This window comes from Pleurodeles waltl, chromosome 4_1 (assembly GCF_031143425.1).
Source record: "Pleurodeles waltl isolate 20211129_DDA chromosome 4_1, aPleWal1.hap1.20221129, whole genome shotgun sequence".
NCBI lineage: Eukaryota > Metazoa > Chordata > Amphibia > Caudata > Salamandridae > Pleurodeles > Pleurodeles waltl.
In genome coordinates this window covers 463,303,742-463,375,830 of record NC_090442.1, presented here as the reverse complement: position 1 = coordinate 463,375,830, position 72,089 = coordinate 463,303,742, and positions in this window count along the sequence as shown.

The window sequence follows — 72,089 nt, the reverse complement described above, 5'->3', positions numbered from 1 at the left end:
TCTGCTATGGACAATCCTCCACCATCACCCCTCACCGATTTGCAACCACCCATCCAATTTAGAGCACTGTAATAAACACAATTATTGCACATGAACAATCTGGAGTCAGTCTGTGATTTTAACAATTGTATTAGACATGACCGTGCCAAAATGTTCATTCACATTGTGATGCCAACAAACCGCTGTCACACAGCTGTAGTCCATGGGGAAACAAAGCAGATGTCACGCAGTGGGGCCCACATCTCTGAAAACGGAAGGGAAAGTCACAACACAGTTACCATACGCTGGGGGAAAATAGTCAGACAGTAGAGAGATAGAAGTCTTTAAATAAATGTAATATGCCGGTGTGTACTCTTACCTATGTGTCATTGAAAATACTGCTGTATTACTGTATTCCTGTTCTCTATGTCGTCCTCTTCGCCTTCCTCCTCTTCACTCTCCACAGGCTCCACAGCTGCTACAACACCACCATCTGGACCATTCTCCTGCAGAAAAGGCACCTGGCGTCGCAAAGCCAGGTTGTGAAGCGTACAGCAGGCCACGATGATCTGGCACACCTTCTTTGGTGAGTACATTAGGGATCCACCTGTCATATGGAGGCACCTGAACCTGGCCTTCAGGAGGCCAAAGGTTTGCTCGATCACCCTGCTAGTCCACCCATGGGCCTCATTGTACCGTTCCTCTGCCCTGGTCCTGGGATTCCTCACTGGGGTCAGTAGCCATGACAGGTTGGGGTAACCAGAGTCCCCTAATAGCCACACAAGGTGCCTCTGGAGTTCACCCATCACATACGGGATGCTGCTATTCCGCAGGATGTAGGCGTCATGCACTGACCCAGGGAACTTGGCATTAACATGGGAGATGAACTGGTCTGCCAAACACACCATCTGTACATTCATGGAATGATAACTCTTTCTGTTCCTGTACACCTGTTCACTCCTGCTGGGGGGGACCAAAGCAACATGTGTCCCATCAATGGCACCAATGATGTTGGGAATATGTCCAAGGGCATAGAAATCACCCTTCACTGTAGCCAAATCCCCCACCTCAGGGAAAATGATGTAGCTCCGCATGTGTTTGAGCAGGGCAGACAACACTCTGGACAACACCTTGGAAAACATGGGCTGGGACATCCCTGATGATATGGCCACTGTTGTTTGAAATGACCCACTGGCAAAGAAATGGAGTACTGACAGCACCTGCACTAGAGGGGGGATCCCTGTGTGTTGGCGGATAGGTGACATCAGGTCTGGCTCCAGCTGGGCACACAGTTCCTGTATAGTGGCTCGGTCAAGCCTGTATGTCAGTATGATATGTCGTTCCTCCATTGTCGACAGGTCCACCAGCGGTCTGTACACGGGAAGATTCCTCCATCTCCTCGCATGTCCCAGCGAACGGTGCCCATGAAGAACAACGAGCACAGAGTCAATCAACCCACAGGTACGTTCCCACAGCTTGCACATAACACGATTCACTATGCATTGAATGGCTTGTATGAGTGTAGATGCAAGGCCTAGGTATGTGTGACGCAGTAGTAATTAAGCCATGTGGGCCCTTGAAATGGCGGCTGCCTGACCTGTGAAGTGAGACAGTGGGATGTGAGGTCAATGCGCTGGCGTGGCACACCGTGGCGGTAGGCGGTCGAAGACCGCAGCGCAAAGCCGCATTGATTAACATTGAACCCTATGGGTTTCACGAGCCAATGACGATGTGCGCCGGCGGTCGCGGTACGCACCGCCGCGGGTGTGACCGCCATTTTCTATCTGCTTAATCACTCGATACGTGATCTTCCACAGGAGAGGACCTATACTGCAAGTGCTGCTGTGAGCTCGGTCTGGAAGAGACAATGGCTCATGCGACTGGGGAAAGGGCCCCTGCCTTCACTTCTGAAGAATTGGAGAAACTCGTGGATGGGGTCCTCCCCCAGTATGCGCTACTCTACGGTCCTCCAGACCAACAGGTAAGTACACTGGGACCATGCTTTGTGGGCAATGCCTGTGTTGAGTGTAGTGGATGAAATATGGTGGGGAGGGGAGCGATTGAGGCATGCATCAAACGACAGATGAGAGCATGTGCCACATGGCAAGGGTGGGGATGGGGGGCCACTCACATCGAGCATGCAGAAGGTGATGATTTTTTTTCTCCCCCTGTACATGTCACATAGGTCAGCGCCCACCAGAAAGTCGCTATTTGGCGTGCCATCGCCAAGGATGTCCGGACCCTGGGGTTCCACAACAGACAGGGCACCCACTGCCGGAAGAGGTGGGAGGACATCCGACGCTGGAGCAGTTAGACGGCGGAGGCTCAGCTGGGGATGGCCTCCCAACGTAGGAGGGGTGCCAGTCGTACTTTGACCCCCCTGATGTCCCGGATCCTGGCGGTGGCCTACCCCGATTTGGATGGGCGCGTGAGGACATCACAGCAGACACAAGGGGGTGAGTACAAACACATTCTGCTGACTTTTCGCGCAGTGGAGGTGTCTGGGTGGGGGAGGAGGGCTGTGGGTATTCCTAGGCCAGGGCGATTTCTGTAGGCTAGGCCCCTCCGTAAGACATGGCCCTGTGCCCCCGCCCCACCTCTGTAGGGTGCCAAGTACAGGTATCCATGGCCCTGTGTCATCTATGTGTGCAGTTGTCGTCCATAGGCTTGTAGGCCATGTCCCACTGATTGAGAAGTGGACCCCAAGAGCGCGGCGTAGTGCAGGGGGCTTCTGTGTCTGTCCTCTCCACCAACGGTGTCGCCTATGCATGCACTCAACATGTCTTTATTTCTCCCCCCCACCCTTTTTTGTGGTCTTCCTGTTCATGTGTGCATTAGCATCATCAGGCGGAGGAGAAGTGGCATCGGAGCACGAGGGAGCTGCATCCCACATGGCCCTGGAGGGCCATGCAACGGACTCTGAGTACACAAGTGGGACGGAGGGCGAGGGGAGCTCCACAGCGGGGACTCGTGCTGATGTTAGTGACAGCGACTCGTCCTCTGAAGGGAGCTCCCTTGTGGTGGCGGCAGCATCCGTGCCCCCCGCAACAACAGGTACAGCCGCCACCCAGCGCACCAGCACCGCCCTCCCAGCAGCCCCTCAGTGTTTGCCCCGTGCCCGCTCACCCAGGAAGGTGGGCATCTCCTTCGCCCCAGGCACCTCAGGCCCTGCCCCTGTCACCCCTGCTGCCCTCAGTGAGGAGGTCATTGACCTCCTGAGGACCATCATTGTTGGGCAGTCTACCCTTTTGAATGCCATCCAGGGTGTAGAAAGGGAGGTGCACCGGAGTAATGCATACCTGGAGGGCATTCATTCTGGTCAGGCTGCCCATCAGCGATCGTTCAACGCTCTGGCCTCAGCACTGACGGCAGCCATTGTCCCTGTCTCTAGCCTCCCCCCTCCAACTTCCTCCACCCAGACCCAATCCCCTGTACCTCTGCCTATCCCAGACACACCATCAGACCAGCCTGCACACACCTCAACACCCAAGGGAAGCTCATCCAGACATAAGCACCACACATCACACAAGCATTCACACAAGCAACATCCACATGCAGACATACCAACACCCACTGCCTCCACTGTGTCCCCCTCCTCCTCGTCTCCCTCCTCCCTCCCTGTGACGTCTCCACTCACACTTGCATGCACAACATCTTCAGCCACTACGTCCATCACCAGCACACCCACCAGAACACTCCGCACACGTGCAGTCACCACCCCCACTACCATTTACACGTCCCCTGTGTCCTCTCCCAGTGTGTCTGTCACTCCCTCTTCCAAACCACACAAACGCAGGCAGCCACCAACCCAACAGCCATCCACCTCACGACAGCCTCCAGCCCAAGCACCTGCACCCAAAGACACCAGACTTCACACTCCTACAACCACATCCTCTTCCTCCACTCCCATACCCACTACACCTACCCGTCCCTCTCTTTCCAAATTGCTTTTCCTTTCCAAACTTGACCTCTTTCCAACAACTCCCCCACCCCTTCCATCTCATAAGACTCCAATCAGCACCTCAGCCACCACAAAACCAGGACCTATCAAGACTATTTGCCAAGGACTGTGGAGTCCCCCACCCGCAAGGACAGCTAGTTCTGCTAGGAGCCAACGCACAGCCAGCCCACCCCCGGAAAAGCACCCAAAGATTGCCAGTGCCTGGCGCGAGAGGCCAAAGACACCAGGGACCAAAATCCCTACCCTGGCTCCTGCAGGAAGTGGGGTGCCACCTGGCACACCGCCAAAGGTGGGAAAGGGCCACAGACGACCAGGGAAGGGTGGGAAGGGCAGCACGCCCGACAAGTCCGGCAGCAGGCCAGCTGCCCAGGAGGGCCCCACCAGCCCCATCCCAGGTGTGCAGGAGGACAACCACAGGCCCGGTACTGCAGCCCAGGAGGGCCCCGCAAGCCAACAGACAGATGGGCAGGAAGGCCCCGCCAGCCACATGTCAGGTGGCGAGTGACATCCATGCCATGGCCGGATCCGCTGACCTGGACACTCATCTCAAGCACCGCTGAACATGGCACCACCGTCTCAAGCACCGCTGAACTGGGCCCTTCCTCTCAAGCACCGCTGCACTGGGCCCTTCCTCTCAAGCACCGCTAAACAGGGCACCGCCGTCTCAAGCACCGCTGAACAGGGCACCACCGTCTCCAGCACCGCTGAACTGGGCCCGTCCTCTCAAGTACCGCTGAACAGGGCACCGCCGTCTCAAGCACCGCTGAACAGGGCACCACCATCTCAAGCACCGCTGAACTGGGCCCTTCCTCTCAAGCACCGCTGCACTGGGCCCTTCCTCTCAAGCACCGCTGAACATGGCACCGCCGTCTCAAGCACTGCTGATCAGGGCACCGCCGTCTCAAGCACCGCTGAACTGGGCCCTTCCTCTCAAGCACCGCTGCACTGGGCACCGCCGTCTCAAGCACCGCTGAACAGGGCACCGCCGTCTCAAGCACCGCTGAACAGGGCACCGCCTTCTCAGGCACCGCTGAACTGGGCCCTTCCTCTCAAGCATCGCTGCACTGGGCACCGCCGTCTCAAGCATCGCTGAACAGGGCACCGCCGTCTCAAGCACCGCTGAACTGGGCCCTTCCTCTCAAGCACCGCTGCACTGGGCCCTTCCTCTCAAGCCTCGCTGAACAGGGCACCGCCGTCTCAAGCACCGCTGAACAGGGCACCGCCGCTGGCCCATTGGCAGAAGGGGCAGGCCCTCATCTGTGTCGGGCAGGGCTGCACGAATCACTCTGGGCACCAGTCCCCCTCCAGAACCAGTGGAGACTGTCATCCACTTGAGAGACTGTGGCTTTGCACTCCCCAGGATGTAACAGTGGGCAGCCCACCCACTGTAGAGACTTGTGGGACTGTGGCTTTGCACTCCCCAGGATGCAGCAGTGGGCAACCCACCCACTGTATGGACTTGAGAGACTGTGGCTTTGCACTCCCCAGGAGGGCACAGTGGCCATGGAGGCCCCTTGTGGATCTGGCGTTGTGTACTCATGTGGCTGAGGTGCCCCCCTTCCCTTCCCCCTGAGGTGCCTGTAGTTTTGCTATCTGATGCCCCTGCAGTGTTCTCTCCGTTGGTGTCAGGTATCCTGTGTGGGCTCTGCCCATGGGATTTGGGCCCAGTGGTCCACGGACAATGCCTGCAAAAATTATCGGACTTTTAATATTTATGTATATAATAGTTTTAAATGTGTGATATTTTTATAAGCCAGTAATACAATATATTTGACTGTTTATGATCATTTCCTTTTGTCTTTGCATTCTTCCGGGGGGTTTGGGGGTTGTAACTGTGATGTATTGCTATGCATTGATGTGTGTGTTGTAGTGGGTGAGGGTGGGGGTGGGTGTGTCGCGTATGTGTGTCCCCGTAATTTTTTGCCTCCCCCCTCCCCTGTGTCGTAGGTGCAGTACTCACCGTTGTCTTCTGCGCCGGCGTTCGTGCTCCTGGTAGAGGAGCAGGAATACAATAGCTGGGAGGATGTGTAGTTCGGGTTCCATGCTGTCCTGATTCCTCGTGGGCTGTATGGAGGGGAGCGTTTTCCATTTGAAATGGCTGTTTCCGCCGTGTTTTTATCGGCGGGGCTACCGCCCCGGAAAAGGTGGCGGATTGGTGGGTTGTGATAGGGTGGGCGGTACATTGTCTCCCGCCTGTCTGTTGGCGGTGACCGCCGCGCTGTTTGTTTGACCCGCCGTGGCGGTCGGAGTGTTAAAGTGGCGGTCTCTGTTGGCGGTTTCTGCCAGGGTCAGAATTCCATTTGTTTTACCGCCAGCCTGTTAGCAGGTTAGCCGCCGCTTTAACACCGACCGCCAGGGTTGGAATGACCCCCTAAGTGTGAAGATAAACTTTTAACCGAAGCCTCCCGCGGCCTGTAGCCGAGCAGGGCTCCATCGAGGTCTGCCTGAAACTTTGACTTTGCCCCGGTCAAGGTGCAACCAGATGACCCGATTGGCGCTTTTTGTTTCTAGGTGCTAAAAAAATAATAATTCTTTAAAAATTCATATCTCCGGTTCCCCTTATCCAATTTTATTCGTTTTGGTGTCATTTTAAAGCTAAAAATATAATCTATTTTTATAAATTGGTTTTGGATTTTTAAACTGTTTCCTGTGTTTTATTTAATTACTGTTTTGTGATATTTGAATGCTTTACACTCTGTCTCCTAAGTTAAGCCTTGACGCTCATTGCCAAGCTACCAAGGGTTGAGCTGGGTTTAATTTACTGAGACCTAACTGGACCTAAGTGAAGGTTGGTGGCCTATTGCTAAGTGTAGGTACCTACCTGCGCTTACCAATAACCCATTTTCCAAGATTTTTGGTGAGCAGTGGTGGGATCCTGTACTTGTGTTCAGTATCACGTTACAGTTTTAAGTAAAGCAAATTAAAAATCTTTTAAATTGTCCTAGTGCAAAAATTGTTTTTTTAATTTTTAATTTGGATTAATTTCAATTATTGAATTTTTGTAATTTTTCTAAATTCTTGTTTCCAATGTTTGCAAAACGTTTTTGTTGACACAAAACTAGGGAACCATGGAGCTTGATCTGGCTAGCCTACCCACACTGACAGTAGTCCAGCTTAGGGGATTGTGTACTGAAAGAGGGTTGCCTGCAACCACTGACCTCAGGAAGCATGTCCTGATCAAATCCCTAACAGCATGGGCTGAGGCCCAAGAGGTAGACCCAGAGGAAGCTCCAGAGGAGGGAGAAATAGGGGAGGATGCTAGCTCCAACCACTCAAGGGAGGGAGGGCATCTGAGCCTAGGTGAGGATGAGGAAGACCGGTCCTCGTTGCATACAGTCACTAGGGGCAGATCCAAAGCTAGTTGGGGGAAGGGGGTCCCTTCAGGAGGAGAGAACCTGTCCCTCAGGGAAAGAGAGCTGGAGGCCCAGCTAGCATTCATAGCTTTGGAGGCAGAGAAGCTGGCCCTAGAAAAGAAAAAGTGGGCAAGGGAAGAGAAAAGAGATGGTGGCAGCGACAAAGAAGTTGAGGTGTCCCTGGGTGGGGGGTTTTGCCCCAGATTACCCAAAGGGGTGGTTCCTGCCTATGTAGAGGGGGATGATATAGATAAGTGGCTGGGGGCCTTTGAGAGGGCCCTCCAGATGAGAAGAGTCAAGCCTCAGTACTGGGGTTCACTTCTTTGGGAGTTGGTTCCCAACTCTGTGAGGGATAGGCTCCTAACCTTGAGGGGGGAGGAGGCACACTCATACCCCAGTATGAAGAGATGCTTGACTAAAAAGTTTGGTCTGACCCCAGAGCAGTATAGGCTCAAGTTTAGGGACACCCAAAAGACAAGCACCCAGTCCTGGGTGGACTTTGTGGACATTTCAGTAAAAGCACTGGAGGGCTGGATACAGGGCAACAAGGTAAGTACCTTTGAGGGGCTGTACAATTTGATTATGAGGGAGCACCTTCTAACCAATTGTGTCCAAGAGAAGCTCCACCAGTATCTAGTTGACTCTAAGTTGACCAACCCCAGAGAGCTGGTGGAGGCAGCAGATGACTGGTTAAGAACTAGGGTTAACCAGAAACCCCCAGGGGGTGATCAGAAAAAGGGAGGACATGGTTCTTCTCAGGGGAAGAACCAAGGGAAAGATGATAAAAAGCCCAAGGAGTCCTCACAAGAGTCCCCAAAACCTTCTCAGGGTGGGGGAGCCCCGAGCCATTCCACTTCTAAGGGGAAAGGGTACAAGGGAAAGAATTATGATCCTGCTAAAGCAGGAAAGTTTCAGGAGCTTGCTAAGGCCGGCAAGTGTTTTGAGTGTCATCAACCTGGACACAAAAGAGGAAATTCTATCTGCTGCAAGAAGCCCCCCACTGGTGGGCAATCCCAGGGGATTGTTAGTGTAGGGTTGGGGGTGGAAGTTGGCCCAGGGCTGGGATCAGGGTACACAGAGGTCACCTTAGTATCCGTGGGTGGGGTGGACATTGCAACTATGGCCACCTTATCTCCCAGCATGGAGAGGTATAGGCAGAGGCCTAAAGTCAATGGGACTGAGGTGGAAGCTCTGAGAGATATAGGAGCCAGTGTGACAATGGTCACAGAGAAGCTGGTTTCTCCAGAACAGTTCTTACCTGGTGTCTTCCACCAAGTGACTTATGCAGATAGCAGAACCAAACTCCATCCCATGGCCATGGTGAGTCTGGAATGGGGAGGTGTGACTGGCCCAAACAAGGTAGCTGAAGCTCCTGCCCTCCCAGTAGAGTGTCTGCTGGGAAATGATCTTGAAGCATCTGAATGGTCAGAGGTGGAGAGAAGGGTCCATGCACAGATGCTGGACCTCCCTGAATGGGTGTGTGCTGTGACCAGGTCACAGGCAGCACAACAGGGAAGTGCTGGACACCTGGACCCTGGAACAATGGGCCAAGCCTCCAAGAAGAAAAGAAAGGGCAGTGGGTCTGGCTTGCCAGCCCCTACAAGTACAGAGGGTCAGGAGGAATCCAACCCTGAGGGGGAGGATCTGACCTCTGAGGGAGGGACACTTACCCTGCAAGCTCTGCCTGACTTGGCAGAACTGCAAGGGGCAGGTGGGCCCACCAGAGAAGAGCTGTGCCAGGGACAAAGAGAGTGTCCCACTCTTGAGGGCCTGAGGCAGACTGCTGCCAGGCAAGAACAAGGGGATACCAGTGGGACCCACAAGGTTTACTGGGAGGATGGAGTTCTCTACACTGAGGCAAGGGCCCTCAAACCAGGGGCCACCAGGAGAGTAGTGGTCCCCCAGAAGTACAGAGAATTCCTCCTTACCTTAAGCCATGATATCCCCTTAGCTGGACATTTGGGACAGACCAAGACCTGGAACAGGCTGGTCAACCATTTTCATTGGCCCCAAATGTCAGAAAAAGTCAAGAAATTTTGCAGCTCCTGTGTCACTTGCCAAGCCAGTGGCAAGACAGGGGGCAAGCCAAAGGCTCCCTTGATACCACTGCCAGTGGTTGGGACTCCCTTTGAGCGGCTGGGGATTGACATTGTTGGTCCCCTAGACCCACCAACTGCCTCAGGTAACAGGTACATTTTGGTGGTTGTGGACCATGCCACCAGGTACCCTGAGGCAATACCCCTCTGGACAGTCACTGCTCCCACAGTGGCTAGGGCCCTACTTGGTGTGTTCACCAGAGTGGGGTTCCCAAAGGAGGTGGTCTCAGATAGGGGCACAAACTTTATGTCAGCCTATCTGAAAGCCATGTGGGATGAGTGTGGTGTTACTTATAAGTTCACCACCCCCTATCATCCACAGACCAATGGTCTGGTGGAATGATTTAATAAGACCCTGAAGGGCATGATCATGGATTTGTCTGACAAACTCAGGAGGAGATGGGATGTTCTCCTCCCATGCCTGCTGTTTGCCTACAGAGAGGTGCCACAGAAGGGGGTTGGATTCAGCCCCTTGGAGTTACTGTTTGGGCACCCTGTAAGAGGCCCATTGTGCTTGGTGTGAGAGTCTTGGGAAAAGCCTCTCAGAGAGTCCAAGGAGAATGTGCTAGATTATGTGCTGGGCCTGCGGTCACGCATGGCTGAGTACATGAAGAAGGCAAGCAGAAACCTGGAGGCCAGCCAGGAGCTCATGAAGCTCTGGCATGATCAGAAGGCTACCATACCTGAGTATCACCCAGGACAGCTGGTGTGGGTTTTGGAGCCCATGGCTCCTAGGGCACTTCAGGCCAAATGGACTGGGCCCTATCCAATTCCGGAGAAAAAGGGTGAGGTCACCTACTTGGTGGACCTTGGCACCCCCAGGAATCCTCATAGGATCCTGCATGTTAACAGGCTGAAGCCCTACCAGGACAGGGCAGACATGACCATGTTGATGGTCACTGATGAAGGGAAGGAGGAGGAGAGTGAACCACTGCCAGACCTCCTGTCCTCAAATGCACAAGATGGGTCAGTGGAGGGAGTGGTACTCTCTCCCAAGTTGAAAGATCAGCAACAAAAAGACTGCAAACAAGTTTTGGAACAGTTTGCTAGTCTGTTCTCCCTGACCCCTGGACTCACCAATTCGTGTGTCCATGACGTTGACACTGGTGATAGCTTGCCTGTCAAGAACAAGCTGTACAGGCTGTCTGACCAGGTCAAGGCCAACATCAAAGCTGAAGTGGCTAAGATGTTGGAGCTCAAGGTAATTGAGACCTCTGACAGTCCTTGGTCCAGTCCAGTAGTACTGGTGCCCAAACCTAATCCCCAAGGTGGGAAGAAAGAATTGAGATTTTGTGTGGACTACAGAGGTCTAAACGCAGTCACTAGGACTGATGCTCACCCCATACCTAGAGCTGATGAGCTCATTGATAGGTTGGGGGCTGCCAAATTCCTTAGCACGTTTGATCTGATCTCAGGATACTGGCAGATTGCCTTAAGTCTAGGAGCTAAGGAGAGGTCAGCATTTTCCACACCAGAGGGCCACTTTCAGTTCAAGGTGATGCCCTTTGGCCTGAAAAATGCTCCTGCCACCCTCCAACGGTTGGTGAATAGAGTCCTGTCTGGGTTGGAATCTTTCAGTGCAGCTTATCTGGATGATATAGCTGTATTTAGTTCCACCTGGGAGGACCACCTGGTCTACCTGAAGGAAGTGCTTCAGGCCCTGCTTCAAGCAGGCCTGACTAACAAGGCAAGCAAGTGCCAGATAAGGCAAAGCTCAGTTGTGTACCTGGGCCACCTTGTTGGTGGAGGCCATGTACAACCTCTCCAGCCCAAGATCCAGACTATCCTGGATTGGGAGGCTCCTAAAACCCAGACTCAGGTCAGGGCCTTTCTTGGCCTGACTGGGTACTACCGGAGGTTTGTTCAGAATTATGGGACCATAGTGGCCCCTCTGACTGAGCTTACCTCCAAGAAACAGCCCAAGAAGGTAATTTGGACCCCAGAGTGTCAGAAAGCTTTTGACACCCCAAAACAGGCTATGTGTTCAGCACCAGTGTTACTGGCCCCTGACTATCGCAAGGAGTTTATAGTGCAAACAGATGCTTCAGAGGAAGGGATTGGGGCAGTGTTAGCACAAGTTAATGAAGAGGGCAAAGATCAACCAGTTGCCTTCATCAGCAGGCGACTACTCCCCAGAGAGAAAAGATGGAGTGCCATTGAGAGGGAGGCCTTTGCTGTGGTCTGGTCCCTGAAGAAGTTGAGGCCTTACTTGTTTGGCACTCACTTCCGTGTACAAACTGACCACAGACCTCTCAGATGGTTGATGCAGATGAGGGGGGGAGAACCCAAAGCTGTTAAGGTGGTCCATTTCCCTACAGGGGATGGACTTCACAGTGGAGCATAGACCTGGGACTGCCCATGCCAATGCAGATGGCCTTTCCAGGTTTTTCCACTTAGCTGATGAGGACTACCAGGGTGTAGGTTAGTACCCATCACCTTTCATCTGGGGGGAGGCAGTGTAGGAAAGTCCTCCTTTCTGCCCTGGTCACCCCCACACTTTTTGGACAGGTACTGGTGGTTACTGACTCTTGGCTGTGTCCTGGGTACTGCTTACCAGTCCCAGCGCCAGTGCTCTGTGTAAAATGGATATGCAAATTAGGCTAATTATAATTGGCTAAGTTAACCTACCTATAAGTCCCTAATATATGGTAGGGCATGTAGGTTTAGGGACCACAGCATAGGTAGTGCACCCATAGGTGCACTGCTGAGGTGCCCAGTGTCATTTTAAAGGCAGGCCTGCCTTGTTGGCTGCTTTTAAATTAAAGTTATATGCAAATTCGACTTTGGCATTAAAAGTAGTTCCAAAGTCTCAAACTACCTTATTTTTACATATAAGTCACCCCTAAGATGTGCCCTATGTGCCCCTAGGGCTGGGTGCCATGTAACTATAAGCAGGGACTTTATAAAAATAGTTGTATAAGCCCTGGTGAGGTAAAAACAGCCAAATTTGTTTTTCCCTCATTGTAGTAAATGGCCTTCATAGGCTAGAATGGGGAGACTTTATTTTAATTTTTAAAGTCTCCTTAAAGGATGCATACCAAGAATCTGGTATCAAATTAATTGTTGTAATAAATCCCACACCTTCCAGTTGTTAGATTTAATATAACTTGTTCAGGTAAAGAGTTTTAAACTTTACCTGAAAAGTTGCCCATTTCAGCCCTGCATTGTTTTTGCTGCTGTGCTCTGATTGGTCAGCCTCTAGTAGCTTGGCCAAGCTGCCTTCATGAGGTGTGAAGTGGCCTGGCTTCACACAAAGGAATGTGCCTGTGGGAGGGAATCTCCCCTCAGCAGATGATGAGACAGGAAGGGGGAGGGCTGCCAAACTGGTCTTCAAAGGCAGAGAAGGACATTTGGAGCAACCAGCAACACCCCCACATCCTGCAACCCCAGACAACTAGGTGCCCCCTTGATTAGATTAGGAGAGGGCAGGAGAGGGGTGTGTTTATGATTTTTAGCCACACCAGTGGGTGGGCTCAGCCAGATGTAACCTCCAAAAATCAGATTCAGCCATGATGGATTTTTAGAGAATGTTGCCTCCTGGGATTGATTTTTGCCACACTTCCCAGGAAGTAGTCATCACAGGGGGAAGGACCCTGCACCTGATTGGAGAACCAGGACTCCCTGCTTTTCACCCAGGAGCAAGGATAAAACTGGAAGACCTGCACCCACACCTCAGATCCCCATCAGATTCCAACAAGGAAGAACCAAAGGAGAAGAAGGACTGCCCTGCTGGACCCCTGGCCTGCACCTGGAACCTGCACTCAGAAGGACTGCACCAGCTGCACACTTGGGCTTAACCACAAGAAGGACTTTGCCTGGCTTCAACTGGTTCAAGGAGGGACTCCCTGTTTGCTACAGGTGAAAAATTGCTATCCAGAGTCCCCTGCACCAACTCCTGAAGAAAGCGACCAGCTGACCACTGTCCAGTGGCCAAAAAGGAGTTTGCGCCAGGTGCATTCTGGGAGTTATAGTCCGCTCCTCCCAAGGACCATCTCAGAACTTCTGGGCCCTTGGGGTGAGCTGTGGACCCCAAAAGAACCTTAAAAGGACATCTGGGAGAAGCCCCAGAAGTTTGGAGAAGTTTGGACAACTTTTGTTAAAAAAGCTCCATAGAGGGACCGACCCGCTGCGGCAACTCTAGTCGGCTTGCCTCAACCGCGACCCGGCCTGATTTGCTGGTTCGTCCCGGTGAAGAAAATCTCAGAAAAAGAGACTAGGTCCGAAGGTAAAAAGTTGACCGGGACCTCACAGCCAGCGTATCCGAGGAGGGCTCCATGGACGTCGGATCAAGATCCAGGTTTACCCCGGTCGAAGGAGTTTCACCTCGAAAAAACAACTAAGTCCGAAGGTAAAAATCTCCACCAAGGATTCCCGTATCGCGTATCCGGAGAAGGGCTCCAGGAGGTCGGATTGGACTGGCAGGTTCGTCCCGCTGAAGAAAATCTTCGAAAAAAAGACTAAGGGGGTCATTCTGACCGCGGCGGACGGCAGTCGCCGCCCGCCAAGCGGTTCCCGCCGAAAGACCGCGGCGGTCATTCTGGCTTTCCCACTGGGCCGGCGGGCGACCGCCGAAAGTCCGCCCGCCAGCCCAGCGGGAAACATCCTTCCCACGAGGACGCCGGCTCAGAATGGAGCCGGCGGAGTGGGAAGGTGCGACGGGTGCAGTTGTTCCCGTCGCGAATTTCAGTGCCTGCAAAGCAGACACTGAAATTCTTCGTGGGGCCCTCTTACGGGGGCCCCTGCAGTGCCCATGCCATTGGCATGGGCACTGCAGGGGCCCCCAGGGGCCCCGCGGCACCCCCTACCGCCATCCTGTTCCTGGCGGGAGAACCGCCAGGAACCGGATGGCGGTAGGGGGTGTCAGAATCCCCATGGCGGCGGAGCGCGCTCCGCCGCCATGGAGGATTCTCAAGGGCAGCGGGAAGTCGGCGGTACACCGCCGACTTTCCGTTTCTGGCCGCGGCTGAACCGCCGCGGTCAGAATGCCCAGCAGTGCACCGCCAGCCTGTTGGCGGTGCTACCGCCTACCTCCGCCATGGCGGTAATTACCGCCAGGGTCAGAATGACCCCCTAAGTGTGAAGGTAAACTTTTAACCGAGGCCTCCCGCGGCCTGTAGCCGAGCAGGGCTCCATCGCGGTCGGGCTCAAACTTTGACTTTGCCCCGGTCAAGGTGCAACCAGATGACCCGATTGGCGCTTTTTGTTTCTAGGTGCTAAAAAAAAAATAATTCTTTAAAATGTCATATCTCCGGTTCTCCTTGTCCGATTTTATTCGTTTTGGTGTCATTTTAAAGCTAAAAATATAATCTATTTTTATAAATTGGTTTTGGATTTTTAAACTGTTTCCTGTGTTTTATTTAATTACTGTTTTGTGATATTTGAATGCTTTACACTCTGTCTCCTAAGTTAAGCCTTGACGCTCATTGCCAAGCTACCAAGGGTTGAGCTGGGTTTAATTTACTGAGACCTAACTGGACCTAACTGAAGGTTGGTGGCCTATTGCTAAGTGTAGGTACCTACCTGCGCTTACCAATAACCCATTTTCCAACACCTTGCTACATGTAAAGTCAGGGAAGCGCTTGGTTGACGCTGGCTTGATACTTTGAATTAACAGTCTGCCTGCCACTGGACTATCAGGCCTATCAGGTCACAGTGACACTCACCCTGCACTTCTTAGCATGGTGTGATGCCACTTGTTTTCCGTACTTGGAACCACCAGGCAAGAAATGGCTGTCTCAGGTATGGAAATCATACAATAGCCCCCAAGAGCAGTGATGGCGCACTTGCAGGGCCGAGGAACAGGGTCAGGTATGGAGGAATCAGACTAGTAATTGTGATGGAAATGCTCCCAATCCAAAGATAGGAGCGTGCGGTGGTGCCTGCCTGAGCACTAGTCGCTAGTTCTGTTTTTGTCCTAAAGGTGTAGGCGGGTTCAACACAGGCAGCAGGCATCTGGTGCTTAAACATCTTCCTATCACATGTTAGCGCGCACATGCGTCATAGAGGGGTTTCCGCATGCAGGAAGGCACGTTTATATAATTGTCAACCACTTGAAGATATAGCACTCCATTGTTTGAAATCGATCTTATTGTTATCTGTTGCTTGTCCTAGGACCAGTACTTACATGAACGACTCTGCAAAAAATGTATCGATCTTTGCGTACTAGGGGGGCACTGCGGCATCTAGTACCAGAGACCCAAATTTTCCTTGCATGGATCTTCCGCACTCGGTGTCAGCGTATCCTGCTGTATGTAAGATTTAGTAGAGCACATTTGAGAATTCCATTCAGAGCTCTGATTGTTAATAGCCAGTGTGTTTTGATATCTGCTTTTTGTTGGTATAATTACGCAACATGATTGGCAATTATGAATATTTACTGCACTAATGTTGATGCAAAAGTCAAAATGTTACAATATGGCTGAAAAAACAATAAACAGATTTCTGGAAAAAAAATCCCCCAAGAGCAGTGGGTTTTCCCTGCATGCTGAGTCCAATGGTATTTTGTTTTTAAAGAGGTGTGTGAGTTTGTACTTGCTAAATAAAGTATTTAGCCAAGCAAGCACATTAGGCACTCACCAGCTCCTCAAAGGCTTTGTGTCTTAAGTGGAACAATGCAAACATTCACCCCCGGTCACAGAGATCCGGGTTTAATCCATTTTTTTTTGTCTACCCTATCACGCCAACCCAGTTTGAAACCACCAATATGCAAATCACCCTTGACCCTTCTCCCCATAGGAACAGTCCAGCCTGAACTGCCAGGCCAGTTCCTCCCTGGACTCTGGAAACGGTTTTGGAGTATCACCCCTCATTAGCCAGGGAAGCTTTAATCCAGTGGCACAGTGAGCACGGGACCTACATCTGGACGTACCCTTCCTACTTAAGGTGGGAAAGGCAAAAAGAAAAGATGATGGACAATACAAACATTCTCCCCCAGTCACAGAGATCTGGGTTTAATCTATTGTTTTTTTGCCCTCAACTCCACCCCAGATTGGAGCCAGCCACATGCAAATCAGTCTTGACCCTGCTCTCCATGGGAACAGTGCAAACTGCCAAGCCAGATCCTCTTTGGACTGGAAACAAGCATCCTGTGACCAGCTTTGGGGTATCACCCCTCATCAGCCAGCCTAGCTTGAATCCAGTGAAGGGGTGAGCATGGGACCCACCTCTGGACATACCCTTCCCTCTTAGGGCAACAAAGGTAAAAAGAACAGATGATGCAAGGAATGCTGAACAATGCAAACGTTGACCCACAGTCACAGAGATCTGGGTTTAATCCATCGTTTTTTGGCCCACCATGCAACCCCAGTTTCGACCTAACTATTTGCAAATCAGTCTTGACCCTCTTCAGAACAGTCCAGCTGAAACTGCCAGGTCATGTCCTTCCTGGACCCGAAACAAGCATCCTGAGACCAGGTTCAGGGTATCACCCCTCATCAGCCAGGCTAGCTTGAATCCAGTGGCGAAGTGAGCATGGGACCATCTGGACATACCATTCCCACTTAGGATGATAAAGGCAAAAAGAGCACATGGAGGACAGAATGCTGAACAATACAAATGTTCATCCCCAGTCATAGAGATCCGAGTCTAGTCCATCAATCTTTTGCCCACACCACCCCTGTTTGGACCCAGCCATATGCAAATCAGTCTTGACCCAGCTCCCACTGGGAACAGTCCAGCCAGAACTGCCAGGCCAAGTCCTCCTTGGACCGGAAACAAGTATCCTGAGACCAGTCTCAGGGTATCACCCCTTATCAGCCAGGCTAGCTAGAATCCAGTGGAAAGGTGAGCACGGGACCATCTGAGTACACACTTCCCTCTTAAGGTGACAAAGACAAAAAGAACAGATGATGGAAAGAATGCTGAACCATGCAAACATTAACTCCCAGTCACAGAAATCTGGGTTTAATACATTTTTTTTGCCCACTGTTCCACCCCAGTTTGGACCCAGTTATATGGAAATCAGTCTTGAACCTGCTCCCCATGGGAACAGTCCAGCCAGAACTGCCAGGCCATGTCCTTCCTGGACCTGAAACAAGCATCCTGAGACCGGTTTCAGGGTATCACCCCTCATCAGCCAGGCTAGCTTGAATCCAATGTTACAGTGAGCAGGGGACCCACCTCTGGGCATACCCTTCCCACTAAGGTTAACAAAGGCAAAAAGAACAAATGATAGACGGAATGCTGAACAATGCAAACATTCATACCCAGTCATTGACATCTGTGTTTTTTGCCCACCATGCCACCCCAGTTTGGACCAGCCATATGGGAATCAGTCTTGACCCTGCTTCCAATGGGAACAGTGCAGTCTGTTCACTTGTTCTTTTTGCACGTAAGTGGTACTGCAGCAGTGTCAGGTCCACTGAAGGCACAGAGATCTCTGCTTGCCTGGCAGGGACTCTAGATTTGGATGGCGATTAACTGACTGGGGAGCAGAGGCCTTGGCAGCCACTGACTTAATGAGCTGACCAGGATTTAAAGCGCCTTTTAAGTTTTTAGTATTGGTAAGTGCAGGGGAAAGAGTAACTGGCCAATTCTACAGAGCACTGGTAATGAGACACTAAATCGTTAGGCAATAGGGGACAATCTTATTGTATTTATATAAAAATGTACTTGAGTGAGCATAAACATACACAATAACTTTTAAGGACAGAAGTGGACTCAAGTTGGTGAACCTAAATATAATGAATCACATAGTAACTGACATATGTGAAGACATAGCAGGTTTTACATACCTAAAGTGTTGATGTTATATGTTGCGGAATACAGAAAATATATCTTTGAAACTAAAAGCTAAACTCAGAACATTTTGAATTTAGCATCCCAATTTTAATCTCTAGGAGTGACTACATAGCTTTGAATATTGCTTTATTAACCGGCAGAGCATATTAGTCAGGAATGGAAAATTTATTTTTTTCAAATATGTAGATTTTCAAATATTGAACCAATGTAACTTGGTTGCTAGCTCTCTCAGAATGCTCCATGGTGAGTGGTCAGTACATGAAAAATATGGTGGTCATTACAACCCTGGCGGACGGTGTTAAAGCTGCGGAAATACAACAAACAGGCCGGCGGACAAAAAAAGGGAATTATGACCCTGGCGGAAACCGCCAACAAAGACAGCCACTTTAACACACCACCCGCCACGGCGATGCAAACAAGCAGCGCGGCGGTCACCGCCAACAGACAGACGGAAGACAATGTAACGCCCACAGTATTACAACCCGCCAATCCGCCACCTTTTCCGGGGCGGAATCTCCGTGGATAAAAACACGGCGGAAACAGCTTTTGCTATGGGAAAACGCTCACCTGAACACATCCCACGAGGAACGACGACTCCATGGAGCCGGAACTCCAAATTCTCCCTGCCCTTGTGTTTCTGCTCCTCTACGATCAACAGCTACATGGGCGCCGAAGACAACGGTGAGTACTGCACCTACGACACAGGGGAGGGGAGAGGCAAAAGTTAGGGGGACACCCACCAAACACCCCCACCCTTACATATTACAACATACACACCAATTCATTCACAAAAATCACAGTAACAACCCACAAACCCCCCCGGAAGAATGAAAAGACAATGCAAAATTTGGTCAAACATTGTAATGTGGCAATATACATGTCATACAAAAATATACAGATATATATTTGAAAATCAGTCATAATTATATACAATACGAGAAGTAGTGCAGATATGTAAATAACAATGTCCGTGCACCAACAGTCCAAAAATGCATGGGCGAAGCCCACAAAGGATACCTGACCACAATCAGAGAGAACACTGCCGGGGCATCAGATAGAAATACTACAGGCACCTCAGGGGGAAGGGAAGGGGGGGCACCTCAGCCGGATGATTGCAAAGCCAGATCCACGACGGGGCTCCATGCCCATTGATGTATCCCGGGGAGTGCAAAGCAACAGTCTCTACAGTGGGTGGGTTGCCCACTGCTTTATCCTGGGGAGTGCAAAGCCACAGTCTCTCAAGTCTTTACAGTGGGTGGGTTGCCCACTGTTCAATCCTAGGGAGTGCAAAGCCACAGTCTCTCAAGTCTCTACAGTGGGTGGGTTGCCCACTGTTCAATCCTAGGGAGTGCAAAGCCACAGTCTCTCAAGTCTCTACAGTGGGTGGGTTGCCCACTGTTCAATCCTGGGGAGTGCAAAGCCACAGTCTCTCAAGTAGATGCAGGTCTCTACTGGTACTGGGGGGGACTGGTGCCCAGACTGGATGAGTCTCCCCGTGAAAGTTCCTGTCCTGTCACTGTCCCAGCTGCACATGGGATAAGGATGCCTGATGTGGCGGGCCATTCATTCCTACCCGGTGCTTGCCCTGTTCAGCGGTGCTTTGCCATGGCGGTCTTTGCCCTGTTCAGAGGTGCTTTGCCATGGCGGTCTTTGCCTTGTTCAGCGGTGCTTTGCCATGGCGGTCTTTGCCCTGTTCAGCGGTGCTTTGCCATGGCGGTCATTGCCCTGTTCAGTGGTGCTTTGCCATGGCGGTCTTTGCCCTGTTCAGCAGTGCTTTGCCATGGCGGTCTTTGCCCTGTTCAGCGGTGCTTTGCCATGGCGGTCTTTGCCCTGTTCAGTGGTGCTTTGTCATGGCGGTCTTTGCCCTGTTCAGCGGTGCTTTGACATGGCGGTCTTTGCCCTGTTCAGCAGTGCTTTGACATGGCAGTTCTGATACGGACATTGATGTGTGGCATGACGTTCTCTACACTGGGCATTGGTGTATGGCATGACGTTCCATCATTGCCCAGCGGGGCTGTGGCAGCCGGGGCCCTCCAGGGCACTGACTCCGGCGCTGGTCTCTGGACCAGTGACGATACTTGTGCCCTCCTGGGCTGTGACTCCGGCGGTGGTCTCCTGACCAGTGACGATACTTGGGACCTCCTGGGCTGTGACTCCGGCGGTGGTCTCCTGACCAGTGACAATACTTGGGCCCTCCTGGGCTGTGACTCCGGTGGTGGTCTCCGGACCAGTGACGATACTTGGGCCTTCCTGGGCTGTGACTCCGGCGGTGGTCTCCGGACCAGTGACGATACTTGGGCCCTCCTGGGCTGTGACTCCGGCGGTGGTCTCCTGACCAGTGACGATACTTGGGCCCTCCTGGGCTGTGACTCCGGCGGTGGTCTCCTGACCAGTGACGATACTTGGGCCCTCCTGGGCTGTGACTCCGGCGGTGGTCTCCGGACCAGTGACGATACTTGGGCCCTCCTGGGCTGTGACTCCGGCGGTGGTCTCCTGACCAGTGACGATACTTGGGCCCTCCTGGGCTGTGACTCCGGCGGTGGTCTCCAGACCAGTGACGATACTTGGGCCCTCCTGGGCTGTGACTCCGGCGGTGGTCTCCTGACCAGTGACGATACTTGGGCCCTCCTGGGCTGTGACTCCAGCAGTGGTCTCCGGACCAGTGATGATACTTGTGCCCTCCTGGGCTGTGACTCTGGCGGTGGTCTCTGGACCAGTGACGACGGTGCTGGCGGTTGTGTGTCGACCGCCGGAAATGATGGCGCACTTATCCGCCGTGACACTCACAACAGGCTGGGCAGACTTCCTATGGCCCTTCCCCACCTTTGGTGGAGTCACAGCTGACTCTCTAGGATTTTGCATAGTACCTTGGTGTCTGTGTTGATCACGGTCAGCAGTCTATATAAGAATGGGTCTAAGGGGTCCCCACAGGGCTTTGGCAGCATGAATATAATTCCCTCTCTCCTGCTGGGGGCCAAGGCTCCTCTAGTACAATCCTCTCAAAATACTTCTAATAGTCTTTCATTAAAAGAACTGTCCACCTAGCATGCTAATAAACCTAACCACCTGAGAAAACAAACATTGCTATAAAGTATAGTAAAGAATTAACACAAACACACATTTACAAAGATTTCACACAAATATATAATTTATTAGTACACACATTTTATATACAACAATATTTAGACCTACAATATTTGAATATCTTAGGGCCTCATTACAAGTGTGGCGATCCGAAGCCCGCCACACTCACATTGATGGTCAGACTGCCGCAACTTTGGCGCTCTGACTGCCCAATTACAACCCTGAGTGCGGATCCGTCAAGGTACCGCTATCCCCGCCTGGAACATGGTTCCTGATGCTATGACATCGGTCGGGCTTGTAACGAGCCAGGACGGCAATGAACTCAGCACTACCTGGCAGAATGCAACCCCACTTTCTGCCAGCCTTTTCATGGTAGGGAACCCACCATGAAAAGGATGGCAGAAAGCCAGTGCCGGGGCCCCCCTTTCCAGCCCCATCGGAATGCGCACGGTCTACTCTGCAAAGCAGACAGTGCACATTCTGAGGGTGCAGGAGTGTTAGGATACGGGCCTCCGCTCCCGTAAAGGAGCCGAGACCAACATCCTAACACTGCTCCTGCCTGGCTGATGCATTTTACAACGTTCTCACCGGTCATCCCAGCGGGAACATTGTAATACACTCGGGGGGACGTCACTGCTATGGTAGTGGCGTCCTCCCCGTGAGTTTGACGGTTCTGTGGTGGAACCACCAAACTCATAATGAGGCCCTACATTTTTTACACATTTAAAAAATGATATACTTCTAAAGATTCATTCTCCCAATATCTTTGATGTCTACTTCATCCATGATATTTTTATCCCAATATTGATTCGAGCTCGAAAACCTGTGTGGGCTGAAAATATAGGCACATTGCTTGTTTTACTATGGTCTTCTTTCAAATCTAGGTCCATATTAACCTAGACCTTGTGTTGTACAAGGCAACAAGGTGCAATGCAACGACTTAGGGCCTGATTTAGAGTTTTGTGGATGAGTTACTCCGTCACAAATGTGACGGATATCCCATCTGCCGTATTACAATTTCCACAAGCTATAAAGGGATTGTAATACAGTGGACAGTATATTCGTCATGTTTGTGATCGAGTAACCTCATCCCCCAAACTCTAAATCAGCCCCTTTTTAGGGATTTCCAAAGCCATGTCAGGCTTGATTTGTGAGGCCTTTTTTGGATTTGTAACGAAATGTATTGAATCTCAGCGATTTGCACTTTACATTTCTTGGTGATAGGAGTTCATGGGTGGTGCATTCACGTACCCGTGCATTCACCCAAGCATTTCATGCAATTCCAGATGTACAAAGCTGGAATTGCATGAAATTGCATGAAATCTATACGCATAACACAGATAGGCGTAATGAGGCGATATTTGTTTATTTCTCCTCGTTATTTTCTTTTTCTATGCATGATGCATTCTGCATCACATACAGAAAGAGGGAAATACCTCTTTAGATTGTTTTTATGTGGTCAGGTATCTCTTCTAGCAAAAAAACAATCATGGCCATAATGCAGACACCCTTGCAGCATAGCGCAAGGCTGCCAGCGGTGATGCTAGGCAGCCACAAGTGCACTAGTGATGGGAGAGCTGAAGAGCTCCATTTGTAAATATGGCACTCTTCAGCTCTTTCCCATTCACACAAAAAAGTGCAGCAACTTGTCTTGCTGAACTACGTTGTGTGAATTCATAGGAATACTGCCCCCTATTATTTCAGCTGAAAATATTATTTTATATACTTTGTCATTTTAATTAAAATGTCCAGTCGTTCTAGGGTTATTGTTCCGAGTGTTGAAAATATACAATAAAATTATATGTTTTTATTTTTAAAAATGTAAGTGTTGTGCTTCTCATCTCTCTAGGTCAGAAACTGAATTATTATATTCACAAGATTAGTGTTCTTCCCTTGCCTGTATTTTAATGTTTTGCAAACTTCAGAGAATTTAGTAGGCAAGTCGCTTTCATTCTACAAATATTTACAAAGTTTTCTTTTTTCTAGAAGATTAACTAGGTAAGGCCAGGGCTTGTTAACAAGCAAACCCAAAAACGATTTCCCGTGGATTAAAATAGAGAGAAAGCTGAAGAGGGTAATGGAAGAAGGCAATTAAGAGGCAAAAGGTGAAAGAAAGGGGATTTGGGAGAAGATAGAGATTAAAAGCAAGAGAAGAAAAACCAAAATGAAACTGAGGAAAGGGAATATAGAAACAGGAAAGTGTGAGGGAGATATAGTGAAAAAAAACAGAGAAAAGTAAAGGGTGTCGTAAAAGTAAGCTTGAGAGAGTGCAGGAGAGGAAGAGAAAAAAAGGACAAAGTCTAGCAGGAGAGTCTAGCTGCTCAAGGAGAATGGGGACAGAAGACCACAATCCACTGAGGGAGACATTGCTTTCAAAGTAACTCCTGAATCACAGTTGCACACTTCTCCGGAAATAGGCAGATGTGTAGTTATCAATAGTGCAGCAGGTGCAGTGGCCCCAGGGCAAATGGATCAGAGGGGCAACTTGCATACCAAATGTGATTATATTTTACTATGAGCACGGGTCAGAGGACCCATTTCATACTGCTTGGCAGCCTTCCAAACCTAGAGAACAAGGAACTCATTTCAATGGCACTGTACTGTAATGAAGGTGGTTATGCTCATTGCAAGAAACTGTGTTACTGGTTGAGGGCAGTGGGAGCCCCAGTCAGACAATAACCACATGTTTTTAGTGAAAATGATGCCACAAGCACATAGCACCACTCGTGGTCATCTGGACGCGTTAGACCAGGGAAAAGTCACAAGTTCACGCTGACCACAATGGAGGGCAGACTGGATGTCGGGAGCAGGTTAGTCCCGCTGAAGAGTTACCTTCTCAAGTATGGTGCAAAGAGTTCTGTTCATGTTGGAGGAGGCCAAGAGGAGCTCAACTTCAGGATTTTCATCTTTTTCTTCTGGGAGGACCTTCCACTAACGCTAGCCAAGGGGCCATCTCTTTGGGATTTGGACTCATGCCAGCAAAGGCCAGCAGCAGGGCTCAGGCAGGTCCAGGCACAGCAAGTTGCAGCTGGTCAGCTGGACAGTTGCAGGAAGGCCTCACAAATCTTCTTGTCTCTGTAGCTCACACAGGTCAGCCAACTGACCCATGGAGTGACTCTGGGTAGGCTGGGAGGAAGGCAAGGAGGTACAGTACTTCTTAATACAGCAAGGCAGTCCAGCAAGCAGCGGGGTTGTCCTTTCACAGCTTCCACAGGTCCAGCAGTGTACTGAAGAAGGGTCCCGAAGGTCCTATTTTTATACCTGGTGCCGGTCTTTGTGTGGGGGGACTAGTTATAGAAAGTTCTTCACCTTCCCTTGGTCAAGGCTCCAAGCTGCCTGGGGTAACAAATGGGAGGGAAGGCCTAATGTCAGGTTTGTTTGTGTGTGCTGGAGGCAACGCCCTTTGAAATATAAGTGAGGCGGGGTACAGCTCTACCCTAGTCATCCTTTCAGGAAGGCCCTCTCCCCAGCTACACCCTGGTCCTATTTTGCACTGTCCGGGCCCAACACACATTCTTAATGGGGAAATCATTAATGGTCCCAAACAGCTGAAATATCATTAGACACTTTTGGGCAGAAAGATGACAATTTAATAAAGTAGCATTTTGAAAACTGTAATCTAAAATCCAACTTTACCATTAAAGATGATTTTAAATTACAATTGATTTGAGTGTAACAGGATATCTGTTTCTGCTCCCAGTCCAAAGTTAGCATTTATTATTTGAAAACAATGTAACCCTGTGTTCACTTATGGGCGAGATAGCACTTACAGTACTAGGGGGCTTTAGGAGGTTTTCACTACCAGGACATACGTCCTTCTTTTAAATACTATGCAACATGTCCTCTAAGTGGTTATACTACATTAGGGGTGACATACAGGTTTTAAAAAGAAAGTTTTAGGTCTGGCAAAAGGTGTATCATATGTCTACCATGGCTTCCTGAGGTTTGCAATTGTGAGATTTCCATAATGTTTTTTTCCTCATAGCCACACCCCTATCTAGATGAGCTCTCCTTCCCTATGTCAGGGTCAGGTCAAAAGTGGTTCACCCAAATTTGAAGACTGGAGATACGGATACTAGAAGTGCTCTGGGAATTAATGGTAACCAACTTCTGGTTAAACCAACTTCTGGAGAAACTGTTGGTTTCTCTGTCAACAGTTGCAGATGCTAAGAGCATCCCTAGAGTTCCCCTTTTGGGTTATTAGTCCATATACTTGTTTCCATGTGTTTTCCCACTTCTCAGTTTGGTTCTCTGCCTGTGACCTCACCAATTTTAAGTGTCTGGGGTTCTCGTCTGGATTCCTGGTCTGAAGTGTGCTTGCTCCAGCCCATTCAGCTACTGTGACAAATAAGCCTCATTCTATTTTGCTGCATTGTTTTCCTATGTCACCACTACACAGAAATCCATGTTTCTAACTGTGGTATTCCATTTACTTTATAGCCGGTCTATAACCCCTTGAAGTCCTAGAGGTTCCCCATGTTGAAGTCCTTGGAAGGTTCCACTGTTCAGACAATTTCTCATACCCACGATACTGGTTTTTCCCCAGTTTCCCCGTCAACTACTAGATACTTCAGTGCAGAAATTTAGGGACATTAGGGGTTTTAGACATTCTGACAACATGGAACCTGGCACTCCGTAGATTTCTAAGGCACACCTTAGAAGTGACTTATTAATATATTAAATTGGTTTTCATACATGACAACTGCATTCTTCCTTTCCATGTGTTACTACAACACCATTAAACAACAGACCACCAAGGGGTGCTCCTGGCAGCGTATATTTGTTTCATATATGTGAGTGGTGTGACTATACACTGCAGCTCACAAATGACCGGTAACTCATATTCCATTGGTATATTTTCTAACCTATTTACCATGGCCTTACAGAAAAGTAAAAAATAACAAATATGGGTATCCAATGCAATTTTGGGGGGGCACAGGGCAAACAAAGGCTACAAGGCCCCCACAGTGGTAGACGAGGTCATTTGCCGCTTGTATTCTGGGACCTGTCTTACTATGGCTGTGTAAACTGAGCCAGGTACACATTTTCTGCACTTGATGATTCAGGTTTTGAGCAGTGAAAGGCTTAACAAGGAAATAGTGTGCAAGGCCTCAGAATTCAATAGCCATTCAACAGACACAATAACATTTTGTCTGACCCAATGCTTATCTTTTAGTTAAAAGAAACTATTTAAATCTCACATCAAGATGAAATACTACACAGAGAGTGAGAGTTAGAAATTACTTTATTCGGTTACTTAAAACCATAAAAGTACACATACAAAAGTCAAACAAACATGCAGAAACACTTTACACAGATCAAGAGAGGTTTTGGGTGCAGGATTATAATCTCTTCTAGAGACCACGGGGATCACTCACAACAAGAATCACTACGTGCTTTGCCCCGTCACCTAGTAAGTTTCTTCCAGATGTTGCTCATGCCAGGAACATGTTTGGCTTCTCCTGCTGGACAATATCTCCTTCTGCAGGGCTACGGACTCTCCCTCCCTCTATCAGCAGTCAAGCTGGATTCTGTGTGCTAAGAAAACACTCAGGTGTAGGTTTGAGATGATGCCCTTTTAAAATAGGGAGTCTTCCTGTCATGCAAACACCAGCCCTGGCCACACAATATTCCGTTCCTTTGTCAATAATGACTTGCAACTGGAATAAAGTGTGGTATTTTGGAACCAACTTTAATACTTATTATCCAGAGAGGGGATATGGAACCGCTGTCTTAGGTTTCAAAACATGTTTGAGCTTTTTTTTTTTTTCAAATGTCATTTTCCAGCTGCCTCTCAAACACAGACTTTGTGCAAGGTGATGGCTGTCACATCACATAGTGATGATGCTGACTCCAAGAAGGAGTATCTAAAACAAAGGGCTCAATGAAGTATAAAATCTCTGCACATGGCTGTCATCAGCCTTCCTGAAGAAGTAATCAGAGTCAGACAAAAGGGGAGGTTCTGCCTCACAACTTCATCACTTTCCAATAACAGACACTGCAGATTACCCCTCCTGTTGTGTAGGTTCTCATTATGCTAATGAGGCTACTGGATTTGGGCGGCAGAATCACATGGATTGTGGGTACTGAATACAATTCCACACCATATGACACCAGTAAACCTAATCCGGGCTCTCCGGCTACCAAGCAGCACCTCATCTCTGGCTGAGATGATTGTGGCAACCGGGTGCATGACAAGAAAGCCTCCTCCGGGGAATCGTGATCAATCAGATCTCATCCCTTTCTCTCAGTTATCAAAGTCTCACATAGGCACAGACAACAGAGGCAGAATATAGTTCAATAAAGATTTATTGAAGTAACTGCATTTTAGATAAATAGCATGTTTTGCAATAACTAGGATGATAAAACACAATATAAGCAAGCAGGTGACTAAAAGGGTGAAACACAAAGACAGTCCTACCATACTGTCACTAGGAGTGATCTATAGTTCTGCTGCCTACGCTATGTTTGAGCACAGCATAATAAGCCTAATCCGCACTTCAGGTTTCCCCCTGGGAGAACATCAGCCCTCATGCCTGGAGAACGAAGTCTGTAGTCTAGAGAGACACCATCCCCATGTGGATCAGGGGTTCGGCTGTCTAAACAAATAGCTGTAGCGAAGTAATCAGCAATCAGCATACAGTTGTGGTCATCTGGCTGGAATCTCCCTCTAATGTGTTTGCGACAAAGGGGTGTTTTTATGATAAAACAGCTGACATTCTAAGAAATGGTCCCCACATATAAGTGTGTGTTTTTCTATAACTTTTGGAGACACAGCATACCACGTTTGTCGGCAACCCTATCTGACTATAGCCTTGAAGAAAGCACAGAGTGAAATGAATGTCCTACTAAGAATGTAATGCTTTCCAAGGCGATAGGACAATGAGATAGAGAAAATGAAACAGCACCGCAAATGTGGCTATTGCTAGAAAAATAAAGCTATGCTGAATAAAATGTAACTGGGTAAAGTTCACAACGGCAGGCCTAGTTAGCTATAATAACCTGTCTAAATTATGGCTAAAACAGCTATACAAACACCCTCCGCTTGCCGGTCAAAGGGGGTTCAAAAGCTCAAGTTAAAATTAGTCTAATAAAACCCTAACAATAAAAGCATATAAACATATATGACAATAGTGCGAAGTTAAGAGTCACAGGAGCAGGAAAAAAGGACAATGGAGAAACCACAAGTGGTGCAAAAAAGGCCAAATTCAGTAGTCAGTGTCACTTTGGAAATCGCCAATTACATCCGTGGCAATTGAAACCATAAGACCTTCCACTTTGGCAGGTGGTAAAATATCCAGATCATGTCCAAGGAAGACCACAAAGCACTTGTGTTCCAAAGCCTGAGCTCCATCTGAGGCAGCAGCATTCCGTGTTGCACCCACTGTTGAGTTAAGTCACAGAATCGACAAAGGGCAACTCATAGACAGCTTCCCGTAGCAAACGCACCCTCAACGCGCATGTCTGACAATGAGCCGTCATCGAGAACATCAACAGATCAGCGTCCAATGAAAGTAATCGCTGCGTAGAAAGACAGACTTCCAGTGCACATTCAAAGAGGCACCAGAGGCATCGAAACACAGGCTGCACACAATCCAAAACCGGTCGGAATGACAAAGGCCAGTCGTTCCAGGAGTGGTGCTCCAAAATACTGCAACATGTGTTCACAACACAGTTGCGCTGGCGGACGCGCTTTCAGTCCTCCTTGATGTGAAGGGACAGCCATTGCGCAGAAAAAGTAGCAACAGCAAATGCCACCTATTATAGCTAAAGTAATCAGAAATCCCCTGAAAACATTCGAAAATATTGAGTGTCTGGCTGAAGATATTAAGCAGAATATGGAGGAGAAGGTGTGAATGAAACCAGAACTGTTAGACTTTGCATCCTTGGCGTGGTCTCCCCTAACTTTTTGCCTCTGTTTCCCAGGTTGTTGATGTGTGCTGCACTCTGTTTTTGCTGTTTTTGTTACTCTGGGCACTTTACCACTGCTATCCAGTGCTAAAGTGCAAGTGCTCCTATACAAAACGTGTATGTAATTGGTTTATCCACGATTGGCATATTTGATTTACTGGTAAGTCCCTAGTAAAATCCACTAGATGTACACAGGGCCTATAAATCAAATGCTACTAGTGGTCCTGTAGCACTGGTGGTGCGACCCACAATAGTAACTCTGTAATCAGGTCTCAGACCTGCCACTGCAGTGTCTGTGTGTGCAGTTTTAAACTGCCAATTCGACTTAGCAAGGGTATCCACTAGCCAGGCCTAAACCTTCCCTTTTCTTACATGTAAGACACCCCTAAGGTAGGCCCTAGTTAGCCCCATGGGCAGGGTGCAGAGTATGTTTAAGGTAGGACATATAGTAATGTGTTTTATATGTCCTAACAGTGAAATACTGACAAATTCAGTTTTCACTGTTGCAAGGCTTATCCCTCTCATAGGTTAACATAGGGGCTGCCTTTAAATATGCTTAAAGCGTAGATAACCATTGGGAGCAGATAGACATGTGGAGTTTGGGGTCTCTGAGCTCACAATTTAAAAAAACATATTTTAGTAAAGTTGATTTTAAGATTGTGTTTGAAAATGCCACTTTTAGAAAGTGGGCATTTTCTTGCTTAAACCATTCTGTGACTCTGCCTGTTTGTGGATTCCCTGTCTGGGTCAGTTTGACAGTTGGACTGTTTGCACCTCTCTCTAGACAGTGACACAAAGGGAGCTGAGGTGTAGCCTCCATATCCTGATGAGCCATCTGTGCTAGGAGCAAGGGAAGGAGTGGTCACTCACACCTAAAAGGGCTGTGCCTGCCCTCACTCAATGCAGTCTCCAACCCCCTGGTGTGTGTCTGGGCCCTGGCCTGGCCAAGGCAGGATTTCACAAACAAGAGAGACTTTCCTTTGAAGTAAGCCTACTTCAAAGGCCAAAATGGGTATAAGAAGGACACCCAAAACCACAGACTTTAGATCACTTCTGGACATCAAGAGGAACCTCTGCCTGGAGAAGAGCTGAGAAGAAGTGCTGCCCTGCCTGTGACTGTGCTTTGTGGAGCTATCCTGCAGTTGCTGCTTCTGCCGGGGAAAAGGTGACAAAGACTGGACTTTGTTGTGCATTCCTGCTTGGGAAGAAATCTCCACGGGCTTGTCCTGAGCTTGCCTCCTGTTGTTGAAGTCTCAGGGCTATCAAAGACTTCCCCTGCCAGAACCCGGACTCTGCTGAGACTCCTGCCCTGCCAAGTGGTGCCCTATCCTGTTCCTGGGGCCTTGACAGGTGATGCTGGCAAAGCAAGCTTGAAAATCCATGCACAGACCGCCATGCAGGGAAATTTTTGACGCAACACGGCCTGCAGCGCAGCTGGAAGATCGATGCACGCGGCTGGAGAAACGAAGTGCTGCATCACTAACGGAGGTTGGTAACATCACAACCCACACAGCGTGATTTTGCTGATGTCGTGAGGCAGGATTTTCAATGCAAACCTTGCTGGGCGTGGGAAAATAACACAACGCCTTCCCGGACCCGAGTGCTGCCCTGATCAACGCATTGCTCTCCTGCGGGGAGGAAAAACGACTCACGCTGACCCAACCGGAGAAGAAGAAACAACACACGACCTCGCTTGCAGGTGAGAAATCGACGCACTGCTTACCTTTTTCAATACGCACTCGCCCGTGTGTGTTAGTTTGACGCTACCCAGGTACTTTTCAACGCTAACAGTGTTTTTATTATTTTCTCAAGGATTTAAGACTCTTTTTGCTTTTTAATTAATAACTTGATTTGTGTATGTTGGATTTTTGTCATTTTGGTATTATTTTGTTTAGATAAATATTTCCTATTTTTCCAAATCTGTGTTGTGTTATTTTGTAGTGTTTTCACTGAGTTACTGTGTGTGTTGGTACAAATATTTTACGCCTAGAACTCTGAAGTTAAGCCTGCCTGCTTGTGCCAAGCTACCAAGGGGGAGAGTGGGGGTTAGCTGAGGGTGAATCTCCTTTACCCTAACTAGAGTGAGGGGCCTTGCTTGGACAGGGGGTAACCTGACTGCCAACCAAAGACCCCATTTCTAACAAGAACCAACAGCCTTATAAAAGTGGGTGATTCCAGTAGTGCTGACGCATTAAATATTCGTTCCACAAGATCACCAAAGTGTCTACGAAAATCTGTACTTAAAAGGGACAGAATCGCCGCCAATGACCTCGCAACCTGAAGCGGATAGGTCTCTCCTGCAGATGTAAGCGCCACATGTTTTTGAAACAATAAAGCCTTTGGTCTGCTCAACTTGTAAAAATTCACATCATAAGCAGCAATATGAGGCGAAACGTCTGCTACTCCTTTTAGTTGCGTAGGGGGAAAAAGGACACTCCCGCAACATGTAACAATTTGGGAGACCGAAACGACATATGCTATTCCGGCTCACATTCCACAGTAGCTCTCACTGTTAAGGAGCACATAGCTGCCATTTGAGAGCCCTGGAATGCAGGTCTAATCAAGGGGACTGGAACTCCCTTCAGATAACAAGCCAAATTTGACAGGGAGGCATTACATGCCTGTGTAAGGACAGCTGTTTACAAACCATTGAATGGCTCACAGAAGTCGTGTATTTACTACTGCTAAGAAAGACCTCTTTCATGACATTGAAACATTTTATGTCAAAGGGTGTATCTGCCGCCTATGTGCCTGGACCATCAAGATCTGGAACCTCCATTCATGTTCCAAAAAGACATTCATATGAAGTACGCCCCCCAAAGACCTTCTGGGCAGAATGTTAAGTGCTCTCTGAACTCCGTACAGGTGTGTAAGCCAACTACAACCCATGCCTAATACTCTGGCAGTTAAGGATTGCTTTAAAACTTGGTTTTGTCGCTCCACGACACTATTTCCCTCAGGATGAAATGGAGAGGAGTAATGCAGTTGGACCGCTAACGAAGCCATGGCGTCCCCGCAAGCCCTTGAGGCAAAAGCAGGGCCCTGGTCTGAATGAAAAGCCACAACAGCATATGTGCTGATAAAGACTTGTAAATCTTTAATAACAGTTCGAGCGTCAGCCGAGCATTGTGGCCAAACCAATGGACATAAGGAGCATGAGTCAACAGTGACTAGGATGTATTTGTATGCACTGTCTGGTGTCAGGGGACCACGATGATCCAAGTACACACATTGTAATGGTTTGTTGGAAATTAAGAGGGGTGTCTGCGGTGGGCATTTGACAGTGGATCCTTTAATTTTCTGGCAGATGTCACAACAAAAGACCTACTGCTTGGTCTGCTTGTATAGAACTGGCCACCAATAACGTGCTTGTAAAATTGTGAAATTGTAGCCGCCACACCAGCATGGTCAGAAGCAACTCCCTAATGCGCTGCTTTTATTAAATCAGATCTTAGGTCTTTATTGGAAATCACACGATCTCCGACACCTGGCATTGTTACTTGTGCTGTAAAAATACCTGCCATGCGGTAGGAATATTTAGCAGGATATTCTTTAGGTAAGGGTTTGTCGTAAGCCGAAGCTTTCACAGCTGCCAGTGTTTCATCAACCACTTTCAATTTAGAACGACCTACTGCAGCAACAGAAGCCAGAGCTACTGCTGATTTGGCTGCTTCATCAACCAAAGTGTTGCCTTCAACGTGTTTTCCAACACGCTGATTTCCTAGTGTGTGTACAACATGGACATTAGATAGTGTTTCTTTCAGATCCACTACTTTACCCCACAGAAGTCTGTGTTTAATGGTGTTGCCTTTTGAATCTCTGAACCCATTTTGGCACAAGTAATGCAGATATTCATTAAAGGACTGGACACAATAATACAAAATCACAGACAATCGGCACCATCTGCTCAGGATTCATATGTTCCAGTGCCATCACCAGAGCCTTGAGCTCTGCAAGTTGTGCAGTGCAGTCTCCTAGAGTCTGCGTGTAAGTATTCTGTGGATGGAACTTGCCATCCTTCATGTATCCACTCATGACTGCGCAAGTGGTGGAGTATTGATGTTTGGTGCCTATTACTGGTTGGGCTGAACCATCAGTGTACAAGATTGTCTGATATTGTCTGATATTGTTCAATAGGCAATGTGTTTTCTGGAACTGGATGCTCAAGTTTGATGAAGCAGAAAATGAAGGTTTTGATTTATTGACGCTTAAACGTAGTGTGAAATAATCATGTGTGACTTTAACCGAACTAATAAAGATTGTACGGGGACAAAATGTGCCCTCAGAGTAGTTTGCCAACGTTTATACACGTGCTTTATATAACGTGGTGTATTAGAATTGCACTAATCCGACATAATCATAAACGTGTGCTATGATTTGCTTGTTTGAAATGTTTTAGCTTAGCATTACTTTAGCGGAGGCTTTGGCCTAGTTGCCTGGTCTCACAGTTTAGATGCTCGTATTTTTCCACTGTACTAATAAACGTGTATTTTTGCTTGAAGCTGTACTTTTCCACAGAAACTGTTCACATGCTTATCTTAAAGTTAGTGCCAGCCTGGCATATTTTCTCTTTAATTCAAGGTCGACTTGCAGGTGCGGACAATGGAGGCTCTGAAAGTGAGCTAATTGGTAGACAATGTTACAACTTGCGTACCCATCTCCAAGGATAATGTATGCTTAAGTAAAAGCTTGAGAACTGTCGTTTTTGATTGGTCAATTTGAAGCTAACCTATGAACCCTCCAATGGAAGACCCTACTGGATTTGAACTGTTGTCTATAAAAACCAGGTGCACGAGAGGAAACTCTCTCTATCATCGGACATCCCGCCATTTTGACTTCGTAGCTATTATGGCCCACTTTGCTGCGACGCCATTTTGAAAGAGACTTTGATTCTTTCTCTAATTGAGAGAAAGAGACTTTAAATGATTCTTGCCCTAGAGACTTTAATTTTGATTTGTCCCTTTGCATGAAGTAGTAGTCGTTTACCTTGCCGCCGTGAGGCAATTGCCCCGTCCACCCCTGCCCCTTTGCCCCGTCCCATGCTGATCGAGAAACGGTACCCATGATGATCGAAGAACGGTACCTGTGAGACAAAGACTTCCTTGTATGCTGATCGTAATTGGTAAATATGAAAAGAAATTGTAAAATTGCATTGTGTTTCTTTTAGGTAACCAACTGCTGATTTTTGCTAAGATCCCTAGTTAAGAGTTTTTCTAAATTAATGTTGCTAAATTGTTTTTGCATGAAGTCCCACATGCCGATGCTAATTTGAGGTTAGACGAGGATTCCATATGTCGCACGATGCAATTTGAGATCTTGTTATGCTGACTAAATGTATGCCATTAGTTCATTACAGATTATCGTATTAGTGATTTGCATTGCCATTATCGAATGCCTCGTGATTCAAATGCTTCATAGATTGCACTTGTTTCGACGTTATGGACAGCTATTAATGTTCATATATGTTTATCATTTGGTGTTGAGACACATTTACATCGTGCTAGCTTTGTTAATATAGGGAAATAAATTCACTAACTTCGCAATAAACTGGTGTGGTTATTCCTGACTGAAAGGTCAGGGTTCGCCGAAATGTATTCTGGATTAATTGTAAAGTGTTATGTTGTTCAAGGTGTTGCTTATGTTCGTTATTGATTATTGATTTTGATGAAATTGATCGATTAAGAGTACAGAGAGTTCCCACTTAGTCAAAAGATTCATCGGCCTAAAGAGCGTCCGAACACAGGTAAATCATTACTACGGACCGCTCTATCAGTAGATGGTAGCAGAGGATGGTTACTTCTTTTGGGACCCTGTACTCTTAAAGTACATGGTGTTGAATTAACGGTTACGCATTCTGAGACCCCACTCGAGAAGTTGAATTAGATTTTTCTTGGATAAAATAGATTGACAAAATGATGATGGGCTAGGTCCACCGTGACTTTCCCGGGATCTCGGAGCTTGCGAATGGAGAGAACGGAGGTGTGGAATCAGAGTAGGTCTGCGGGTCAGATTTCCTTGCGAATGTGGGGACTGAGAAAGACGGAATAGCGGCCGAGGCTAGTGAAAGGTCCCGAGGCTAGTGAAAGGTCCCTAAGGTCCTGAAGCGACTGTATTACCCTTCCTATAGTAAACCGACAGATCTGTTTTATTTTTTGGTAGCTCGCAATATATGCAAGAAGTTGTTACGAGAGGAGGTGAGTGAAGGAAGACTAGCCGCGAGGCTTTGTCAGCCGCAGTGTGTGTGAGTGTGACGTCACTAGAAGCCGCGCTGGGATAGGTTGGTTGCAGGGAAGGGTCGCGCACGGATTGGACGCAGTCCGTGGGGCTCGATTGGAAGGGGAAAGGCAGGTGAAGAGTATTCCGGGAATTAAAGTCACCTATTGATTACAAACTTTGTGAAATAAGAGACGGGGAAAATGAAATTCTTTAAAGCATTCAGGAGTGCGATGAAGGGGGAGTCTTACATTAAAGCGAGCGTAGGAGAAGAGACGCCGCCCGAGGGTACACCAGCTTACATTGTAATGGAAGAGAAGGGGGTAGCTCCGTGTCTTTGGCTAAAGCAATGGCACAAGTTGACAGAGAAACATGGGAGCGTAGCGTTCCCGATACATGGGACATTCAATATAAGGATCCTAGAGAATTTGAGATTCACAATGTACGACATGAAGGTGCCTCCAAGGCCAGCACAGTTTGAGGCTCTGCTGATTTTTGGTAAGATCCCTAGTTAAGAGTTTTTCTAAATTAATGTTGCTAAATTGTTTTTGCATGAAGTCCCACATGCCGATGCTAATTTGAGGTTAGACGAGGATTCCATATGTCGCACGATGCAATTTGAGATCTTGTTATGCTGACTAAATGTATGCCATTAGTTCATTACAGATTATCGTATTAGTGATTTGCATTGCCATTATCGAATGCCTCGTGATTCAAATGCTTCATAGATTGCACTTGTTTCGACGTTATGGACAGCTATTAATGTTCATATATGTTTATCATTTGGTGTTGAGACACATTTACATCGTGCTAGCTTTGTTAATATAGGGAAATAAATTCACTAACTTCGCAATAAACTGGTGTGGTTATTCCTGACTGAAAGGTCAGGGTTCGCCGAAATGTATTCTGGATTAATTGTAAAGTGTTATGTTGTTCAAGGTGTTGCTTATGTTCGTTATTGATTATTGATTTTGATGAAATTGATCGATTAAGAGTACAGAGAGTTCCCACTTAGTCAAAAGATTCATCGGCCTAAAGAGCGTCCGAACACAGGTAAATCATTACTACGGACCGCTCTATCAGTAGATGGTAGCAGAGGATGGTTACGTCTTTTGGGACCCTGTACTCTTAAAGTACATGATGTTGAATTAACGGTTACGCATTCTGAGACCCCACTCGAGAAGTTGAATTAGATTTTTCTTGGATAAAATAGATTGACAAAATGATGATGGGCTAGGTCCACCGTGACTTTCCCGGGATCTCGGAGCTTGCGAATGGAGAGAACGGAGGTGTGGAATCAGCGCTGGCGGTACTAGTGATGGTATGAGTGAAGTTAGGGTTTTGCGCTTGCACAGCTTATTGCCGCAGGGTGTGTGAAAAGGTTGCGAGGATTTTTCTTTTTAGAGGATAGCGGAGGTGCGACTCCGAGTGTAGAAGTAGTGAAGTCGTCGAACTTCATAGAGATAGCGGAGGTGCGGCTCCGAGTGTGAGAGTAGGGAAGTCGTCGAACTTCATGTGCGTGTGGCGCTTTGTGCATAAAAAAAAGGTCCACGTGGTTGTTGTTGTTGAGACGGGCCCTGCGAGGTCAAGAGACTCCGGAGTATGTTGATCCATGTTGTGGTCTGGGCGGTTTAGTAGGTTGATCGGGCGTGGTCAACAAGTCGGTACGTGTGTTAGGGAGTAAAAGAAACTTCGACTTCGGGCTTTGACAAGATTCTAAGTGCACTAGAACAGATCATTGACAAGTTGAGAGTAGGTCTGCGGGTCAGATTTGCTTGCGAATGTGGGGACTGAGAAAGACGGAATAGCGGCCGAGGCTAGTGAAAGGTCCCGAGGCTAGTGAAAGGTCCCTAAGGTCCTGAAGCGACTGTATTACCCTTCCTATAGTAAACCGACAGATCTGTTTTATTTTTTGGTAGCTCGCAATATATGCAAGAAGTTGTTACGAGAGGAGGTGAGTGAAGGAAGACTAGCCGCGAGGCTTTGTCAGCCGCAGTGTGTGTGAGTGTGACGTCACTAGAAGCCGCGCTGGGATAGGTTGGTTGCAGGGAAGGGTCGCGCACGGATTGGACGCAGTCCGTGGGGCTCGATTGGAAGGGGAAAGGCAGGTGAAGAGTATTCCGGGAATTAAAGTCACCTATTGATTACAAACTTTGTGAAATAAGAGACGGGGAAAATGAAATTCTTTAAAGCATTCAGGAGTGCGATGAAGGGGGAGTCTTACATTAAAGCGAGCGTAGGAGAAGAGACGCCGCCCGAGGGTACACCAGCTTACATTGTAATGGAAGAGAAGGGGGTAGCTCCGTGTCTTTGGCTAAAGCAATGGCACAAGTTGACAGAGAAACATGGGAGCGTAGCGTTCCCGATACATGGGACATTCAATATAAGGATCCTAGAGAATTTGAGATTCACGATGTACGACATGAAGGTGCCTCCAAGGCCAGCACAGTTTGAGGCTCTAGCGATTTGGGAACTAATGGCCAGACAGCAACAGCAGAAGAAGTTTGAGACCAGAATGAGGAAGGTAGAAAAGACACTAGCGGATGCTAGGTGGGATAATGCACAGAAGGTGTGGAGATCAGATGTATTGCAGGGGATAAAATTGTTCCCAGCAATTACTAAGGAAGGAGAGGAGACAGGTAAGAAAGCCACCTGTAAGACAGACAGGAAGTGTTCCAAGGATAGAGAGGACGAGGAAAAGTTGAGAAGAGAAGAGGAGTTAGAGGATGAGGAGTTGATAATGCAATTGCTGAACGACCGTCCACCGCCTTATGCAGAGAATGGACAAGGTCCAAGTACCAGTTCTGCCCCTCCGGCATCGGTACAGAACAGTGAAACCCAGAGTTCAGGAGCATCATCGGGACCAAAGGACCCGAGTCTGCTGTTCACCCCGCAGATCCCGCAGGTCAGGAGAATATATCCAGATGTGCCCGTGTTGAAACCAGCAGAAAATTATCAGCCGCAGATGCCAGGGTATTACAACAGTGATAACAGTGCAGGAATGATTCTAGATCCAACCGTAAGGGGAGTACAGAATGGTTACAATCCAACAATGGCACAAGCTGAATCAACACAGTTTTTGATGCCTCAAAAGCAGATGCAGGGAGGAAACGCACATGTTCAGATGACGGGGAGTCAGATGGGCATGCCGGCAATGATGACCCATGGTGTGGGAATGAACATGCCACAGAACATGGGAAATGGACAGAACCCAGACGCAATATCACTACCCATTACTGTAGGTCCACCAGTACCTTTGTATAGTCAGCCTAACTTGGGTCTGAGCAGTCAGGGATCAATGCTGCAGAATGGGACAGAAAGGAGGTGCATAGAAAACACCCCAGGGATAACTCCGATAGCGGCTCAGCCAACTGGGTCTGGGTCCTTGATGGAGTTTAGTCCCATGTGTGCGCAGTCAACATTGGTGAGGTCGAGTCCCCCATTGATAATACCCCTGACATCGAACACTGAAAAGTTGCCTCAACCATCGATGGCAGTCGATGTGAACGCCACGCTGATGGGGGTGAATGCGCAACAGTTGACACAATGGTTCAACAGTCTAAACTCCACACAAAATTCAGCTAGTGGGAAAGGAGAAGACTATATGAATAGGGTCAGGTTGAACATGGAAGCACAAGAATTGGTGGAAGGGACTATGGGTGTGAACAGGTTAGAGTCCTACACAGAAGAAGAGCTGAGGTATCTATGTCCCAGGATTACGAAGGAAGTGAACAAGGTACATAAGAGTCTGCAAGAAGCAGCTGACAGAAACGGGGTTGACATAGACAAGATGAAACACTTAAGCAGAAGCTACAGGTTAGATTTTGGGACCACAGATTTTGAACACATGAGGTCAGCAGGCATGAAGACACACCTTAGAGAATTGTTGCAGAGTGCCCAGGTGTGGAGGTGCTTGGACAAGTGGGAAAGCAGATGGGTAAAGAGGAAGGAAAAGAGGAGGGATAGTGCTACAGAGCACAATGAGAAAAGACCGCAGAGTAGTGATACAGTAACAATGTTACCAATGAGGGAGACAGCAGGGGGGAAATTAGTACATGTACCATGGCACAGAAGCGACATTCAGTCTTTTACGGACGATTTTCCCAAACTGAGAGAGAAACCAATTGAATGGTACCAACAGACTGATAGGTTTGTGAAGCTTGCAAAGTGTCTCTGGGAAGACCTGAACACTCTGTTTGAGATTGTGGTTCCGGCAGATTTGTGGGAGGATTGCAAAAGAGGTGTAGGTTGGCCGACAAGTGAACCAGAGAGAGACAGGGAGACAGGTGCACCATCACCTATGGTGATGAGCTTGTACTATAAGGTGATTGAGCATTTGAAAACGAAGGTACCCGCGAAGAATGTGGATTGGCAGAAGATTGATCGAACTGCCCAAGAGGCTAAAGAATCGATTCATAGTTACTATGAGAGGTTGTTGAAGGCGTTCAAGAATTACAGTGGCACGGAAACAATTGAGGCGAAGGACATGCTCCATTTTGTGTTCAGATTTGTGGAAGGGCTGAGACCAGAAATAAGTCAAATGATAAAGTCACATTTGATTTGTTGGCAGTCTAAACCGATTGACGAAGTCTTGACTTATGCGAAATACTGTAGCGATGAAATTGAAGTGAAACAGAAAAGGCTGAAAGAGAAGGTGATGATGATGCAGCTTAAGGCAGCTCAGACAGGTTTGCAAGGTCTGCAAGGCTTGCAAGGGATGCAAGGGTTCCAACAGCAGGTACCGCAACCGCAGTTGCAGTTGCAGGGAAACATGGCGTTTCAGCCACAGGCCAGAGGCAGAGGCAGAGGAGGTTTTGTGAATAATGGTCCGGATTTGAACACTGTTGTGACGGGTGTGCAGGCAATGAAGAAGGTGATGCCATGTCACGTGTGCGGAATCGTAGGTCATTGGAAACGCGAGTGCCCGATGGTGGTGCAGGAAGGTGCAGGTGCAGGTGCAGGTGTTGGTCAGCAAAACAATGATGTCAATGCATTTCAGACAATGAGGGCACCGAAAATGAGAGGTCCAAGCCCAAATTTTCAGACCGTAAATCAATTGCAGGGATTGCAACCTATGCAGCCGCAGCAGATGCAGATGCCTCGTATGCAGATGACGCAAATGCAGCCAATTCAACAGCAGTTACCTATGGTACCTAATCAGCAAATGCAAATACCCTTGGCACCAATGAGTCAGCAGCAAGTGATGGTTCCTCCACAGGTAACGGGTCAGGTAATGAGTACAAATGGCACCGTACAACAGTTCCCATTACACAGTGAGAGTGGAATAAACAACGTATGGGAGAGTGACAGTTCAGGAGAAGAAGGAGACTGTGTGCTTGCGGCATCCTTGGAAGTTGATCAAAGGGGTCCGTACGTAGAGGGAAGAGTAATGGGTCATTGTGTCTCATTCTTGGTTGACACGGGAGCCACACGTTCAACAGTTAAGAGCAGTGAAGTACCAAATTTGCCACTCTCAGGGAGGACAGTTCAAGTGGTGGGAGTAGCAAACAGACATCTGACGAACCCAATAACATATCCTGTACCAGTCAGCATCGGTAACTATCAAGGGGTACATCAGTTTGTGGTATGTGACTCAAGCCCGATAGCACTGTTAGGGAGAGACCTGTTGTGCAAATTGGGTTGTTCGATCATGTGTTCAAACGAAGGGATAACAATACAGACGAGCAGTGACGGGGAAGAAGAGGACAGTGTAGAGGGGGATGAGGTGGAAACTGTAGATGAAGAGTATCCTCTGATTTGTCTTTTCCCGATGATAACTGAAGAAGACATCCCAGCTGAATTACGGGAAACAGTCGGAAGGGAAGTGTGGGACATGACAGGGAAAGAGGTGGGATTGATGAAAGGAGTGGAACCAGTGAAAGTGGCTGTAAAGCCCAATGCAATCTTTCCCCAGACCCCACAATACCACATGCCACAAGATACCCTCATGAAAGTTGCTCAACTTATTGACGAATTTGTAAAACAGGGAGTACTGAAAGAAGTGTTAAGCAGTCCATGTAATTCACCAATAATGGGACTAATAAAGCCGAGTGGAAAGGTCCGACTCGTGCAGGATTTGAGGAAAATAAATGACATCATAGTCAAGTGCTGCCCTGTCGTACCGAATCCAGCTGTGATAATGTTTCAAATTCCTTGCGATGCCGAATGGTTCTCAGTCATCGATTTATCACAAGCATTCTTTTTTGTGCCTCTTCATGAGGACAGCCAATTCCTCTTTTGTTTCAAATTCTTAGACAGAGTGTACAGTTGGTGTCGAATTCCTCAAGGGTTTTCTGAGTCACCGTCAATATTCAATCAAATTCTAAAGAAAGACCTGAAAGCATTAGAATTGCCATTCGAGTCAACCCTAGTACAGTACATTGATGATTTACTGGTTGCATCAAAGACAGAAAGTGGCTGCACAGCCGATACCATTGCTCTGTTGAATCATTTGGGAAGGAATGGACATAAAGTGTCCCCCTCCAAGTTGCAGTTCTGTCAGAAGAAAGTGAAATACTTGGGTCACCAGATAGAGAAAGGGTCACGGAGAATAATGAAGGAAAGAATAAGAAGCGTACTACAAATGAGTCCACCAAAGACAAGGAGGGAGGTGAGGAAGTTTTTGGGAATGGTGGGCTACTGTCGCCAGTGGATTCCCAACTTCTCGACTCTAGCAAAGCCCCTACTGAAACTGACCCAGAAGGATGCCTTGGATCAAATTGAACTGAAAGGAGATGAGATGGATGCTTTTGTTGAATTAAAGGAATGCATGTGCAGGGCTCCAGCTTTAGGTATGCCTGATTACACGAAGCCTTTCACATTGTTTTGTCATGAACGTGATGCATGTTCTTTGTCTGTCTTGACTCAAGCCCATGGTGGCGTAAACAGACCAGTAGCATATTTTTCAGCTACTTTGGATCCGGTTGCAGCAGCACTCCCAGGGTGTTTGCGCGCCGTAGCAGCAGTTGGTATCAGCCTCACTCAGAGTGAAGGAATAGTGATGGGACACCCAGTAACAGTCATGCTCCCTCACTCAGTTGAGATACTTTTGACCCGCTCCCGAACGCAGCACATGACAGGAGCAAGACTCACAAGGTATGAAACGATAATTCTGGGCTCACCGAATGTGCAGCTGAAAAGGTGCACTACGTTGAATCCAGCAACCTTGCTTCCTGGAGAAAATGCCGAAATTGAGAACGCTGAAGACGTCGAGCATGACTGCCTTCAGGTGACTGAATTTTGCACAAAACCTCGACCGGACATCAAGGATACTAAACTTGATGAAAATGACCAAATTCTTTTTGTTGATGGTTCATGTCTAAGAGATGGGATGGGGATTTTGAAAGCAGGATATGCTGTATGTACTGTAACAGGTGTCTTAGAAGCGTCCTGGCTTCAAGGAGTCTATTCTGCACAAGTAGCAGAACTTGTAGCCCTTACAAGAGCATGTCAACTGTCTGCATTGATGAAAGTCACCATTTACACTGATAGTCAATACGGGTTTGGAATTGTGCATGACTTTGGACAACTATGGTCACAGAGAGGTTTCCTGACTTCTTCAGGATCCCCAGTGAAGAACGGGGAGAGGATAAGGGAATTGTTACATGCCATTCAAGTACCAGCTGAAGTTGCAGTGGTAAAGTGTAGTGCTCATACGAAAGGACAGGACTATGTTTCTCTGGGAAATGCATATGCGGATCAAGTCGCAAGATTTTGTGCCTTGAACTGTATATTACTCAGGGATGATTGGAATACGATAAATGAGCCAGAACTCGAACCAGCTGAAGCATTTGCCTTGAAGGTCGTAGATACAATAGATGAACTAAAAGCATTACAAAATAATGTCAGGGAGGATGAAAGAGATTCCTGGATTAAATCACAATGTATAAAGAGACAAGACGAGTTATGGGTTTCACATGAGGGAAAGTTTGTTTTGCCAAATAGTCTCTTATCACAGCTTGCGCGGTTCTATCATGGGCAAGCTCACCTAGGGAGAGATGCCATGATAAGATTGTTCAAAACTGATTGGTTTAACCCCAGATTTCGTCAAGCTGTAGAAGCAGTTTGCCATCGATGTGTCACTTGCCAGCAGATGAACCCAGGAAAGGGAACGGTTGTGAACGCGAGTCACATTGGTAGGGCAAGCGGGCCTTTTAGTCGAATGCAGATGGATTTCATTGAGATGCCTGTGCATGGGGGTCTGAAATATGTGTTGGTGATTGTGTGCATTTTTAGTCACTGGATTGAGGCATACCCTACACGTAGAAATGACAGCCTTACAGTTGCGAAGCTACTGTTGAGGGAGTTGATACCACGTTTCGGATTCCCGATCTCTTTAGAATCAGATAGGGGAAGTCACTTCAATAACGAGGTGATAAAGTTACTTTGCGAAGCGCTGAACATTGAGCAAAAACTGCACTGTAGCTATCGCCCTGAAGCCTCAGGACTGGTGGAGCAGATGAATGGTACGCTGAAATCGAGAATGGCAAAAATATGTGCATCGACAAATTTGAAATGGCCTGACGCATTGCCCTTAGCGCTAATGTCAATGAGAAACACTCCCGATAGAAAGACTGGATTGTCTCCGCATGAAATACTCATGGGCAGGGCTATGAGACTTCCTGCAGTTCCCGCAAACATGCTTTTGAATATTACAGATGATATGGTGTTAGACTACTGCAAAGGACTGGCTGACGTGGTTCGCTCTTTCTCTCACCAGGTGGAAGCGACCACCTTGCCACCGATCCAAGGTCCAGGACACGCACTGAAAGCAGGTGACTGGGTCGTGGTAAAGAAGCACGTGAGAAAGTCGTGTCTGGAACCCCGTTGGAAAGGCCCTTTCCAAGTGATCCTGACAACAACTACCGCTGTGAAGTGTGCGGGGGTTCCCAACTGGATTCACGCCAGTCACACAAAGAAGGTGTTGTGTCCCACAGATGAGGAAGTTGAAGCGCTGAAACTACCAGTGCCTGATAAAACAGTGCTGAGTGCTGAGACAGAACAGAACCGAACTGAAAGCGAACAGGCAGAAACTGGAGAAAAGGAGATATTCTCTGACGACAAAGACACCAACTCGCTTGGGGGAGACCAAGGAGAAGGTTCAGACAGCGACGAAGCAGCTGAAGGTGACAAAGAACCTGAAGAAGCTGAGGGTAGCAAAAAGCCTGAAGCAGCTGAAGGTGATAAGGAGCCTGAAGCAGCTGAAAGTGATAAAGAGCCTGAAGAAAATAACGGTGACGAAGGGCTCGAAAAAGGTGAAAAGGCAGGAGAGCCTGATCAGAGGAGGGCTTTCCCAGAAGCAGACGATACAGAAAAGGGAAAAGAGAATGTGATTGATTCCCCAGAAGGAGGGAACGAGGCAGAACAAAGGGAAAAGGTTCAAGTTTCCACAGAAAAGATCACAGGTCCATCAAATGGACATGGTGCAAAGAGAAGACTAAGTATCTCACCAATAAAAGAAAAGGGTAAAGAAAGTTTGAACGAAGGAGGAAGGCCAAAAGTGAAAGAGAAAAGAAAGGAAGTGACTGTCGTGGAACAATCGTCAAGTGAAGAAAAAGATTTGACAAAAGAGGAAAGTACCAGTGAGGCAGAATCGAAAAGAGAGGCAAAACTGAAAAGGAAAAGGATACCGAACAGAAGGTATTCCGGTCCTGAATGGGCATATGCAGTCAATGATGATTGGACTGACGAGTTTGTATCTCTAAGCATCGAGAACGAAGAAGAAGAAGAGATACCAATAGAAAAGAAAAGTTTCATAGACTCTGTCGATTGAATGAGTAATAAATGATATTGCTTGCTACAATCTAACGTGAAAGAAACAACCAGCTGAGACATTGTTAAACCGGACGAGACTTGCTAAACTGATAAAGACTGAGTTATTGCCGAATTGAGACAAATGCTGCTAACCGAAAAGTGACTGGCCATTTGAAGAAGACGGTGTGAACATTGCGCTCGTTCAGCTTTGTAACTGAATTGCTAAATAGTTTCCTTTATAGGTGCTTCTAGCTCTCTGATTCTATACAGATCATGACTAGGTACGCTACGCAAAATAATAGAAAGAAATATTGTAAATATGTGTGTATAGGCTTGGTAATTACATGTGTAATAATAATAATGGCAATTGTGTTTGGAATGCATGGAAAGGGTGAAAGTAAAAATATCGAGGCTTCTACTATTGCTCCTGTTACTGTCACTGAACTAACCCCATTGAAAAGACTAGCATTGGATGAGAGGCTCTTGCACGATAAGAAAGAGCTTTCGTATAACGTTTTCTATCGCTTGCTAACAGAGTATGTTGAAACTATGGATGCGAAAGATTGTTATGTGTGTACACAGATACCGACATCAGTAAAGGAAGGGGTGACTTATCACCACATGCCTCTTACATATGGGATTACATGTAGTATAGTAATGTCTAGGTTTTATGGTCAAACTAACATACAGTATTTTTACTCAAATTATGATGTTACCTTTGCTTATGTTCCAATAATAGCACAGCTAAGCCAGATTGCTAAAGATTGGGATGCTAAAATAATGAGGGAATTTTTCGAGCCAATGCAACCTTTTGAAACGGCTCATGCTCATAGGGAGAACCTTACTTGCTCAGTCTCTGCTGTAGAAATAAGCTTTTTAGATCGCACAGATGATAGAAGGGCACAAATGAAGGCGAAATTAGAAAAAGAGCTACACAAGAGGACTTCAGTAGATAATTATGATTTTGCTGCTATAAAGACACAAGGGAAAATAGCTTTGGATGCTTGGCATGTAGGGAAATTTTGTATATATCGAGGAGAATCTTATTATGACAACATTTTTGTAGGAGCGAGTGAATGCAAACATACGTTTATTTTTAAGGCCAAATGGACATTCATGATGAACGGACTTGACCCTGTCATTCCAGGGGTATATTACATTTGTGGGCATAATGCCTATTATCGTCTTCCAAAGGGATGGTGGGAGAGATGTTATTTGGGTATAGTGTTCCCAAAGGTTTATCAACTGGATGACGTATCGATGATTCAAAAGACATCTGGATCCCATCGTATCCAGAAGAGAGAGACCGCAGCTGCTGTGGTAGGTGATATATTTGGAGCCATGATTCCTTCATTGGGAGTTGTGTTGAATTCCATCAAAATAAGAAAGTTGTCTACTATAGTGGATAACATGCTGACAAAGTTTTCAGGTGCTATAATCCTGATAGATGCTGAACTTGCAGCGGAAAGAGCCATGACTCTTCAAAATAGGCTTGCTTTAGACATTCTTTTAGCAAAGGAAGGAGGCGTTTGCAAAATGATTGGTGCCCGACACTGTTGTACCTATATACCCGACAATAGTGTGAAAATTAAAACTATGCTTGCTAATCTAACAAAAGAAAGTGCAGATTTGAAGGAACTGAAAGAACCAGGAGTGTGGGAGAAGGTTGGAAAAGGACTTGCTTCAGTGGGGCATTGGATTGGGGGAATTTGGAATGGAATATTATTGAAAATAATAGAAGGAATATTAATAGTAATAATTTGTGTATTTGGAATTTGGGGAATAAAAAGGGGAATAATAATGATTATGGAAAGAATTAAAAGAAGAAAAGAAGAGAAAATTATGAAAAGAATGGCAGAAGAATACAAAGCGCAAACTAGGGGAACTAAAAGGAAAAGGGAACTGACAGAATTTTAATGGAATAAAATTTGTGGGCGTGGTTTGGTGTGATGACAAGTAGTCATCAGAGGAGGGATTGATGAAGTAGAAAATGAAGGTTTTGATTTATTGACGCTTAAACGTAGTGTGAAATAATCATGTGTGACTTTAACCGAACTAATAAAGATTGTACAGGGACAAAATGTGCCCTCAGAGTAGTTTGCCAACGTTTATACGCGTGCTTTATATAACGTGGTGTATTAGAATTGCACTAATCCGACATAATCATAAACGTGTGCTATGATTTGCTTGTTTGAAATGTTTTAGCTTAGCATTACTTTAGCGGAGGCTTTGGCCTAGTTGCCTGGTCTCACAGTTTAGATGCTCGTATTTTTCCACTGTACTAATAAACGTGTATTTTTGCTTGAAGCTGTACTTTTCCACAGAAACTGTTCACATGCTTATCTTAAAGTTAGTGCCAGCCTGGCATATTTTCTCTTTAATTCAAGGTCGACTTGCAGGTGCGGACAATGGAGGCTCTGAAAGTGAGCTAATTGGTAGACAATGTTACAACTTGCGTACCCATCTCCAAGGATAATGTATGCTTAAGTAAAAGCTTGAGAACTGTCGTTTTTGATTGGTCAATTTGAAGCTAACCTATGAACCCTCCAATGGAAGACCCTACTGGATTTGAACTGTTGTCTATAAAAACCAGGTGCACGAGAGGAAACTCTCTCTATCATCGGACATCCCGCCATTTTGACTTCGTAGCTATTATGGCCCACTTTGCTGCGACGCCATTTTGAAAGAGACTTTGATTCTTTCTCTAATCGAGAGAAAGAGACTTTAAATGATTCTTGCCCTAGAGACTTTAATTTTGATTTGTCCCTTTGCATGAAGTAGTAGTCGTTTACCTTGCCGCCGTGAGGCAATTGCCCCGTCCACCCCTGCCCCTTTGCCCCGTCCCATGCTGATCGAGAAACGGTACCCATGATGATCGAAGAACGGTACCTGTGAGACGAAGAATTCCTTGTATGCTGATCGTAATTGGTAAATATGAAAAGAAATTGTAAAATTGCATTGTGTTTCTTTTAGGTAACCAACTGCTGATTTTTGGTAAGATCCCTAGTTAAGAGTTTTTCTAAATTAATGTTGCTAAATTGTTTTTGCATGAAGTCCCACATGCCGATGCTAATTTGAGGTTAGACGAGGATTCCATATGTCGCACAATGCAATTTGAGATCTTGTTATGCTGACTAAATGTATGCCATTAGTTCATTACAGATTATCGTATTAGTGATTTGCATTGCCATTATCGAATGCCTCGTGATTCGAATGCTTCATAGATTGCACTTGTTTCGACGTTATGGACAGCTATTAATGTTCATATATGTTTATCATTTGGTGTTGAGACACATTTACATCGTGCTAGCTTTGTTAATATAGGGAAATAAATTCACTAACTTCGCAATAAACTGGTGTGGTTATTCCTGACTGAAAGGTCAGGGTTCACCGAAATGTATTCTGGATTAATTGTAAAGTGTTATGTTGTTCAAGGTGTTGCTTATGTTCGTTATTGATTATTGATTTTGATTAAATTGATCGATTAAGAGTACAGAGAGTTCCCACTTAGTCAAAAGATTCATCGGCCTAAAGAGCGTCCGAACACAGGTAAATCATTACTACGGACCGCTCTATCAAGTTCATATTGTAAGAATTCTTGCGTCTGTACTTTGGAGTCAAAAACAAAAATCAACATCAAAAATCTACATCAGTGGCTGTCAGGGACATTGCCTATTGAATCCAATGCAGATGTAATGCTTTAGCATTTGGAACGCTCGCTTTGGTAACAGCCTCAAGGGTTGGAATGGGGACACAACAATTATGCGCTTCCCCTGGGCCAGAGGTCTCTCTTTAAGGACCACCATCTGAACCACAGTGAGTGGGAGCAAAGCGTTGTTCAGTTGTGGAGTATAAGTGTGATTTGTATGCAATCGGGACGGTCCCACTCTCATTGAATGTAACATAGGTGAAACCAATGGCACCAGCAATTACTCTGATGACCCAATTTTTTTATCAGGGATTCCACAGGGGCCTTCTCTGAGCCCTACTCTGTTTAATGTGTATGTTGCCCCGCTGGCCAGCCTGATCCGCTCCTTTGGCTTCACCCCGTCTTATCATGCGGATGATACCCAGCTTTTCATCTCAATTAAAAAACCTTGGGCGGAGGTTGCGGACCGATTCAATAACTGCATGCAAGCGGTTAGCAATTGGATGAAGACCAATTGGCTGAAAATGAATGCCACCAAAACCGAAATTCTCTGTTTCGGATCAGGACAAGAGTTATGGAGCTCATGCTGGTGGCCTTCAGAATGTGGCACGCTTCCTGTCCCTTCAACGGTCAGTAGGAATTTGGGCATTTTATTTGATGATTGCTTATCTTTTAAAAATCTGGTAAATCATACCTTAAAGACATGCCTTTGGTTCATTAAAATGCTCTGGAAAATGTTTCCATATCTTCAGCATGAATGGAGAGTTTCTGCCATTTTAGCGTTGGTGATGTCTAAGGTAGATTATTGCAATGCCTTATTCCTGGATCTGGATAAGGCCTTGATCAATAAATTGCAATTGGTCCAGAATGCAGCCGCTAGAGCGGTTCTTAACCGCTCACGGCGGGTATCTGTCAGAGAGAGTCTTAAACAATTACACTGGCTTCCAGTGGCTCAGCGTATTATTTTTAAATCACTCTGTCTGACGTATAAGGCTACTCACGGGATTGGTCCTCACTACCTTACCACCAAGCTCTGTTGGCATGCTCCCAAGAGAAACCTGAGGTCCTCTAATGCCTATCGAATTCAGGTCCCCCGCACTCATAAAGTCAAATGGGGGGATAAAGCTTTCACCGTGGCTGCTACGAAAAGTTAGAACTCGCTCCTCTTGAATATCCAGCAAGAACCTTGCAATTTAAGGTTCAGAAAAATGGTCAAAACAAGGCTCTTCCCTCGATAGCATCCACTTAGTACCCCGGTTTGTATCTTCAAGTAATTTCTTTTTTGCTTACTTTCACTATTAGTTGTTCTTTGGGATGGGTTCTGTGGATTTTTTGCCACTTTCCCTCTGCTCCTTTCCTTCTACATTAGCATTTCGATGCTCTTCGTGAGTCGGAATGCGCTTTACAAATACGGCGTATATACATACATACATACATTGTCCCTTGTATGTAAGTGTTTTGCTTCAAGCATGGACACTAAGGAAGGCTATTCTGTTTTTTATTTTTTATTTAATTTGTAGCTGATTTCTGCAAATCCTACAACAATGTGGGCTACCCATTTTAAATGTTGCATGATGTTGTCTGTGAGATAGATATCACCAACATATCAAACGCCTCAGGGTCTATGTCGGTTAAAATAGATGTAACACGAGCTGAGAACAGTCGTGGACTGTTCTTTTAACCTTGTTGGAGTCAGCCGAATTTTTTTTTAGAGCCTAGGGCGCTAAAACTTATTAAGTCCCTACTTTCAGGTGCTATGTTTTGGCAGAAAACCCCGTTGGATATTTCCAGGGTCGTCTTGTATTTTTTGCACACTATATTGTTCATGAGTGCTGTGCTGTGTGTATTTCGTATTGCAAATGTGCGTGTACGACTGTTTAAATGTCTGTAGTCCAAAACTATTATGTGAATGGTCGGGTTTAGCAACCGGAAATAGTGGATTATTCATTGATGAATTCAAGCGTTCAAGTACACCGTGTACTCTAATTGGTTGAGGATTTCCCTCACAGGTGCCTTTGCATCATACTTTATTGAATATTCAATGTTGAGGTTGGGGTTGGGATTTTATTGGTATTACGTGGTAGGGGAAATCTTTTTCCCACCCTACATGATTGTGATATAACACAGGTGCTTGCTCCACTGCCCAATCAATGGCATACATTTCAACAAGCTTTCTGGGAACAAGGGGCAAGAAGGACTTTTCAATAACATCCTCTCTATAAGGGAGATCGCGGACAAATTCTGGCGGCCAATCTTTTTCAGCCAGAAAAATTTCATAAATGGAGGAGACGCAGTCCCAAAAGATGGCGTCTATCAATGTCTCCCTCTAACTGTATAGTTACTTTATACACCCTGTCGGGTGTGGAGACACTCATGCCCGGAGTCTCAACTTGCAAGAAGTCATCAGTTGCTTTCACCTACAGATGCTCTTGAAGATCTTGGCAAATTATTGTGACCTCTGCTGCACTGTCTAACAGTGCTAGTGCCAACTTCCTGTTCTTCAGCAATGCCCTCTTCTTGAGTGGCATGTTGGATCATAACTGCTGCCCCTTTTTTCTTTTCAAATTGTGTGTTTTTTTTGGGGAAATTTCTCTTCTTTCTTAACTGAAGCTTCCGACGAGCTTTGTGAGTCCTTTCTCGGTTTCATGTACTCAGTTCACTGCTTTGACCGTCCACCTCAATCACTGCGTTTTTCCGGTGAGTCCTGAAAGGAACGAGATTGGTGTGTATCAGTATATTGATATCTGTCAGTCATTTTTATGTTATCTCTATTTCTAAGATTATATCTATTTTGTGGGGTCTCCATATGCTGAGATTCCCCCCTTTCTTTTTTAGGTGTTTGTTGTTTTTTATCCCAGCATTTTTTGGTACCATCAAGTGCTTTGTAGCGTCTTTATTAGATCTACCAGTTCTAGAGTAGGTCTCATCAATAATCTCAGGTAGCTCACATTCTTGATCCTGTTCAGGAACACCCCAGAGCCACATGCGCACTGCTAGTTCAACTGCTTCGCCTTTAAGGTTCACTAATATAATTGAAGATACTGTGGCAAAATTGCCCATTAATTGCATCCCCATGGGTGATTAGCCACAATATAGAAATATTGACTGATTGATTGATTGACCTATCTCCGCTGCCGCCTCAGCTTCACACCGAAACCAACCACCTCTGCTGGACCTCACAAGACGCCGCTAGCAATGACCAAGAATCCACCAACCACGTTGATGTAGATGCCACCCAACCAACTCAGATGCCTCCTGCTCAATCCAGATCACTCTGCAAACAGGCCGACAAAATCTGGGACTCCATCTCCACCATCACCCCCGATGTAACCTTCATTACGTAGAAATGGCTCATCCGAGCATTGGCCCCGAACATCGCCACGGCAACACCCAGCAGCTATAAGATTAAGCACTGAGACCACAAAAACAGACACGGGAGGCATAGCCATCATACACAATTACATGCACCATCACTAACGACAAAACAACATGTATCATGGAACTCATGAACTTTCAGCTGTGCACCAACAACAACACCACCATCAAAGGCACCCTCACCTACAGACCACCAGGACCATGCACCGGACTAAGCAACGCCATCTCCGATTCATCACCCCACTCGCCATCGAATCCGAACACTACGTTTCCCTGGGAGACTTCAACTTTCACTTAGAAGGCCCCACCACACCAACTCCACCGACCCCCTGGAGAGACTGGACAACATCGACCTCAAGCAACTAGTCACCGACCCCACACACAACACAGGACACACGCTTGACACCATCTTCATGTCTAGCAACAGAATCCAATACAACCACACCTCAGAACTCACCTGATAAGACCACTCCATTGCACACTTCACTACAACAGGACATGCCCGCACCATCCCCAGACAACTCAGCATCACCTTCTACAGCTGGTCCAAGGTCACGCAAAAACAATGGACAGAACGCCCTCAACAGCACACAGCCCACAGGGACAACCAACCTGGACCTCGCAGTTCAAAACTTCAATGAATGGAGCACAAGTCAAAACACACAGACCCAACAAACAAACCAACTGGTACACTCCACAACTCATCACATCAAAACGCAGGTGAAAACAGCTCGAGAGAAGATGGCGCACCAGCAAGGACCGCACTGAAAAAGCCACAGTCAAATCATCCTTCAACGAACATCATCATCAGATCAAAGCAGCAAAGAGAGAGGCCTTGACCCATCTCATCGATATCAGCGCTAACCATAACAACAGCCATGGCAAACGCGCCCCCCCTCCCAAAAACTCTGCAACACCCTCGCCAACCACTTTCACAGCAACATAGCAACCAGCTACAAGAACTTCAATGCCCAAACCTCCATCCCCCACAGCCTCCGACCAACCACCACTGCTGATTTTATGCTCAACACATGGCAACAGCTCAGCGCTCAAGACACAGCCACCCTTACGAACTCCATCCACTCAGGACCACCTACCTACCCCTGCCCCCACCGACTCTTCAACCAAGGAAAAGACAAAATCAGCCCCCAATATTCTGCCATTATCAATACCTCACTAACCACTGCCACTTTCCCGGTGCCTGGAAACATGTGGTGGTCAGATCGGTCCTCAAGAACTCAAAAAACTGTTGGCAGACCCCAGGGAACTCCTAAACTACCGTCCGATCTCCCTGCTCCAATTCCTCGCCAAGGTAATGGAAAAGGCCATCAACCTACAACTCATCAACCACCTAGAAAAAAACAACTTGCTAGACCCCTCCCAATCAGGATTTAGACCCAATCACAGCACAGAGACAGCTCTGATCGCTGCAACCAATGACATCCACAACCTACTTGACAGATGAGAATCAGCTGCCCTGATCCTGCTCGACCTCTCTGCTGCTGCCATCGACACTGTCTGACACCACACTCTCATCAATCATCTATGCCAGATTGTAATAACAGACGACGTGCTCAGATGGATAACATCTGTTCTCACAGGACGCACCCAGAAAATCCGCCTCCACCCCTTCACATCACAAGCCAAGCACATCATATGTGGCATGCCCCAAGTCTCATACCTCAACCCTACACTTTTCAACATCTACATGTCCCCTCTCGCAGGCATTGTCAGAACGCACAACATCATCACCTATGCCGACAACACTCAGCTAGTCCTATCGCTCTCGGCCGTACCTTAGCAGCAAAGGTTAACTTCCACAACTGCATGAAAGTAATCTCAGCATGGATGAGGGACAACTGCCTAAAACTCAACACCAACAAGTCCTCATCTTTGGCAAATACACAGCCCTCTGAAACAACTCCTGGTGGCCCTCGGAACTCGGACCCACGTCCACACGAAGACCATGTCTGCAACCTCGGCATGCTCTTCATGAACTGACAGGTCAACGCCGTCTCCTCAGACTGCTTCCATATGCTCCGCATGATTTTCAAGGGGCTCTCCATAAACACCATGAAGAAAGTGAGGCATGACCTCATCACCAGCCGACTGGACTACGGCAACGGACTCTATGCAGGCACCGCCACCAAACTTATGCAAGGAGTCCAACTGATCCAGAACGAAGCCACCAGACTGATCCTCAACCTACCCAAGAGAGCACATATCACCAAGCACCTTAAAGACCTCCACTGGCTCCCGGTCCAGAAGTGATGCCACTTTAAGCTCCTGACCCATGCTTACAAAGTCCTCCATGACCAGGGACCTGCCTACCTGAACCACCGGCTACACTTCGACCATCCCTATAGGAACCTCCACTCCTTTAAACTTGCCCTCACACAGATCCCCTGCACACACCACTGCCGCACCGGAGGATGCTCCTTCTTCCATCTCGCCACCAAAGCCTGGAACACCCTCCGCACCTTGCTGACCGATTTCAGAAAGGGGTTAAAGACCTGGCTCTTCGAATGAGACCTGCAGCAAAGCGCCTGGATACCCTTGCGGGTGATAAGCCGTGCTGTATGAATATAACTTGATTGATTGACCAGTTTATGTAACTACGCCAGGAAATGGACAGTAGTGCCATATCATTCAAAAGACATGGTTGGTGCTCCCGTCTACAGTAGTTCCATAACATTCAAAAGGCACAGTTGGTGCTCCCGTTCAGCTCACAGAACAAGTTCTGGACATTCCATTACCTGGGACAGGCCCACGCCTTGACACGCTAGCTTGATTAACATGATGCCATGACCAAGCAAAAATTTAGAAAAACACTCAGGGCAGGTGCACACATCTTGTTTATCATATATGGAATATCCCCATTCCTACATTGCACTTAACTAAAGAAAGGGATCGCCACAGTTTCAGCAACATAAAGAAACAGACAGAAAGTGGCCCAAAAGCCTGGACCTTTCGTATTACCACATTTGGGCCCATATTCATACTTTTTGACGCAAACCAGTGCCAGTGCTGGTTTGCGTAAAAAAGTTATAGTCGGCTAACGCCATTCCTATGCGCCAGGCAGGCACGTTATTTAAGGATTGACGTTAGCCGGCACTGCGGGCTGGTCAGAGTAAAAAAAAATGACTCAAACCAGGCAGCGCCGGCGTGAGGAAAAATGGGGGTTGTGCATCAAAAAATGGTGCAAGTCAGGTTTGAGTCAAAAATCATGGCTCAAACCGGACGTGTGCCATTTTTTGACACACGACCCCTGTTGCAATGACTCCTATCTTAGCAAAGACAGGAGTCATGCCCCCTTGCCCAATGGCCATGCCCAGGGGACTTCTGTCCCCTGGGCATGGCCATTGGACACACTGGCATGTAGGGGGGACCAAGTTAGGCCCCCCTATGCCACTTTAAAAAAATAAAAAAAATTATACTTACCCCAACTTGCCTGTACCTACCTGGGATGGGTCCCCCCCATTGATGGGTGTCCTCCAGGGGTGGGCGAGGGTGGCAGGGGGTGTTCCTGGGGGCAGGGGAGGGCACCTGCGGACTGCTTCCATGGTCAGAGACCATGGAAGTGGGACCACATGTCCCTTAACGCCTGCCCTCAGCCAGGTGTTAAAAAACAGGCCTTAAAGTCATTTTTAGGATGGGAAAGCCTACCTTGCATGTCATTAACACAAGGCGGTTTCCCGCATCGAGAAAATTACGCACACAGAGGGATTTTGATGTTCGCTGGGTTGGGCGTCATTGTATAAATATGGGGCAAGGTTTGCGCTGAACGCAAATTCGGCGCAGACATAGTATAAATATGCCCCTTGGTATTCCATGGTTTGAGTCTGGGGCGTTACTGGGTTTGAACAGTCAAATTATTACAAATAAATTATCGCCTGCCATCTGTGAGCAATCTTTTACATGGCTCAACTTCCTTTTTCCATTCGGCAATAAAGCGGAATCAAAATAATTGATACTTACATAGGTCAATCCAATGTTGCTAATAGTGTTACATACTCTATTCAAGTTATCTATAAGTTAATACTGTAAGCTTGGAAATAAGGAAGACAGCATTATCAGGCTGATAAATTCGGTTTGTAAATATAACAGCACTGGCGTTTTATCCACTCAAGAACATGAGCGAGTTCTAAGTCTCTCCTTACCAGTATTAGTAAACATCGAGGCCCGTATTTATACTTTTTGACGCTAAACTGCGCTAACGCAGTTTAGCGTAAAAAAAAATTGCGCCGGCTAACGCCATTCTGAAGCGCCATGCGGGCGCCGTATTTATTGAATGGCGTTAGCCGGCGCAAGCAGACCGGTGCTGCCTGGTGTGCGTGGAAAAAAAACACGTACACCAGGCAGCGCCGGCGTAGGGAAAAATGGCGTTAGGGTGTCTTAAAAATGGCGCAAGTCAGGTTGACGCTAAAAAATCGTCTTAACCCGATTTGCGCCATTTTAAACGACGCCCAGACGCCATTTACATGACTCCTGTCTTAGTAAAGACAGGAGTCATGCCCCCTTGCCCAATGGCCATGCCCAGGGGACTCCTGTCCCCTGGGCATGGTCATTGGGCATTGTGGCATGTAGGGGCCACAAATTAGGCCCCCCTATGCCAAAAAAAAAAGAAAATGTATACTTACCTGAACTTACCTGAATGTCCCTGGGGTGGGTCCCTCCATCCTTGGGTGTCCTCCTGGGGTGGGCAAGGGTGGCAGGGGGGGTCCCTGGGGGCATGGGAGGGCAGCTGTGGGCTCATTTTGAGCCCACAGGTCCCTTAACGCCTACCCTGACCCAGGCGTTAAAAAGTGGCGCAAATGCGGGGTTTTTTGACCCGACCACTCCTGGGCGTGATTTTTGCCCGGGAGTATAAATACGACGCATTTGCGTCGCCGTCATTTTTTTAGGCGGGAACGCCTTCCTTGCATCTCATTAACGCAAGGAAGGCGTTCACGCAAAAAAATGACGCTATTTGCCCATACTTTGGCGCTAGACGCGTCTAACGCCAAAGTATAAATATGGCGTTAGTTTTGCGCCGAATTTGCGTCGAAAAAAACGACGCTAATTCGGCGCAAACGGAGTATAAATATGCCCCCGAACTTCTCTCAGTGATCCCAGAAAACCCAAAAGAGAAACGACAGAAACAGCAGCTCCAACAGCGAGCAGAGCATAGGCAACACCAATTGACAACGAGTCTTTCGCATCTGTGGACACTGCAGCAAAAAACGAAAATAAAATAACTGGTTAATAAGTTAAATAAGGATCTGATTGTTTTTGCATTAGCTCATATGAAGGCGCACGTATAATTTTAAGAACCTCATCATCGGCTTTCCCTTTCCTGAGAAAAATATTTTTTCCTGCCACAATACTGTTACGTTGTCACATCGATGACACCATGTCGTATCTATTACACCATCAGATTTCTACAATGCTTTCAACATTGATTCTTTCATCATTACATTTTTCTTCTTTATCGTCAGTGGTATAGTTCTGCTTTAATTTTATATAATATTTTTTAATATAATGTGAATAATATTTATTTTGTCTATTCAAACTCGTTGCTGTAACATTTAACACTAAAATGCATCCTTTCAGTACAGGGTTTAAGATGATTTTCCATAGCGAACACTTTGTTGAGAGCAACTGAGTGCTATAAGTTGAGATGGCTGCTGTGCTCTTTGGTAGAGCAAGTGACGCAATGCGAGTAAAGACCGCAAGTGAGACAGGTTATCAATTTGGTCTACTGAAGCCAAGTGACTGGCCACGTGTGGCAGAGCCTTTTATTTAACCACATTAACAGATCATAGGGAAAAACAACAAACGGACCGACCACTACAAAGGTGTACCACCTTCCGATGTTGTAAATGCACAACGCTACATCCCTTCCGTCAGAAACTAGAGGCCAGATGTTCAAAACTTTTTGCACGTCGCAAACAGTGAATTTTGCTGTTTGCAAAGTGCAAAAAGCACATCGCGATGCCCAATCCCCGTTTTGCGAGTCGGTAACCTGGTTATCGATTCGCAAAACGGGACTGCGAGTCGCGATTAGGAAGGGGTGTTCCCCTTCCTAATTGCGAGTCGCAGCGCAATGCTGTATTGTTTTGTGAGCGCGAATGCGGTCGCAAAACAATGGGACCCCTTCCCCTTTGTGAATGGCATTGAAAACATTTTTTCAGAGCAGGCATGGACCACTGCCTGCTCTGAACAAATGAAACGAAAACGTTTCATTTTTTTGTTTTGTAATGCATCTCGTTTTCCTTTAAGGAAAACAGGCTGCATTACAAACAAAAAAATGCTTTATTTAAAAGCAGTCACAGACATGGTGGTCTGCTGTCTCCAGCAGGCCACCATCCCTGTGAGTGCTGCGAGTCTCAAGGGGGTCGCAAATTGCGACCCACCTCATTAATATTAATGAGGTGGGCCTTTGCGACCCCCTTGCGAGTCGCAGATGGTGTCAGGGACACCATCCTACATTTTGAATTGCGACTCGCAAATTGCGAGTCTCTCTGACTCGCAATTTGCGACTCTCAATTCAGAAACTACTTACATCTGGCCCTATGTTAATAATTTGCGAGTGGGAGTGACACCTACTAACTTAATAAACACAATCTGGTAAAAGTATAACAGTTCTAACAGAATGTCTCATCAACACATTGCAGCTAGGACACAAACAGCATGGGATCCCTAGAGACGTGGGTGTTAAAGTTTAAAAAACACAATAACATTCCCAAATCAACTTAGAAAAATAGACAAATATTTAAAGTGCAAAAATCTCTCCATTTGCTGATCAAGATCCTTCTCGTCAGCCCTGGAGATCCTACCACCTCAGGGCAGACGTCTGGGCACCATAGCTCTCTCCATCCAGGTCTCCTGCATTTTGCATTCATGAAGCAGGCAAAGAGGAGGTCAACCACTTGGCCCTTGGTGAGCAGTTCCAGTCCTTGGGTGCAAGGAGAAGTCAGGATTCCATGAGTCCTTGAGTGAGTTCTCTTGTCTCAGCATTAGTTAGGATTCTTCTTTCTTCCAGCAGGATCGTGTTCTTCAGGTGTAGTCCTCCCAGTTGCATGAATGTTGCAAACAGTGGATGAGTAAGTTGCCAAATGTACTCTGTGCAATCGACAGTGACTGAATAAATTCTGCCACCTAATTCTATCTGTTTCTCACAGCCCCACCTCCTTTTGCAGCACTTGCTCTTTGTCTTACTGTAAAATTACCCAGGATTCACGGTTTCAATAAGAAAGAACTCTTCTTTGAGCAGCCAGACCTGTCCGCAGTTTCTTGGACACTCCTGTATTTAGATAAGCTCTCCTCCCTAACTATGGCTTGAGGCAGACTGTCTAGAAGGATCATACTGTGGATGGCATTGCATGGCAATGAAAAGCACTTTTGCTATGTAGGGAAAGTCTCTTTTTATAAATTCATAAGTCACCCACACAGTATGATCCTTCTAGACAGTCTGCCTCCAGCCATAGTTAGGGAGGAGTTTACTACAGTGAACTTACACACGTTCCATCCAGATCATAGTGGTGTCCTGACATATGACTTTCAACCTTCCATGTCATAGATGCATTTTCTTCACCGTTTGTTGGACTTCAAATGGAAGTCAAATTGGGCCCAATATAGAGTTCCAATCTACATAAAAGTCTTTAGGGGGAAGCATTCCCATTTGATGTCAGAGTCCAAGGAATACAAATTGACATCGACAAAACAAAGTAACAGAAAATTCCATCCATCAAAGATCTCCTAACATTGCAAAAGCAGAAACAGAAAGGAAAACGCAGATGAAGTTCTGCCTACAGGCCTATTGTTTTGCAAGGTCATCTCCAAAACTTTAGCTTTTTCTCTCCACTTTTTTTTGCTGAATTCGTTTTTGATGACTTTAGGACTCTGGGCACTTTACCAATGCTAACCAGTACTAAAGTGCATGTGCTCTCTCCTTAAAACATGGTACCATTGGCTTAATCACAATTGGCATATTTAATTTAGTTATAAGTCTCTAGTAAAGTGCATTGCATGTGCCTAGGTCCTGTCAATTAAATGCTACTAGAGGACCTGCAACACTGATTGTGCCACCCACTTCAGTAGCCCTTTAAACATGACTCAAGCCTTCCATTGCAGAGCCTGTGCATGCAGTTATAAACTGTCATGCCAACCTGGCAAGTTAACCCTCTTGCCAGGCTTAAACCTTCTCTTTCAATACATATACATCATCCCTAAGGTAAGGTAGGCTCTAGGCAGCACAAGGCAGGGTACAGTGCATTTAAAAATAAGGACATGTGCTTTTAGGTTTTGCATGCACTAGTAGTGGAAAATTCTTAAATCCGTTTTTCACTACTGCAAGGCCTATCTCACCCACTGGATAACATTGGGATTGCCCTATTACATTTTATAAGTGTAGTTTCCAATTGGAAAGGGATGAGACCCCCAAGTTTGGTGTTTCTGCAATCACAATTTAAAACCACAATTTATGGTGAAGTCGGGTTTTAAATTGTAATTCTGAAAGTGCCACTTTTAGAAAGATGGCAGTGTCATAGGACTCTCATTATTGGAATGAGACTGCTGGATTCGGGGCGGTAGCACCACCGTTTGTGGGTGACTGAGTCACTCCCACACCGTCATGGCAGATGTCTGTCCAACCCTTTCAGCTAGCTAGCAGCACATCACTCAGACAATGAAAATAAAGGTGATTTGTGGCAGCCTGACACATGACACTCAGTGACATCTCCGGGGAAGTCATAGTTGACAAATATCACCACTTTCTCTCATTAGCAAAGGTCTCATACACACATAGGCCAAAGAAAAGATGCAGGGTGGTTTTCAATACATTTATTGAAAAGACTGCAATACAGGATGAAATATATGAGCTGCAATTATTAGGGTAATGAGGCACATCAGGATTAGGATAGTTGTGACCAGTGAGAAGAAAATAAACAACCCCAGCATATTGGAATAACACACAAGTATGAATTCTACCTAACCCTTAACTCCTAAGCGAGAGCATTGCAGTGGTAGCCCAATCTGTTCGTACTTAGTCCATGAGAGCAGTACCCACTCCCATTACCTGAAAGGAAGGGGTCATCCTGCCGTCTCCTTGGCTGGTTGTAGAGACATGGCTGAGGTAGTCAGTGAAATGGCATGCAGGGCGAATGAATAGCCTGGTCAGGGTGACCTCCCTGTTTTCCATTGGCCTGTACATTGTTTCTATAAGAAACATATTTCTGGTCTGAGAAAAGGCCTGATGTGAGCATGTGCCTAAGTGTTGGATGGACTGTTTACATAATGTTATAGCGACAGTAATGCTAGCTGATTTATCATGTACTGTTCTTGTCAGACTTGGACAGAGGTACATGGTGAAATGTTGTGCACAGAAATAATAACAACGCATTTGCAGAATCACAGCTGATTAGGAAAATAGACGTCCCTGCCGAAAAGCAGGCTAACTAAAATGAAAAAAAATGAACAGATTAAATCCGAGCACATATGTAGGTGAAAGGGCACAGCCCTCAGGCCTGTGTAAAATGAACCCATGACAGAATTTTGTTACTTTTACCATCTGGTGCCTTCTGCCTGACTCTGAATACATGACTGGGAGGGTGATAGCTGGGCTCTTGTGTATTCCCTCTAGACAGGCACACACAAAGGGACTTTAGGTGTAACTTAATGGGCCTCAATGGCTCATTAACTGGCTTTATTGAAGGTGGCGAAGCTAACACACCTGATTGGGCTGTGTCCTGATCACACACAAAGGGCAGCATAGTCCCCTGCAGGGAGTCTGGAGCCAGGACAGGAAGGAAAGTGACTCTGTGCACTTCAAAGGCCTCTCTTTGAAGTCTCCCCCACTTCAAAGGCATCACTGGGTATAAGAATTGGACTTCAGACACCACCAACTCAGTACACTTCTGGACCTGTGGATATTCTGCCAGGAAGAAGGACTGCTGTTCTGCAAAGAGGACTGTCACTCTAATGGACTCTTCTAGATTCCTGCTCTGCTGTGTTGACCTACTGCCCTCCTTGTCTGGCATCGAGATGGACTGCAGTGTGAATCCAAGGGCTTTCTGGCTTGCTTCCTGCACTTTCTACTTCTTCTATTCTTGTTTCGTAATTTATTAAATCCAATTGGCTTTTTTAAAAGTAAAAGATTTTTGGCTTTATCTGCCAGACATATTTTGCATATTTACTGAACAGCCTTTAGTACAATCTGATTAGTAGTCATATAGTTTAAATTTTACAGGAATTCTTTATTTGTTGGGGTGATTAAAAGCTACCTTAGTTTTAAGGTGTTCAATGATCAAAATGTTTCTATTTATCGCTGATGCCTACCATTAGCATAACTACCCTTAATGTACAGCCCTAATCGTTTATAAATAGAGAAAGCTCTGGATGAACTCCCGAGGGGCCACTGCTGTCTGTCCTGGTACTGACTCACAGTTGCATTTAAGAACAGTAGGCTCCAGAAGTATTTATGGTAAAATATTGGTGGTTGAATGTTGTTGTAAATACCATCATCCCAAACCCAGGAAGCCCTTATACTTTCCTTTCCTGTACCAAGGAATTTGAGGAATTCTTAACTTATCCAGAGACTTTTTGCCCCTCATTACAAGGAATAAATTCAAGAGTCTTGACATTCCACTTGCGCTTTCTGTTTGCTCCATCTCAGCGTCCTGTACTCTGATCAGAAACAATGTGGAATAAACACACATCCTATAGACTGCTCCCGTAAACAAAGAAAGAACAGGTATATACAACTGTAATTGATCCACATTTACTTGAGTTAGAGCTATTGGCACTGTAAATGCATATATCCTAATAATACCACTTAGAAAAACTAAATAGGACAAAAGAAAACAAGCACCTTGGATAAATATAGAACTAAAAAAGATAAAACAACAAATTAGAAGGCTTCAATGAACCTGGCTCAAATCAAATGACGTGCAAGACAAACTTCAGCTATGCAAACTTAACAAAATATACAAATCAACAAACAAAAAGCTAAAAAAAGGTACTACTCAGACAGAATTCAAATTGTTATATCTGCAAATAAAGAATTTTATAAGATTCTCAGCAACAAACCTAAATGCATGGAAGGAACGTATCTCATTACTCAAGATTTTGCAGACAAATTAGCAAATCATTATACAACCAAGGCAGGGACATTTAAAACAAAGGAAAACCACCAGCACCAATCCATTTCCCAAAATTCCCTCCAAGAGTAAGCCAACCCAGCCTCTGCACTTCTTGATACAAATATCACAAAGTGAATTTATGGATCTGGTCAAAGCAAGCAGGCCTTCCGGCTGCCCTTCTGACCCTTGTCCACCACACATCTTCAGGAATATCTTTTATGTACCTCTGCTGCCACACCAGTAGGAAGAATCATCAATACTTCTTTAACTACAGAAATCTTTCCTGAAGATCTTAAAAAGGCATACATATGTGAGTTATTGAAGAAAACAAACCTGGACCCGCGTGATCCCAACAACTACAGACCGATTACAAATGGTCCTTTCTTGGGCAAACTGATAAAAAGAGCAGCGTTCGCCCAGCTATCGCAATTCATTAAAGATAACTCCATACTCTCAGACTACCAAACTGGATTCTGCCCAGGAAGAGGCACCGAATCTGCCTTCATCACCATCTGGGATGATCTTAAAAACACAATAGACTGCAATGGCACAGCTGCCCATGACCCTCTATTACAAAGACTCCGTGAAGCCGGCATAGAGAGGACTGCTCTCGACTTGATAACAGCATACCTTCAAAACATAAATAATGTCATCCACATTCCCCCTTTCTCATCCAAACCCTACTTCACAAAAGCAGGAGTCCCTCATGGCTCAATCATCTCACCCATGCTTTTCAACATCTACATGATGTCATTACCAACAATGATACAATAAATTTCAACTCACATCCTACAACTATGCAGATGACACACAAATATTCCTGAACTGGAATGCCCCAAAGACATTGCAAACTCACATATCTTCAGTTGCCTTAGAGCCATTGATCAGTGAATGAAATGGAGCCATCTCAAACTGAATGCATTAAAAACAGAAATAAGCACTTGCGACAATTCAAAAAATTATGAATCACTCTGCGCCTGGCCTGACTATCTTGAGCCACTTCCTAAACTCTCTAAGGAAGTAAGAAACCTTGCAATTACCAAGTTAACAATGAATGCTCAACTGGAGAAATTAGCAGGATCAAGCTTCATCACCATGAAACTCTGCGACACATCTTTCCCCACCTCGGATTTCCACACAAGGTGCAGGCTACTATCTCTCTTGTACTGTATAAACTGGATTACGCCAATGGCCTCTACCATGGATAATCTCTATCTATTATGATAAAAGTACAACACATTCAGAACTCGGCTGCCAGACTACTCCTACATGTAAAGCCACTAGCACTCATCTCCCCTGCCTTGAAGGCCCTACATTGGTTACCGGTTGCCAGAAGATCCACCTTCAAGCTGCTCTGCATCACCCACAAAGCAATTTCATGAAACAGGACCGCTTTTCATCAGGAATAAAATCATCAAATACATTCAACAAAGAAACCTCCACTCAAGATTGGCAGCCTGCCTCAAAACACCACCATACAAGAAAAAAACAATAGGTGGTACATCTTTCTCTGTTCAAGTAGACAAACTATGGAATTCATTACACCCAAATATAAGATCCACGGATAACTATCTTATCTTCAGAAGACTACTCAAGAGTTTGCTTTTTCCTACATAACCACCATACTCAAACAGCAATGGCCTGCATATCCCCGTGTACATAAACATGTTATAATTTGAATATGTGTATATATATCTAGATATGCGTGTTTCTTTGTGCAAATAGGTATACCAACTATTTTATGTTAAAATATATACATATTCTTTAGGCCTGCTCAACAAATGCATATTTTACTTGAATTAAATGCATATATGCATGTATGTGTAGGTATATGCATGTGTATATGTATATTATTGATATGTGCGTGTTTCTATGTACATATAAATGTATATATTATTCTACACTTGACATGTTCATATGTCATTGCATAGTTTCTATATAAGTTGCTTGACTAAATGCTTATGAGTCTCTGTTTTTATTTTATCTATCACAATAGGTACATATCATTTTAACTATTTAGCTACAAGCATTTCACTATTGAAATATTAAGGATATATAAAATACTGTTATAATAGTACACAAAGTACTTCAAATACTGTAACACTTGAAAGCCTGTGTTTTTACAATACAACTTTAAATCGCAATTTATTTTATTTCTTACACATTTACTCCCTTGATTATGTAATCATGTATCTATATATTTACTACTCTAATCCTACTATACAAGAGAAAAAAAAACATTTTACTCTCTTAAATGCTTTACTCTGTCTGACCACCACCCTATACCTCCATCAATATATTCTCTATCTCCACTCTCTGACTCATCCCAAACCCATTCTACTGCTATGGTCTCCAAAATAACTCTCCCCAGACTCTTCCCTCCTCTACCCCTCAAACCTCAATTTACGACTATGAATTCTCGAACAGCCGTACTAAATTCTCCTTCATTTATTTCTCCTTTGACTCATCCCGAACCCAATTTAACTACTATGATGTCCCTAATAACTTTCTACAGACTCATACATCTTCCACCTCTCCTTTACTCATCCCAAACCTCATCGTACTGCTATGATCTCCCAACTAACACTTCTTGATTCTTCCCTCCTCTATCCCTCCATTAATCTGTTCAAATCAACTAAAATTCTCAACTGTCCTCTGCTCAAATTAACCCATACCTCCCCATCCTAATATTAAGACAGTACTCATATTTCCCTATACTAATTCACCACTATACTTTTGTGTTCCAGAGCAGCATGCTACTCACTGAAAGTGCTTCAACACCTCTTCAGGAGTAGTAAGCGCTATATGAATACAATTACAATTACAATAACTGGACTTTTCTTGGCACATAATTCCAGTGGCCCTGCATATGGCCAAAGGGCTAGCAGACCTACTGGAATATTTTTTCAAACAAGGCCCTTAAAACACAAACTACTCCAGGCTGTAAAACAAAAGGTGCAGCCATGAGAGCACTTGAAAAAGACACTGAATGGTAGGAGAGGTTATTATTTTGGGGTCCACTCTAACTTGGACAGAAAGAACACGTCGTGGTAAACATTTTGAAGGTGGTCCCATTGTAGGAGGACCACCACAGGCTGAATTAGAAGCAAAAAAGTTTTGTAAAAGTAATGCCTGACAAAGTATTATGGGGTGAGTTTTTGTGCAGCAAATATTTTAGTATGTTAACTGTAATGCGCAGAACAGCCCCCAGAGGACACCACAATAACAATTGTAAGAAACATGGGTATTGTAACCATATAGTTACCCCCTAGAAGGCATAACCACATGAAAAGAAAATGACCTAAATGTATGCAGTGTAACCATTTATTTAGCCCCTAGAGGGCGCAATGCATTACACGTTTTCATTGCTAGCACACCTACTGCAATGATATTACAAACAAGGCCCTCAAAACACAACCTACTCCCAGCTGTAAAACAAAGGTTACAGCCATGAGAGCGCTTAAAAAGACACTGAATGATAGGAGGGGTTATTATTTTAGGGTCCGAGATGATTCAGACAGAAAGAGTACATTGTGGTGAACATTTTGACAGTGATCCCATTGTATTAGGACACCAACAGGCTGAGGTATGAGCAAAAATGTTTTGTCTTACAAAGACACTGAATGATAGGAGTGGTTATTATTTTAGGGTCCCCACTAACCTAGTGTGGGGACCCAGAGATGACATAGACAGAATGAACATGCCATTGTGAATGTTTTGAAGGTGGTCCCATTGTCCTAGGACTACCACAGGCTGAGTTATGGCTAAAACATTTTGTAAAAGTAATGCCCCGCAAAGCATTGTGGGGCGCATTTCCCGAGTGCAATGAATATTGTGGTATCGGCTCTCCCACTATGTTGGGAGAGGCGCTTTGAGGATTTCTCTGTTTTAAAAATAACACATTTACTGATAATAACTGTTTTTGAAAGCTATGGAATGTGAAGGGGAGAGACAAATTAAAACAATGTGACAAGCGCTCCAATACCACTGATCGAGTTAACGCTGTGAGCGCCATGGCTGCCATAGAGCACGAAGGGGAGAGACAAAAAAAACAATGTGACGAGTGCTCCAATACAGCTGATCAAGTTTGCACTCTGAGCGCCATGCCTGCCATGGACTGCGAAAAGGAGAGTAAAAAAAAAGTAGTTTGCTGAAGTATATCAGCAATCATGCAATTATCCATGTAACAGGGTCAGTCTGCAAGGCGGCAACAAACCAGCCTCAAGTTGGGGCAAACGTAAAGCATTTACCAATGACATCAAAGTATTTTTGAAAGGCAAGCCCAGGAATTAATGAAAGTGATGGATTACAACAGGTTGGAAAAGCAGCGCTTGCACGCTGCTTTGCTCGACCTAAAAATGTCGGTGGCTGGAGTGGCTACTCAGAGCGGTATGTGGAGAACGTCCTCCAACAGAACAACGCAGCACCAAGATACTGGTGTGCTCGTACCCCACCATCTTGCTCTTCAGCATTGCCAGTTCCCTAATGTGAGTGCCATAATACGTTACTGACCAGCTGGGAATCAATCAGGTAAGCATACTAGTTGGCGAGGAGCACCTTTGGGGCATGTACTGGGTTCATTCCTTTGTCTAAACTGAAAGGTAGCATGTTACATAGTGGAGGTGCTACCAGCCTTTATTAGAGCATAATATTGAGGCTACCAGCCTTTATTAGAGCATAATATTGAGGCATTTGTTCTGGTCAGTATTTACCAGGCATTAAATATTAAATATACTGTGCTGATTAAGGAACATTGATAGAAGGAAGACATACATGATATAGTATCGCCTGGCATTTCCTAAATAAGCAGGGTAGGAGCCAAAGTGTGAAGGGCCCCTCCCCTCCCAGAGTCAACCATTTTCATGAAATCAACACTCTGACACTAGTAAGCAGGGGATTCATAAGGGCCAGGGCACCACAGGAAATTCAATTCTGTGCAGGCTAACCTTTCATAAATAACAAGTGGTAAAGCAGCAACAAATAAGTGACCTGCACCCAAAGTGAGAACTCATACATGTATGATCCAACCAACCACCACTACATCTTGGGGATCTCGTCACTCCAACTCCCATTGTAAAGATAAAGAAAAAGTGCACTTTCCTCAGCAGGTACTAATCCATCATTCCGGCTACTTCTTATCATTGAGAGATTGCAAATCCCTTACTAGTGAACTTAAACCTGGTCAACTGAGCAAACGTGTGGTTTCAGAGCAACCTACCGTGCCACTAGAGTCACAAGTTCTTACGTCAACTTAAATATCAGAATCCCTGATGTCAGAGCAAATAGAGAATTTTTTTTGACTCTTGACAGTTATACGAAGCCCAAACTTCTCAGTGAATAAAGCTTTCATGTAAGGTATGAATTATGCCTTCTCAGATAAGAACAAGATAAAGAAAAGAGGTAAAACAACCATATCCATCACCTCTTTAGGAATACTGGAAATAGGACTAAATGGAAAGCAGGCCCAAGTATTAAGATGTCTGACTGTACATCTTACACAACCAACAATCAAAGCAGCGTAACTGCAGATGAGGAGGAAGCAAAAGAAAGTCAGGAAAGGTACCTAAAACCTTCTCTACCATGGCTAAAACCATACAATGAATTGACTAAGAAGCATTCTTTCTCAACAATCTCTAGTCATGAAGAAGAACGTTGCTCAACTTCTGCCACCATTTCTATTCCAAACATCCCAAACTTCACTTACCTTGTGTACATAAGTTCTAAAGACCATAGTACTCAACCATCGATCTCCAGGTATACAAAATCAAGGTTGCAAATAATCTTGACAGAAGTTGGTACGATTAAGAAGTATTTCTTTGAACAGTCAGCCAGATTTGAAATGTTGGCGCACAAACTATACTCAGTTGATTAACCTTCTTCATTGAAGCAAACTAGGAAAGATAAATTAAAGGCCCCTAGCTGGAACACACGATGAAAGAACATCAGCCAAGAACCAATCTTCAAATGGAATATCTGGCTTGCAAATGGGAGGACGTCAAGAACTGCTCCTCATGATCCAACCTATGAATTGTTGACTTTTCTGGTAGCAAAGAAGGCAGAAGCACTAATACTAGTTTGTGGACCAGTGGTTTTCTCAAGCTTTATATTCTTGACACAGAGTCAGATCATTCAAAGCAATCAATTGGACATTTTTCTAAAGCTAGAGCATGCATAATTGTGTCCGACCCGCCAACACCAGGAACCAAACCATGCAAATCACTGCTTTCTCAAGATTTCAATATTAACAAAAAATCTTAACTATTGACTTAGATCAGCACTGAATATCCACCCAGGAAGAATATTCATTCTCCATTTTGGCAGATCTAGCATGGAACATCATCACACTAATCCAAAGGGGAATTAGTTCTCTCATCCCAGCATTCCTCTCTCTTTTGTTTCTCACTAACTTCGTAGCAGCTTATCAATTAAGATTAAGTAGTAAGGTGCTTTGCAGATATTTATGGAATTCTCTCAATCCAATCCAAGCACTTCACATCACAATGTCATTGATGTTGAAGATGCGATACAATTCTGAGACAGATATACCATATGAAGAAATTATTCTTTCTGTCCCAGCCCAGTTTCCAAATTAAGGAACGACAACAAGGGAATTACTCATCCCACATTGTCAGGATTCATATATAAAACATCAATAATGGATTTTTGCAGTCTATCACTCTCCACCAGAATACATGTGGAACGATGGCAGTAAAGGTGAGGTACTAAGGCAGTGTGGGTGGGATCAGGGTAAAATAGCAACATATTCTTCCAAACCAATAGCAAAGGATGCTTTGAGCTCACATTTACCCAATGGATAAGATATTTATTTGGAACATGAATGGTATGAACAAAGAGATTAAAAGAACAAGGATCAGAAGCATGGTGCTCCAAACCAGATATTTACACCTGTAGGAGACACATCTGATGGTGTCAGAATCTAGAAAAAGTGTGTCATCTATGTCACACCTGTCAGCCTTAGGTGGTTCTTCCCCCAGACTTTTGCCAGCTTGCCTCTTATTTTTGCTAATTCTTTTTGTTGACTTTAGGTCTGTTGGAGCGTACATTTTAGTAATGCTTTAAGTGTACCAGATGTCAGCATTTGGTGATCTTTATATTCACATTTAAAAGCCTAACATGGAAAAAAGGTGGACTGACACGTATTTTAAAAGTGTTCACGTTTTACATTTATAATGGACATTGTGACTACCAGAATTAACAATGTGCTAACATGATTTAAAACAATGTTTCCAGTATATTTTCAATCAATAGTTGCACTAATGAACTATTATTAGTGGAAAATAATTTGCTTTATAATGATTTATGGATTATTAGCCTACAGATACTTGTGCGCATTGAATAAAATGCACTTCTCTGTCATATTTAATGTGATGCTTTAACAAAGATTGCAATAGTTAATGAAATGTTTTTGCATATTCTGATAAAATACTGCTAATGCTGAATTTATACGTTTGAATATTCTGCATATTTAATTAACTGCTATATTAGTGCGTTTCTGTTTCTTGTTTAAGCATAACTAAGCCAGAAGTCTTAAAATTTGCTGCAATGTAAAAGTTTTGAATCATTACTTTTCCTCTAACATGAATTTTTTCACTAGGTTGTTTCTCATGAATAGCAAAGAGCCCTATTCTATTACGTGTAAGTTTTGTTTCATAGTGTCCTTGACTTTGTTACACGAGGACCTGAGGGCTGAACGTAAACCAGTACCATTGTTTAACAGCTTGTTTCTCATGACAACTGTGAAAATCATCTTGTACCATGATAAGGAATGTGGATTGCAACAAGTGATGTACAAAATTGTTAAACTATTGGATGCACAAGGTGAGATGACTCCTCACCAAGCCTCAGAGTTTTTCTGGGTGTTGAGAACTTGATTTGAACTAATAATTCAATTGGGCATTGCACCTTTTGCGTAATATGGGTTAATAAAACTGACCAATAGAATTGTCTTAAGTATTCATAACTAGGGAAATACTTTCTAAGTTTGAGGCAGTCCCCTTTAGAATCTTGTTCTGTTTACATGTCTCTTGGATGTTTCCTGATTTTCCATTTGCAGCCCTTGTTCTGCACTTTCCTCTGATGGTGCTTCGAATTGACTTTGCAGCGGATCTACATGCTTTACTGACGAAACTGAATTGAATACTGAACCTAGGAGAGGTATATTCTAATGCAAATGTTATTTCCCCCTGACCTGCTTTTCTTAGTAGAAGTTAGCATGTTGACACCTGGCTATTTTATTTTTCTAGTTAGTTTAATTAAGTCGGGCTTAATTAAACTAACTAGAAAAATAAAATGGATGTTTTTCCAAGTTATGTTTGTCTTTTCTTTTTGTCTTTTGCCCATTAGCTCGTTCCCACACATGCCTGTCCTATTTTGATTAGCAGTAGGAAGAACCTATGTCCAAATCCTGATTTCTGAAACTTTGCAATCTGATTTGACTAATATATTCGCAGTCTGACTTAAAGAGTGTTTCTCAAATTGTGTCTTTATTAATATAAATTATTCTTCTGGAATGTCTAATGGTGTTGATGTCAAATAGATTAAACTTGTTTTGTAGATTTGGTCACCTATGGTGTTGATTTACCTTTACAAGTTGATTTTTGCACACTATTTATGTGACGTTGTGGTTATAAATGAAAGCTTTGAAACTTTTCCCAGATTGGAGGTTTCTTCTGCACATGTTTTGACGCAAAACTGGTTAGCGCCATATTGAACCACATTAGTGTAAAAAAATGTGCAAGTGAGAAAAAAACATTTGGAAAGATAAGATAGAGAATGCAGGCCAGAAGAGACCCCAGGGAGACAAATCAGTCAAGTACTAGCCAGGAGGGTCCAGAA